This window comes from Pomacea canaliculata, linkage group LG12, assembly GCF_003073045.1.
Source record: "Pomacea canaliculata isolate SZHN2017 linkage group LG12, ASM307304v1, whole genome shotgun sequence".
In the NCBI taxonomy this organism is placed as follows: Eukaryota; Metazoa; Mollusca; class Gastropoda; order Architaenioglossa; family Ampullariidae; genus Pomacea; species Pomacea canaliculata.
In genome coordinates this window covers 16,820,629-16,890,874 of record NC_037601.1, presented here as the reverse complement: position 1 = coordinate 16,890,874, position 70,246 = coordinate 16,820,629, and the positions used below count along the sequence as shown (strand labels likewise).

Genomic DNA, 70,246 nt, shown 5'->3' with positions numbered 1-70,246 from the left:
GCTTACCGAGGGTCTAAAGACAGTCTGGCATAACTGTTCGCAGCTGGTAACAGTCAAGGGATGAAAATGCGTGTAATAAACTGAGCACACGTGTGTGTTTTCTCTCTCTCTCTCTCACCCAGACAAAAGTCATGCAGCAACATGAACACAACATTACCATTAATGCCTGGCGCTACTTCACCTACCCACCCGCTCAGCCCCCGGGCCGCTTAATGCGTTCTTGCCGAGAGAAAGACAATGCAGATGAATACAAAGACCTTGTGATCAATGACAGGTAGTGAATAATCAATTGCCCGCATTGATCAACAACTTTCAGGCCTGGAACAGGTTGGGCCGCTGTGTCGCACGCGCTGGCTGAGATCATGCGATGAAAATAATCTGCGAAGCCAAGACACGGCAAACACCCAAGGTCCTGGAACAGGGCTGACCGAGGGTAAAAATCTCTTGTCCATAAGTTTGACCATAAATTTCAGGGAAAGGAAACAAATCGGCATTGTTATGTGTGGAAAGGATAGGACAAAGACCCACATGCAACCTACACTGGATCCCAGCTCTAAAAATTGGAAGTTCCCTTTGTCATGGACACCTGATTCAGGTGAGACAGCAAGTCCCAGTGTTTGTCACCAGAGACCAACCACATCAGGTTTCGTTTCCACATGTGTAAAAGCTGATTTGTCCAGTGTTGATCAAATCTAGCTGCCTGTAAATTATCTGTAAACGAAAGTTGTTTTCCATTCATTTGTGGTGAAAACGAAATGTGTATTTATCTCTAAACGCTCGATATTTTGGACTGGATAGTAATTGTCCATGTTCACACCACACATTCATCTGTCAGCTCGCATCAAGTACTTGGCCTTCTTGGTACTTCTGAAACGGGCTTGGAATAGAACAAATTTGAAGAGACAGGTGTCCACGAATGGCTTGAATGATATTGTTCTGTACTCCTACTGTCCTGCCCTGCAGCTCCAATAACTCTTTTCCGAGAGTTCGTAAATCACTTGCCTTTATCGAAGCGTAAAGATGGCCACAAGTTATAGAATGTAAGCGATCCATCCCCAGTGGAAAAGTTTTATGCATGGCAAACGAGTTATTAACGATTAATCACTCAGCTCTAGTGCGGTGCTCCTGCACCAGTCACATGACCTAGTTCCATGACCTTCTCACCTGGCGCCCTTATTCCTGGGTCAGCAGGGTTTTCTTTGTATTGTTTTCCTCACCCTACCCCACTTTCGTTCTCCAGGTACCCGTTGCAGAAAAAGCTTCACCAATTATTACCGGTTAATACAAAATAAAACTAAATTCAGTATAGGGGTGGGTTCATTACCCACATCTCGTTCTCGTGCAGGCAAGGGGAAATCAGAACATTGCATAACCTACTGTACGACACAAAACAGAAAATCACATAAATGTCATTACTGAAGACTGCCGGATGATTTTAGCGATAACAACAATGGGAATGAACAAGGCGCCCAGCGTGACTAAACCCGCAAGTAAATGTCGCCGAGATAATGTCATCCGACAGCGCATGCGCGATGAGTGTTGTTACAGGTCCTACTTCTTCTGGAGACTGTTACCGTTAAATGGCGGCGGATAACGGGACACCTTCAACTGCAGCAGCGATTGATCCACTCGCATCGTGCCAGCGGGCGCCTGTCGTTTGGAGGGTTCCGCCAGGTGGAACCATGCACGTGACATGTTGAAACGCGGCCTGCATGACAAAAACAACAACAAAAACAAAAATGCTGGCACTTTCCACTGCTCGGTCCTCGACAGACGAAGGTTGCTTCTAAAGGGGAGATAATCGATTGTAAGCTGTTGTGGCAACTGCCAAAGAGATTATATCGCGAGAGATGGAGATTGTGATTTGGTTTTATTTCGAAAAAAATGGATTCTAGTTATGAAAAGAAATCGAGGTCAGACCGATCTTTCACTTTCGGTCCCAGAACAATTTCTGCACGTCTGTCCGTTTGTCTGTCTGGTTGTTCATCTGTTTCTCTCTTTCTCTCTGAGTCTGTCCGTCTGTTCATCTCTTTCTCTCTTTCTCTCTGCGTCTGTCCGTCTGTTCATCTGTTCCTCTCTTTCTCTCTGAGTCTGTCCGTCCCTTTGTCTGTCATCGTAAATAGAACCGACCGTTGTTTTATATGTACTATACCTTCACACAATCTTACATTTTCTGTTTATTTTACTGCAAACGAGGGTAAAATGTAGAGAAAGATAATTGTGTTGAGTCAGCAATACCTTTTACCTGTTGGAATCTTAGGAAAACATCAATACACTGTTCTTCGTCTTTTATCTGTATTTTTGTCTTTTCTGGCCATGAACTTAGAATCAAGTGTGCCTCTTCCCACTCCCCTCCCCTGAGTGTGTTCACACCCACGTAACATGTCTTCCGCCGTCGCCATATAAGGTAAGAGCTCGCTCGGTAAATGGGAGTCAAATGAAAGCCGAAATGTCAGACGAGGAGTGAAATACAATCACAACACACAAAAAGTTAATGTCAGGGGTGATAAATGCAATCACAGATGTGTGCAGTGGATGCATAATTCCAGTCGTTCTCAGGAAATCAGAAACCATCTTGGTGTGTTGGGGGAGGGAGAGAAAGGTAGGAGAATTACGACGATGAGATCACATTCCCCTTGATGAGGTTTGTCCTTTTCTCGGGGTGGATTTCTATCCATTTCAGGGTTGACCATCAATTGGTTGGTTAGCACATATCACATAAGCTGTTGAGCTGTTGAGAAGATACACCTGGTTCGATCTCTTTTTCCCTACAAACTTGACAGAGACAAAGATGTGGCGAGGTTCTGTTTGGATGCAGCAAACACTTTGAGACAGATGTTGTACTTCATTTAATTTTGTTGCTCGCAAAATCATACACTGCTATCTTCTCTAACATCCACTGTTCTATGGAAGGAGGTCTCGTGGCTCCTAATATGTCGGGTAGTGGGATCGTTTATACCGGGTGGCGGGGTGCTCAGTTACACTCTTTTCTTGTCCTTTCTGTCTTTCTTCTTTCTTTCTATTCTGTTTTCCAAGTGGGACAGGTTGAGCAGTCTCCAGATATTTTGGGCGTTGGTATCGTAGGGGTTAATCCGGGTACCGAGGGAGGGTTCCCCGTTATATCCTCTTGAAAGGATATTGTTAGCATGTAATAAGTTAATGGCTAGTTTTTTTCATATCACATTAAGCGAAGCAAGAATTGAATCCATTAAAAATTTTATTTAATGAAATACTAATGACAGGGATTCACACTTGTGCCAGTGTACACACTGAAAGGACCCGAGGGCTTACAGTTCCTGACAGATAAAGTTTATCTATTCTGAATATTATATAATTTCTTGTGATCGCGATAAGTGGGTGAATCATTTTTCAATGTTTGTTTCTTGTTAAGTGTTGCTTTGTCGTCTAACTCTGAGAGCAGAAAATGTTGTGATGCTACCATTGTGTACGTGTGTGTGTGGATCTTTCCCTGTCACCATGGAGATTGCCACCACTCACCCTCCGCTGAACCCGAGCATCTTCCTACACCACTGATTCAGAGCACGCTCCTAATGAAATTGGTAAATCTTCTTTAGCGGATTTTATTTTTATAGTGCCCCTTGAGAGTCAAAATGATAATGGGTCGGAAGAATCATTATTGAAAGGGAGAGGTAGAGTGTATGCAGGATATTTTTCTATTTTGCCATCGAGATTAATTTCAACTGTTTCCTACCCCGAATGTTATTTATCCATTATTATTATTTAATCATCGTTCATTTCATAAATATATTATAAACAACAGTAATGTTTGTCGTTTAATCTAAGCTGCACTTTCTGACATTGCCTAATGATGCTTAAATTTTAAAATTGTCGGCGATAAAAACCGAAAGCTCAGCCATAAAGTGCGAAAATTTGACGAGATATTGCAGTCAAGTGGAAGAAAAATTCTTGATATAAAACCTGAATAACAATTATCTTTCACTTTTTGAAATTTTGCATGACACAGTAAATTCTCTTATTCGGTCCTGATAAGATGGATTTTTTTTTTTTTTTTTTTTTTTTTGCACACACACACACACACACACGCGCTGACAGTAGTCCCTTCCTACAAGCGCGCAAGCACGTGCTCGAACACATTTACAAAATGAGTTTTCTCTCTTTCACTTAGCCCGATAATCGTGTTATGGATGGCGAATTCGATGAGGTAACAGTGCAGAACTCAACAACCAGCTGCAAACTAATGCTGTTTACAAACATTCAGCAAGACTCAGCAAGAAGCTCCACACAATGTCGACGTTGGTTGGGAATTAAACTCATCCTCTGGAGCATTCGAACAGACTTTTGTGTGTATTTTTGTTTCTTATTTTTTTTATTTTTTTTTTTGGTGGGAGTAGGATGGAACGGGGGTAATCATTCGAATGTGTCTGGTTGTTGACGACAACAGTCGCTTTTCCCAGCTCTAAGCCGACTGACCTCAGTGCATGCGGCTGAGTGTTGGCGCCATGTCTGTCCAGGGACCCGGATGCTGCACATGAGTTTGTAAACTATTTGCCGATCGTGCCACGGCAGTAAACAATTCCCAGTAACAAATCCATAGGAGATGAAAAGTCTCGCTGGCATTACGACATCACTAGGGAGTTGATTGGGGTGAAGGGAGATGTTATTAAACTACCCCAAATGTGGTTGAACCTTTAAAGGAATAACCCACAAAATACACCCTGACAATAAACAGGACGTTCACAAAAATACACTAAGATCTAGGTATATCATCATCATGTCATCTACTGACCGGAACGATTACAGATCGTCAGGGGGAACAAATCCTGCGATGGTATTACCTGTGTATTTTTTTTTATTTTTTTATTTTTTTACAACCGCTTTTCTCTTCTCGTCATCACTATCCTCGCTTGACGCTTTGAGGATCCATGTGGAGAGAATGACCTGCGTTCGAGGAGACCTCCTTTGTCAGTCTTCTCTTTCGGAATAATTTTTTTCACTCAAACGCTCCCTTATATATATATAAACAGCCCGTCTAGGGACGAAGAGTTGAAAGAAAAGGAACGCGCAAATGCACGTGCAAGATTGTGCTCGCACACACACAAAGAAAAAAGACGATCTAGAAACGCAAGCCATTGTTTGTATTTATTTTGGCGCTCATGCATGAACGATTAAAATAAACAACATGGAAGTCTCTCCCTGACAGAGCCCCCAGTTCTGTTCGCTTGAGTTTTAGTCTGGAAACTCCGCTGTTGCAAGGCGTGATGGTCAACGACTAATCCAGACGAAAAGTCTTCATGAGAAAGAGACAGCTGTGTCGGTAATACTGAAATGGAATCAGATTTGTAGTTTTGCTGGGGAAGAAAAGGGCCAGAAACGAAGAAAAATCGAGTCTGTTGGGGGTGCGAGTTCCATCAGGGATGTCTGCAAGCTCGTGGAAGATGAACCAGATAGTTATTTTAAGCTTCCTCCTCGCCCTCTTCCTCGTCGAATTCACCCTCCTCCTCAGCGGTGGCATCCTGGTACTGCTGATACTCCGACACCAGGTCGTTCATGTTGGACTCTGCTTCCGTGAACTCCATTTCATCCATGCCCTCGCCAGTGTACCTAAAACCGCAACATCATCAGCATCAGTGTCCCTTGTCTTTCTCAACCCTCATCCACCATCATCAACACAAGCTCACTCAGGTTGGTGGCATCGCCAATATGTTACACTGATTATTCTTTAATTGCCAGTACCGATAGCAAATTTGGTGCTGGACATTTAACATTAAATCACCCAATGCAATCTCCAATGTTTCAAAAGCATTTTCAACGGGCATGAAGGAAGTACAAAGCATAGGAAAGATCAAACAGGGACAAGAAGCTTAAAGGACTTTTTCAAAGAAATTCACTGACCAGTGCAAGAAGGCCTTGCGCCGGAACATGGCTGTGAACTGCTCCGAGATGCGCTTGAACAGCTCCTGAATAGCTGTGGAGTTGCCAATGAAGGTAGCAGACATCTTGAGACCGCGGGGTGGGATGTCGCAGACGGCAGTCTTGACGTTGTTGGGGATCCACTCCACGAAGTAGCTGCTGTTCTTGTTCTGAACGTTCAGCATCTGCTCGTCCACCTGGCCAATCAAAAGTCAATTCAGGTCAGCGCATGCACAGTCGGTTGTTAGCCCCTGCTCGCCTAGCGAGATTCAGATTGACGAGTGTAAGATTGTAAGAGATTTTTTAATACGATATTATCTCAAGAACGCATTACTAAAGGAACAGTTCATAATATATAATCTAACGTAATTATAATGTAGCTAAAATCCTGGTAACCTGAAGAAAACACTTTCGATGTTAAAAAATGACTTTTTATATTTAAGAAGTGATGGAAGAAACACGAAAAAGCAGCCAAGAAAGGCAAGCAGGACGAACAACAAATGGACTGTTGCAGCAGTGCTTACCTCCTTCATGGACATGCGGCCACGGAACATGCAGGCTACGGTCAGGTATCGGCCGTGGCGAGGGTCGCAAGCAGCCATCATGTTCTTGGCATCAAACATCTGCTGCGTCAGCTCTGGCACCGTCAGGGCCCGGTACTGCTGCGAGCCACGGGACGTCAGGGGAGCGAAGCCGGGCATGAAGAAGTGCAGACGAGGGAAGGGCACCATGTTGACGGCCAGTTTGCGCAGATCTGCGTTCAGCTGACCTGTAAGACACAGACAGTGATGTGCATGAGAATGACTGAATGTAAATAGAATATCTGCCGTGAGTTCCTTCTTTTCCCTCACCTCTCACTCCCCCAGCACCCGTTACCCAGAATAAACCCCTATGTAAATTCTTAGTCGGAAAGGTAAAATGGAAAAAAAAAACCCTAATCCAGAAAGTCACGTGGCTTTTCTCCTGTGTAATTCGAGGTTTTAAGGGCTCAAGTTTCGTACATCAATCATAAAACGTCCAGAAAATATTACAAATAGGACCATTCCCTTCATAAATCTCTCCACCTAGGTACACCAGCGCTTGGTTGCAAGAGTGCCTTATATACTGTGACATAAGAAACTGCCTGGAATACAATTTTGTGTGTGGAAAGGACAAACGTAAGCCCTCCATGCTACCTACCCCTCCATTGAAAAAGCAAGTACTTCTCCTCGTCCCAAACACACACATACAAACTTTTTTATGCGCTGATGCCCCAACACGGGGCACCTACCTGGGAAACGCAGGCAGGTGGTAACACCCGACATGGTGGCAGACACCAGATGGTTGAGGTCGCCGTAGGTCGGGGTGGTGAGCTTCAGCGTTCGGAAGCAGATGTCGTAAAGAGCTTCGTTGTCGATGCAGTAGGTTTCGTCTGTGTTCTCAACAAGCTGGTGCACTGACAGCGTTGCGTTGTACGGTTCCACAACGGTGTCTGATACCTAGAGAAAAAAAAACCAGACTATTCCACACACCTTTCTCTAACTCTGTGATTTTGTTCTGGTTTCTTTATTTTGCTTCACTTATGCATCAAACATCCTAAACCAGTTTGCAAAGAAATTTTTTTACACCTTTTCAATAGTAGATATGCTCTTGCTGAAATTATTTCTTTGGTTTTTGTTGTTGTTTTTTACAAGCAAAAGTTCATCTTTCTGCAGACCACGCAAACTACAGACATTAACACATTGTATTAAAATACAACAACTCTTAAAGGATTGTATGCCTCGCACTCGTACCCAAATAACCCTAAAACTGATCCTCAGCATTTTGCTCCTAGCCTCAAGATCTTAAGTCTCTCTCGTTCTCCCTCGCTCAAAAAAACATCTAAACACTCAGCTCAAGATGTTAACTCACCTTTGGCGATGGCACGACAGAGAATGTGTTCATGATTCTGTCTGGGTATTCCTCTCGGATCTTTGAGATGAGAAGTGTACCCATACCGGAGCCGGTGCCTCCTCCCAGGGAGTGTGTCAGCTGGAAACCCTGCAGGCAGTCGCAGCTCTCCGCCTCCTTGCGAACAACGTCGAGCACGGAGTCGACCTGAACACAGCACGGACATACGGCCACGTGGATCAAAGCTGGATCGAAATGTGTGATCTGCCCTGCCTCTTCCAGCTACAGCAAACCCTTTTCAGCAGCTTTTTTTTTTTTGTTTGTTTTTTTGTTTTTTGTTTGTTTTTTTTTGTGTTTTTTTTTTGATTTAAGGGGTATTTGACCAACTCGTTTCTCAAGAAACCTTAAATGTGACTGAAAATGAGTCGATCATCCTACTCAGTAACGGTCAGTTTAAAAGTGCTTGGCTCTACCTGTTTCTTGAAGCTTAAATTAACATGGATTTAAGTTAAGCTCTCAATTCTCAATTAAAAGATTTGTTTCTCAAATTATTGGATTCCAACCAAAACTGACCGTTTTCCTACTTTATATAATACTCTTTCATTGCCTCAAGAAGTGAACTCACGCATCACACACACTTTTACTGATAAAACTGCTTAGCCTTAGATTATATATTTAATGGATAACAGGAAAGAACGATTACTCACGAGCTCGGCGCCCTCTGTGTAGTGTCCCTTGGCCCAGTTGTTGCCAGCGCCCGACTGGCCGAAGACGAAGTTGTCGGGGCGGAAAATCTGACCGAAGGGACCTGACCGCACCGAGTCCATCGTGCCGGGTTCAAGATCAACAAGAACAGCTCTAGGGACATACTTGCCGCCTGAAAATTAGAAATTTCACGACTCAGTCAATCGCAATTTTTAAAATCAAACATTTAATGAGCTGGAAGAATCTTTAACAAGTTTACATATCCTCACATCCTCACACACACAGCGATACAAGCTGATGTCCTGTTCTAAATTTCTATTTCTATGCAAAAGTCTACTGGATTGATTCTATTAGTAACAAAAACAAAAACAAAAATATAAACTGAACACACATCATGCAACTCAGCGCTGAAAGATAACCACCATCGACCGACCTGTGGCCTCATTGTAGTAAACGTTGATGCGCTCCAGCTGAAGGTCGGAGTCCCCGTGGTATGTGCCGGTTGGGTCGATGCCGTGCTCATCGGAAATCACCTCCCAGAACTGCAAATGCACAGAAGTAAAAGTATTTTATAAAGTCAAAGCTTTATGCATGTTGAGTGGCTCACTATACCTAGGACATGACACATAGAACAGCGTCCACTATTATTGTTTTTTATTTAGCATTGTATATAAAATTTGTAAATATATGCTTGTTGATCAGCTATTATCTACTTCCGCTGAATTTATCGCCGTATTTGGGGTATTTTTTAACCGGTTGGCATATGACCAATACCCCAATTTTTTTTTTTTTTTTTTTTTTTTTTCACAGATGTTTAAACAATGCTCGCAAGGTTGAAGCTACAGCTAAATTGTTGACACTTTTAACTTGACGAGTACATCGAGGATTATGAAGCACTTGAAGAGTTCAGACTTGAGTAACGTATGACCCGTTCCTTAACTTGGAACTAACGACTGACTTCATTATGTTTTGTCAACTCGCTCAAAGCTGATGTTTGGCAAGAATTGGACTTGGTGAGTGAAAGTAGTTATACAAGTCCATGTTCGACGGTCTTGAGCTTGTGTGTGTGTAGGGGGCGAGGGTGTGGGTGTCAGGCGACAGACAAACGTCGTCAAAACATCTCATCAACTTTGACCGTGCTGCCAGCGGCGTCGCGCGTTGCTAAGGACAACAAAGCGCGTGACGACTCGCCGGTGTCTGGCAATCTACTCACCTCGACCTCCGTCTAAGGCAAACATTCGACGTGTTAGCGGTGGCGCTTCCTCCCGATTTTTTTTTTTTTTAAAGTGGGGGGGGGGGGAGAGAGAGAAGACACGCACACTCCTTACACAGCTACCATTCTCTTCTGTCGCTGACAAAGCCATGTGCGGGTGTTTGCACACGGCGCTCCCGGATCCATTCAACTCTAGGTGATGAGTCAAGCCAGTCACCCTATGTAAGTTTGTTCTGCCACCGACATGCACTGTGACCTATTGTCATGTCACAATCACTCTAGACACTAGTAAAATTAGTTGCTGGGTTTAATGAGTTTTTAAAAAAATATATTTGCCCCCTCCCTCAAACTCATTATCTGAAATCCATGTCACTTTTATATATAAAGCAAAATTTTCGAAGTTAAAACTGTAGATGGCTATTAAGTATTAATTTTTGCAAAAACTAGAATGTATTACAGGATGTCATAACTGATAATGAAATTAATACAGCCGATAGTGTCCAATCGCGCTACTTTGATAACCGTGTCTTTTTGTTTTGTTTTGTTTTTTAACAGCGGATCAACTGTACCCTAACACCGATGACGTTGATAAGGTCAGGACGTGTCACACCAACGGCACCCGCCTTTCAGACATTTCACAGGTCCTAGTCAGTCTGAGAAATACTTAACTCTAGTTGTCTTTCTCCTAAAGCTTAAAACACTGTCCTTTTCTCGAACATTCCACTGAATCCTCTCCCCCTTTATGACAACGTTCCAATGTGATTTGAATAATTCAGAATAATTTATACTTAAAAGGATTCTTCTCGCTTGTATTTATTCCCAAACATATTTAAGAGAATTAGTATACGATACTTTCAAGTTATAAAAACTGCAGCAGGTTCGTGCTATTCACCATCATAATTATTATCGTTCTCAACATTGTCTTACCTTGGCTCCGATCTGGTTGCCGCACTGGCCGGCCTGCATGTGCACGATTTCACGCATGGTTGTTTTTTGAGTCGAGTTTGGAACCTGCACGAGAGACGAGGGACCTAGCTTAGCTTGTTACTACCGCCACACACACTACCCGTCCTTTATATACGGGTGGGCTCGCCAAGAGCGACGGTGATGAATGGGAGTGTGTATCCACAACAAGAGCCTGTAACCCAAACGAGTCGGCGTGCTTCACACAGTGTGGAGTGGCTCAGCCTGACCCGCGCTTGGCGAACTTGACCTCTGGCTGGGCTTTATTGTGTTACGGGAACAGAGCTAAACTCAGCGACTAGACTAGAGCTTTTCAGCTGCTATTTCATGTTTATGATCCTGTGTGGCTCGAGACTGCACGGTTGGTGAAAAGGAAAAATGGGGAGAGGAGCAATGCAGCTTATGTGCAATAGTGAATAAATTATATTCTTGTCTGTTCAGTGATTTACAGTGCAGAGAATGGATAAAAGTGATGCACTAATAAAAGTGTATGTAAATAAAAATGACTTTTTTTTTTTTTGAGTCACTTCACATTCATATGTTTCGCCTGGTTCTCATTCAGATTTTAATTGTTATGCACACGTTTTCAGAACATAAGCAAATATACACAACACGGGGAAAACGGTTAATAATAAACTTAATGTGATTTATGTAGCACATACTCGTCAAGCTCATACAGCACCATACTTGAGACAAGAACGAGACATGGATAAAATACAGTGGAACCTCGGTTAACGAACTTAATCCGTTCTGGAAAGCTGTTCATTATCCGAAATGTTCGTTATCCGAAACAATTTTTCCATAAGAAATAAAGGAAATAGATTTAATTGGTTCCCAGCCCCTGCTGACTCGCTAATATTTGAAAGTTACAGGCTATATAGGTATTTGTTTTAATGAGAACAGTTATAATGCAATATAAATGGAGTTAAATAAACATAAAAACATTAACGAAAGCATCTAAACATCAGTTTTGACGGCGTGGTTGGAAGCAGGTGTGGGGAGGAAGGGGTGGAATTACTGCTTTGATTCCCCCTCCATGAGCACACGTGACATTATAAAATCGGGGGTGACTTCCCTTTTCTGTAGCTTTGAGGTTAAAGGAAAAAAACTTGTCCAGTGTCTGTTGCTTCTGTCTTTTTTGTAAAACACTTCGGTAATACGACATCACATATCTGACAGACGCTTGCCACCTTCATACTTTGAAATCATTCCCTTTTTCAATTCATTTGTTGGCCGCTTCCTTGTCATTACCTCACTGCTATTAATTGCTCTTAATCTTCTTTGGAGCCATGATTGAGGATTATCTTATTAAAATAAAGCACATAAATCACTAAATAAGAAGGATGTGGATAGATAAGGAACGACTGATCGTAACTGTGTCTCGAGCGCGAATGATGACATGCTGGTCGGTCACGTGTGGTTCACGTGGCTGTTCGTTATCTGAAATTTTGTTCGCTATCCGAGACAAACTTTTAACGAAATTTGTGTTCGTTATCCGAAATATTCGCTATCCGAGGCGTTTGCTAACCGAGGTTCCACTGTACGACGGACGGAAAGATAAACAGCTGTTGATGACTCATGAAAGATGATTAATAAAAGACAAATATGGGTTAGTGAGCGCATGGCCGCCGAGAGCCAGCCCGGGCCCCGGGACAGACGACCTCTCCGGGCCCCTTGTACTTGTAATCGTAAATTATTTTCCCCGAAATTGTATTCTACAGACCTAAAACACAACTTCTGCATGTGTAATGCTTGGGTGTTCTGTCCTTAGACCTTTCTTTAAAAGAAAAAGAAAAGGAAAAGAAGAAAAAAAAAATCCACTGACCAAGGCCGGGCCCCCTTGACAGCCGCGGGCCCGGGTACACCAACCCCCTTGTCCCCCCCCTCTCGTCAGGCCTGAGTGAGCGAGCCACCTTTCGTCTGTTTTCGTCTTAATGTTCTGGTTGTTCCTTTTGGAATGCTCTTCCTTCCTTCCGCTTACCGACGAGTCAACGCTCGGTCACGTGGTCTACCATATATGGTTAAACCCTACCCCATGATACTTGCCTGCCTCACACTGTGGTCGTTAGAGATTAGGATTTTTTTTCTCCTCCCTTCTACTTTTTTGTTATGCACATCACCTGCAGGTCTGAGCGATTTTCGATTAATCTTTACATATACTGTCCCAGTGTCTCAGTCATCGTCATCACTATTATCGCTTGACGCTTTGAGGATTCATGTGGAGAGAATGAGGGTGTGTTCCAGGAGACATCCTTTGTCAGTCTTTTCCACAGGACTAACTTTTTTCTCACTCAATCACTCCCTTACACAGACACACACAGTGCATTTGGGGACGGAGAGTTGATAGGGAAGAAAAGGAACACACGAATGCACGTGCTCTCTCTCACACACACACACAGACACACACAAAGAAAATAGACGCTTTAAAAACGCAAGCCACTGTTTGTATTTATTTTTGCGTTCATGCATGAACGATTAAAATAAACAACATGGAAGTCTCTCCCTGACAGAGCCCCCAGTTCTGTTCGCTTTAGTTTCACGAAATCAGTTTTAGTCTGGAAACTCCGCTGTTCCAAGGTGTGATTGTCAACGACTAATCCAGACAAAACGTTTTCATGAGAAAGAGACAGCTGTGTCGGTAATACTGAAATGGTATGAGAGTTGTAGTTTTGCTGGGGAAGAAAAGGGCCAGAACCGACGAAAAATCGAGTCTGTTGGGGGTGCGAGTTCCATCAGGGATGTCTGCAAGCTCGTGAAAGATGAACCAGATAGTTATTTTAAGCTTCCTCCTCGCCCTCTTCCTCGTCGAATTCACCCTCCTCCTCAGCGGTGGCATCCTGGTACTGCTGATACTCCGACACCAGGTCGTTCATGTTGGACTCTGCTTCCGTGAACTCCATTTCATCCATGCCCTCGCCAGTGTACCTAAAACCGCAACATCATCAGCATCAGTGTCCCTTGTCTTTCTCAACCCTCATCCACCACCATCAACACAAGCTCACTCAGGTTGGTGGCATCGCCAATATGCGCTTGACATTTAACATTAAATCACCCAATGCAATCTCCAATGTTTCAAAACCATTTTCAACGGGCATGAAGGAGGTACAAAGCATAGGAAAGATCAAACAGGGAGAGGAAGCTTAAAGGACTTTTTCAAAGAAATTCACTGACCAGTGCAAGAAGGCCTTGCGCCGGAACATGGCTGTGAACTGCTCCGAGATGCGCTTGAACAGCTCCTGAATAGCTGTGGAGTTGCCAATGAAGGTGGCGGACATCTTGAGACCGCGGGGTGGGATGTCGCAGACGGCAGTCTTGACGTTGTTGGGGATCCACTCCACGAAGTAGCTGCTGTTCTTGTTCTGAACGTTCAGCATCTGCTCGTCCACCTGGCCAATCAAAAGTCAATTCTGGTCAGCGCCTACACAATCGGTTGTTAGCCCCTGCTCGCTTAGCGAGTGTCAGATTGACGAGTGTAAGATTGTAAGAGATTTTTTAACACAATATTATCTAAAGAACTCATTACTGAAAGAACAGTTCACAATATATAATGTAACGCAATTATAATGCAGCTAAAATCCTGGTTAACCCGAAGAAAACACTTTCGATGTTAACAAATATTAAAAATTTACTTTTTATATTTAAGAAGTGATGGAAGGAACACGAAAAAGTAGCAAAGGAAAGCAAGCATGACGAACAACAAACGGACTGTTGCAGCAGTGCTTACCTCCTTCATGGACATGCGGCCACGGAACATTGCAGCTACGGTCAGGTATCGGCCGTGGCGAGGGTCGCAAGCAGCCATCATGTTCTTGGCATCAAACATCTGCTGCGTCAGCTCTGGCACCGTCAGGGCCCGGTACTGCTGCGAGCCACGGGACGTCAGGGGAGCGAAGCCGGGCATGAAGAAGTGCAGACGAGGGAAGGGCACCATGTTGACGGCCAGTTTGCGCAGATCTGCGTTCAGCTGACCTGTAAGACACAGACAGTGATGTGCATGAGAATGACTGAATGTGAGTAGAATGTCTGCCATGGGTTCCTTTTCCCCTCACCTCCCACTCCAACAGCACCCGTTAGCCAGACTAAGCCCCTATGTTGATTCTTAGTCGGAAAGGTAAAATGAAAAAAAAATTACCCCAAAGCCAGAAAGTCCCGTGGCTTTTCTCCTGTGAAGTTCGAGGGCGTAATGGCTCAAGTTTCGTACAACAATCATAATAAAACTGTCAGAAAATATAACAAATAGGACGATTCCCTTCATAAATCTCTCTACCTAAGTAAAACAGCGTTTTGTTGCAAGAGTGCCCTGTATACTGTGACATAAGAAACTACCTGGAATACACTTTTTGTGTGTGGAAAGGACAAACGTAAGCCCTTCATGCTACCTACCCCACCCTTTAAAAAGCAAGTACTTTAACAATTTTTTATGCGCTGATGCCCCAACACGGGGCACCTACCTGGGAAACGCAGGCAGGTGGTAACACCCGACATGGTGGCAGAGACCAGATGGTTGAGGTCGCCGTAGGTCGGGGTGGTGAGCTTCAGCGTTCGGAAGCAGATGTCGTAAAGAGCTTCGTTGTCGATGCAGTAGGTTTCGTCTGTGTTCTCAACAAGCTGGTGCACTGACAGCGTTGCGTTGTACGGTTCCACAACGGTGTCTGATACCTAGAGAAAAAAGAAAAAAAAACCTGACTATTCCACACACCTCTCTCTAACTTTGTGATTCTGTTCTGGTTTCTTTATTTTGCTTCACTTATGCATCAAACATCCTAAACCAGTTTGCAAAGAAATTTTTTTACACAGATATGCTCTTGCTGAAATTATTTCTTTGGTTTTTGTTTTTGTTGTTGTTTTTTACAAGCAAAAGTTTATCTTTCTGCAGACCACGCAAACTACAGACATTAACACATTGTATTAAAATACAACAACTCTTAAAGGATTGTATGCCTCGCACTCGTACCCAAATAACCCTAACACTGATCCTCAGCATTTTGCTCCTAGCCTCAAGACCTCTCACATTCTCCCGCGCTCAAAAAAACATCTAAACACTCAGCTCACTCTGGATGTTAACTCACCTTAGGCGATGGCACGACAGAGAATGTGTTCATGATTCTGTCTGGGTATTCCTCTCGGATCTTTGAGATGAGAAGTGTACCCATACCGGAGCCGGTGCCTCCTCCCAGGGAGTGTGTCAGCTGGAAACCCTGCAGGCAGTCGCAGCTCTCCGCCTCCTTGCGAACAACGTCGAGCACGGAGTCGACCTGAACACAGCACGGACATACGGCCACGTGGATCAAAGCTGGACCACAATGTGTGAGCTACCCTGCCTCTTCCAACTACAGCAAACCCATTTCAGAAGGTTTCTTTTTTATTTAAGGGGGAAAGTCATATTTGACCAACTCTATTCTCGAGAGCTTGGCCAATTAAATGAGGACGATGCTTAGCTTAATTGCCCACAGTCCGGCTTAAAAGAGAACTGGACAATCACCTCTCCTTGTAATGTTGCTTACGCTGGTGCTGACCAGCCTGGAACCTTTAAGCTGTGACTGAGGGAGCGGAGGAGGGAACTGGAGTTTTTAGCCGAGCCAGCAAATAAAACTACATCATGGCAAAACAGCCCTGTAAAACTGATGTCACGTGCAGAGAAAGAACAGCGTTTTCGAGACGAGCTCTGAACATCGGACAGCTAATCCTCACTGTGATTATTTATATTTAATGGATAACAGGAAAGAACGATTACTCACGAGCTCGGCGCCCTCTGTGTAGTGTCCCTTGGCCCAGTTGTTGCCAGCGCCCGACTGGCCGAAGACGAAGTTGTCGGGGCGGAAAATCTGACCGAAGGGACCTGACCGCACCGAGTCCATCGTGCCGGGTTCAAGGTCAACGAGAACAGCTCTAGGGACATACTTGCCGCCTGTAAATTAGAAATTTGACAACTCAGTAAATTGCAATTTTTCAAATCAAGCATTTAATGGGCTGGAAGAATCTTTAACAAGTTTACATATCCTTTCGTTTTCTCACATCCTGTCACACACAGTACACAGCGATACAAGCTGATCCCTTTTCTAAATTTCTATTTCTATGCAAAAGTCTATTGGATTGATTCTATTAGTAACAAAAACAAAAACATAAACTAAACACACATCACACAACTCAGCACCGAAAGATAACCACCATCGACCGACCTGTGGCCTCATTGTAGTAAACGTTGATGCGCTCCAGCTGAAGGTCGGAGTCCCCGTGGTATGTGCCGGTTGGGTCGATGCCGTGCTCATCGGAAATCACCTCCCAGAACTGCAAATGCACGGAAGTAAAAGTATTTTATAAAGTCACAGCTTAATGCATGTTGAGTGGCTCACTATACCTAGGACATGACACAAAGAACAGCGTCCACTATTATTGTTTTTTATTTAGCATTGTATATAAAATTTGTAAATATATGCTTGTTGATCAGCTATTATCTACTTCCCGCTGAATTTATCGCCGTATTTGGGGTATTTTTTTAACCAGTTGGCATATGACCAATGACCGAAACTTCTTTTTTTATTTTTTTTTTTTTTTCGTTACGGATGTTTAACCAATGCTCGCAAGGTTGAAGCTACAGATAAATTGATGACACTTTTATCTTGACGAGTACATCGATGATTATGAAGCATCCTGTCACATGTTCATAACGATTTAATCAAAGGAGATATGGCACAGGTGCTAAATATTAGTTTCCTGACAAGAACAATGAGCATAAAATGTGTATGTTCGCACGTCAAATGCCATCAGTTTCTGACCCGACCCCAGGAGTCTGCATTAACATTGAAATTGCACTTGGTGGATTTTGCATACAGATAATCCTGTGAAATGAGTATGGGTAACGTATGGCCCGTACCTTAACTTTGTACTAACGACTAACTGCATTATGTTCTGTCAACTCGCTCAAAGCTGATGTTTGGCAAGAATTGGACTTGGTGAGTAAAAGTAGTTATACAAGTCCATGTTCGACGGTCTTGCGCTTGTGTGTGTGTGTAGGGGGCGAGGGTGTGGGTGTCAGGTGACAGACAAACGTCGTCAAAACATCTCATCAACTTTGACCGTGCTGCCAGCGGCGTCGCGCGTTGCTAATGACAACACGGCGCGTGACGACTCGCCGGTGTCTGGCAATCAGCTCACCTCGACCTCCGTCTAAGGCAAACATTCGACGTGTTAGCGGTGGCGCTCCCTCCCCGATCTTTAAAAAAAGGAGAAGAAGACACGCACACTCCTTACACCGCTACCATCCTCTACTATCGCTGACAAAGCCATGTGCGGGTGTTTGCTATGCATGACGGGATCCATTCAACTCTAGGTGATGAGTCAAGCCTGTCACCCTATGTCAGTTTTTTTGTGGTTTTTTTTTTTTTTTCTGCCACCGACATGCTCTGTGACATATCGTCATGTCAATATCACTCTAGACACGGGTAAAATTAGCTGCTGGGTTTAATGGGTTTTTTAAAAAAAAATTTGCCCCCTCACTCAAACTCATTATCTGAAGTGCATGTCACTTTAATATATAAAGCTTTTCGAAGATAACTGTAGAAGGCTATTAAATATTAATTTTTGCAAAAACAAGAATGTATTGCATGATATCATAACTGATAATGAAATTAATACAGCCGATAGTGTCCAATCGCACTACTCTGATAACCATTTTGGTTTGTTTGGTTTTTTTTTTAACAGCGGATCAACTGTACCCTAACACCGATGACGTTGTAAGGTCAGGACGTGTCACACCATGTGCCGCCATGACCAGTCAAGAGAACACGAAATAGCCACGTTTCTTTCTCACTAATCCTAAACATCAAAACTAACTGCCTTTAATATAATGTATATAAGAATATCGACAATCCTTTTTCTCTTAGCGCCCAACAACTTTTGAGAAGGTTTCTCTTGTGTGTGCGTGTGGAAGATCGACGAATGTGGCGAGGTGCCGCGTGCTTCAACCTCCCACCCAGCCCCGTGTGAGTCACTGTGTAGTCAGAGTTGACACCGGGGTCAGCGACACGTACCTTAAGATTTGGAGGACGAGTGACAAAAAGGAGCTCATCTTATCTGCATTTTTAACTTCCGAGAATCTATGTGTGGGTTTGGTTTTTTTTTTTGTTTTTGTTTTTTTGCACTCGAAGACAGCATTGAGTCGTGTTTCTATATGTGCAGTGTCGAGAAAATGGACGATTTTGAAAAGCGCGTGGAACTTGCGGCACCCGCCTTTCAAGCATTTCACAGGTCCTAGTCAGTCTGGGGAGTCTTTCTCCTAAAGGTTAAAACACTGACCTTTTCTCGAACATTCCACTGAATCCTCTCCCCCTTTATGACAACGTTCCAATCTGATTTGAATAATTCCGAATAATTTATACTTAAAAGGATTATTCTCGCTTGTATTCATTCCCAAACATTTTGATAGAATTAGTATACGACACTTTCCAGTTGTAAAAACAGCAGCAGGCTCGCGTTATTCACCATCATAATTATTATCGTTCTCAACATTGTCTTACCTTGGCTCCGATCTGGTTGCCGCACTGGCCGGCCTGCATGTGCACGATTTCACGCATGGTTGTTGTTTTTTGAGTCGAGTTTGGAACCTGCACGAGAGACGAGGGACCTAGCTTAGGTTGTTACTACCGCCACACACACTACCCGTCCTTTATATACGGGTGGGCTCGCCAAGATTAGGAGTAAGTATCCACAGCAAAATCCTGCGACCCAAGCGGAGTGCGTCACACAGTGATGGAGTGGCTCAGCCTGACCCTCGCCTGGCGAACTTGACCTCTGGCTGGGCTTTATTGGGTTACGGGAACAGAGCTAAACTCAGCGACCAGACTAACCTCCAGGCTAAACCTTTTCAGCTGCTATTTTATGTTTATGATCTTGTGTGGCTCGATCGAGACTGGACGGTTGGGGAAAAGGAAAAATGGCGAGAGGAGCAGCGCAGCTTGTGTGCTATAGTGAATAAATTATATTCTTGTCTGTTCAGTGATGTACAGTGTAGAAAAGCAGCACTGATGTAAGTCTATGTAAATAAAGATGACTCTTTTTTGGGGGGAGTCACTTCACATCCATGTTTCACCTGGTTTTCATTCAGATTTCAAGGGTTAGGCGCGCGTTTTCAGAACATAAGCAGATATACACAACACGGGAAAAAAGGTTAATAATAAACTTAATGTGATTTATGTAGCACATACTCATCACGCTCATACAGTACCATACTTGAGACAAGAACGAGACATGGATAACATACGACGGACGGAAAGATTAACAACAGTGTTGATGACTCATGAAAGATGACTAATAAAAGACAAATATGGAAAACGCAAAAAAAAAAAAAAATTGGAATCGGGTAACAAGAACTGATGGTATCGTGATCCCGCAGAAGACAAATAGCTAATAGACGACAAAGGGGAAGGGAGTTAAAGATGAACTAGCATTGTGTGTACTGTTGTTAGTAATGCTATTTGCATCAATTTACAATCAGTGATGGTACAAGTATCAGCAACCTTAATCTGATACACATTCTTTTGTGTGCCACTTTTAAAATAATATAGACACTATTTTATTATTTCTTTTGCATATTATATATTAAGCAAGCCTATGCCTTAGCGAATAAAGTATATCCTGCTCTCGCTTCACAGTACTGTCGGCACTCCATCTTAGCTCCCTTCTCCCCCTCCTTCCAACCTACCCGTACCCACACCAATTACTTTCTTTTGCGCTCCTGAAGGCATGCCTGGTAGACTCTATGTTTTCAGTGATTGTGAATCTAGATCGAGGGCTAGATGTAGAAGAGCTTTTGTTTATTCCGTTACCCTTGTAAATGAAGATTTAAGCCATTTGTCATTTATGGTGTACCAAAGGGTTTTTTTTTTTTTTTTTTGCAAGTGTGGCTCCTTGAGGCCGCATCTCTGCCCGTACTTGCTTGTGTTGTGTAGTGAGCAGAGCTTGCAGGACAGGTGATCCTCTGCCAAATCCCACTAATCAGTAAAATGTATGTAGACTTATAAAAGTAGTGGCTTCATAACCTGCCGCCTGTTAAACTTCTGACCAGTGTTTTCGATAGCGACGTTATTAGCAAAATAAGATATTCAGAATTAAGTTCCGGTATATCTTTCTCAAGCGTCCTGCTTTCCACCGCCCTCCCCACCACCCACCCAGGTGACGACTGGAACCAACATGCCGTCACGGAGCGGGACGTCTTTGATTTCTTGCCAAACGGCTGATCGGGAGGTATGCTCTGCTAGGGTCAGCGCAGGACAATAGCTAGGTTAATGGCACATATAGTTGCCATTAGGATAACCAAAAAACCCTCGTATATGTGTCTGCTTGCGTGCTTACTTGCTTCGGTTTGGGTTTTTTTTTTCTTTTTTTCTTTTTTTTCTCGGCTGGAGATGGAATGGAGGGAGTTGCTAGACTCTTTCTTATACTCTTATTTCTCTTCTTCTCCATCCTCCCCCTCTTTTTGATTTTTGCACGTGCGGATACGTCAGTGTATCGCAATATTTATCTTTTTCTCTCATTCTTATATTATAATCTCCCCAGTTCACAATGCGTGTTATCAAAGCAATTCCTGGTCGTACTGCATGCGTAGACACGTAATTACATACAATGCCGTGAAAAGGTGTGAGCGCGCGCAAGCACACACACAAACGAGAGAAAGAGGACATTAAAAAAATTCCAGGTGACTGATTCCAAGGAGATCTAAGGTCACTGCTGCGTTCTTGTGGTGGCTTTGAACACAGCTTACAAGGAGTGGTGTGCATTGAGAACGTCCCGGCTCGCCAGTACCGAGAGACACGTACAAGGGGGTCCCTAGAGACGGCGACCAGCGCTATCTGTCGCCATCGCACCACTCACATAGCAACCGGGGAGCAGACGGAATGAAACACTTCCAGTTAATCTGGTGCTGTGACAAGTCCAGAGTTGTTTGGAGATTAGTGACCGCCCAACACTGTAGTCCAAGGGGGGAGGAGGAGGAGAGTGTATTGAGGGGAGGGAGAGAGGGAGACGAGGATGGGGGTCGTATCTGGTTGAGGGCCACGTCACGTAACCAGTCTGTCCAGTGGCCAGAACGATCGCACAAACAGCAAGCAGGTGCACAAGAACTCTGGCCTTCATTAACTTTCATGTCGACTTTGTTAGAGACATGTCCTCTGTCGATCTGTTAGTATACAGTAATATATAATAGTGTAATTGTAAGGGTATAAAATATACACAATCCAAGGTAATCTGGCAAGGAAGCTTACTTAGTCACAGACACTGAGTTCTCTCGCCTCAACTCTCTTTTCCGCTCATATTTCACTCTACCCACTAAGTTTCTTTCTCTCTCTCTCACACACATACACATATGCGTGTCCACACACAAATACACACGCACTCGAGCAGAATAACGCCCCATCCCATCCCATTCAATCTTTCATTGATTCTGTTTGGTTTCCTAAATTTTGTTCTGCTTCTTCCATCTTTTTTTACTTTTCTGTGTGAGTGTGCACCCGCATGAGAGATGACTGCACAGTGTACGTGTTTATTTACCTACTAACAGTAACAATGTTACTTACCTTTATGCGCGTAAACCTCACAAAATTAACGTGCTACTAATGCACTGTGGCGGTGCCATTGTTGAGCAGCAGGCCGGCTGAAAGCACAAGATGTCTGATGTTGTGCCCTTCCTGCGGCTGGCCGTTGCCCTGGCAACCGTACGATGACACGTTCATTGCGTCATTTGTTTTTATTTCGTAATATGACGTCACATATTTCGTAGTATGACGTCACATCCCATAGACAGCAGAAGCTATTTGTGTCGAGTCACTGGATTGATCTGCAGACGAAGTGCTGGGGAAGCAGAGGAAGCGCAAACAACCCTGGGTGACAGACGACATCCTTGATCTTTGCGACGAAAGGAGAGCCTTGAAGAAAGGGAGAGGTCGAGACCCGACGTCAGCAGACAAGTACAGACTTGTCAACCAGCAGATCAGAACAAGGATGAAGGAGGCAAAAGAAGATTGGATCGAAGACCAGTGTTGCAGCGTGGAAATAGGCATGGCTAGCGGAGACAGCAAGAAGGCATATGAAATACTGAAGGCCCTCACCAAGACTCAGCAGCGACCAGCCACAGTCATCGAAGACAGCGCCGGACAGCTCCTTACGGAAAACGCTGCTGTACTGAGTCGTTGGACTGAATATTGCCAAGACTTGTACAACTACAAGATCGAGCCAGACACCAGCATTCTCCAGCATCACCAGACTGGGACAAGAGAGGCTGAAGACCTGCCAGTCCTCACTGATGAGGTGAGAGAAGCTATGCACAGTCTGAAGGGAGGAAAGTCACCTGGTGTGGACAACGTACCTGCTGAGCTGCTGAAGCATGGAGGAGATGCAACAACCAAGGCCTTCACCACACTGTGTCAAAAGATATGGGAAGAAAAGAAATGGCCAAAAGAATGGGCTCAGTCTATCATCATCCCACTCCCTAAGAAAGGGAACCTGCGGCAGTGCCAGAACTACAGAACCATCAGTCTGATAAGTCACCCAAGCAAAGTAATGCTCAGAATCATCCTCAACCGCTTAAAAACCTATTGCAGAGGAACTGCTGGCAGAAGAACAGGCTGGCTTCAGGGCTGGAAGAAGCACGGTAGAACAGATCTTTAACTGCCGTGTTATGATAGAAAAACACCTGGAGCATCAACGTCAACTATACCATAACTTCATCGACTTCAAAAAAGCTTTTGATCGTGTCTGGCACGATGGACTCTGGCAGGTCATGAGATCATTCAACATAGAGGAGGGACTGATCCAGATGGTAGCAGCACTCTACAAGAACGCCTCCAGCGCGGTACTACTCAACAACCACCTAGGCGAGTTCTTCGCGATGACGATCGGGGTCCGTCAAGGGTGCCTACTCTCTCCCATCCTTTTTAACATCTTCCTTGAAAAAATCATGCAGGACACCCTCCACAACCACCTTACCTCAATCTCCATTGGTGGCAGACCCCTGTGCAACCTCCGCTTTGCAGATGACATTGACCTCATGGCAGGCAGTAACAACGAACTTCAGGATTTGACGGACAGACTCTCCAGGCGAGCGGGGCCTATGGCATGGAAATAAGCTCAGAAAAAAGCAAAGTAATTATTATTTCCACCACCGACAGCAGCAGCAACATCGTCATGAACGGCCAGAAACTGGAGGAGGTCAACAGCTTCAAGTATTTGGGTGCCACCCTGACTAGAGATGGTTGCTGTACAGCAGAGATCCGTATCAGGATTGGTATGGCAACATCCGCAATGTCCAGGCTGGATAGGATCTGGCGAAGCAACTCAATCAGCTTCAGTACCAAGCACAGGCTGTACAAGTCCCTCGTAGTGTCAATCCTACTCTACGGCTGCGAGACTTGGACGCTGCTTGCCGCAACGGAAAAGAAGCTCCAGGCCTTTGAGAACAAGTGCTTGAGAAGGCTGCTCCGCATCTCGTACCGCGAACACAAGACCAACGCATACGTACGGAGCACCGTAACCTCCCTCGTGGGCCCACATGAGCCCCTTCTGGCAACAGTGAAGCGGCGCAAGCTCGCCTGGTTCGGTCACGTCACCCGCCACAACACCCTGTCCAAGACGATCCTACAAGGAACCCTCGAAGGGAGCCGTCGTCGTGGTCGTCCGAGGAAAAGCTGGGTCACCAACATTAAAGAATGGACCGAACGCGAGATGCCAGACCTGCTCTCATCTGCTCAAGACAGGACCGGGTGGAAAATTCTGTCTGTTGCTGCTGCCGGACGGTCCCCCCTACGCCCGGACCGGGCATGGGACTGACCTGACCTGACCTGACTGGATTGATCAGCCATGTTGACCTGACTATGGATTGGTATTTATTGTTTACTTCTGTCAGAATCGCCAGTTTACAGTGATGTGTAGCAACAGCTTTATAAAAAAGGTAAGTGTACCCTGTAATGATATATAGATTATTGTTATTCATCATCGGTACCGTTGTTTAGTCGTCCGTAGTTCACAATATTGTGAATGTTTCGTAGTTATTTACTTTTTAACCTCTGAACCCAGTCAGCAGGTCTGTACACATTCTTCTGGTTTGAAATTCTTGTACGTGTTGTTCAAATGATTTTTCTCTTTTTGCCTTCCATACGAAGACTCCAATGCTAGCTCTTGACGATAGATTTTAGTCATATTTATACAAAAGGGACAAATAAACACATCGATGCGCGATTTTCATTAAACGCTGTCAGACACGCGATCACATCTGGCCTGCGGCTAGTGGATCGACACTTTGGTGAACAAGAGCATGACACATACAGGTTATCTAGTTTATCACCAAACGTGACAGAGAACATACAACAATGTTCTCTCACCGACCAACCTTTTAAACCAGATACAAATCTGATCAAAAATGTGGAGTTTGGATCTGACATCACATACTATTCTGCTGCTATCAGATTAGGACCTCGGTAAATGAAGGGGAAGAAACCCTAATACAAACGGCCACATACTTTAGTTGACATCATCACCGTCGTCATCGTCATCCATCATCAGTTTTTAATCACTCAAAGGTATGGCATACATACCGAAAAACACCACTATTTTGATTGATAATTGAAAGCTTTTATATTAATTAAGAAACATCTTATCAACATTTTTCTGAAGTAAACCATAATTCTCTGCTGCTGGAGCAAGGCTGTTAGTGTGCGTGCACTCAACTGGTTATCGTGCATCACTTTCATTTCCAAAAATACCGCGAGGAAATATTCCCTCTTGACAGAGTTTTACGCGCAAATCAATCTCGATGGAATTATATTTTTAGGTGTGAGTATACAGGTGCTGGATAAAGGAACTGGTCTAGCCGGACCATATGACTGGACTTTCATGTATTCATTGAAAACAAGAACCGACACTTTTTTTCTCACAGTTACGTTGTGTATGAGATGGAGATGAGAAGGGAAGGATTGATTTATTGTCTGCAAGCGAATGTATGATTGATGAATTTTGAACACGATGCTTTATTATTTATGGAATTGTAGTACTTTAATGGCATCTGAAAAACATTCTTATTATTATTATTATTATTACTATTTACCCCCAGTGGAGCCTAAGGCCGATCTGGAAATCCCCTGGTTAACCTGCCGGTCCCAAGCCCGGATGAAGGAGGAGGGTTGGGCGTGGGGCTAGAAACCCTACCTTGTAAAACAACCCTGCTATAGGAACCACAAATGCAGCACAAGCACAACGAGAACCTGGACGTGAAGATCCGTCTTCGGAAAGGCCTATGACGCGTGTTGGCCCACGGGAAGTCAGCTCGCCGACCCATCTTCTCACGGCCAAGGCAAAAACCAGGATAGGGACCTGGAACATTAGAACCCTATATGAGAGAGGGAAATCTCGGGTAGCCCAGGAAAGGACACTCTAAAAAAACATGGTTAGAGGTTAAGGACAGCTGCATTGACTCGCGCAAAAATGTGTTCAGCAGCCACTTCATTGCTGTGTTGTAAGATAAACAAACAAACACAATTCCAGCAACAACAGCGGTGGACGGCTTCAGTTATACCTCGATAGAGAGATTGAGAGAAACAGAAAAAAAAACAGACACTGAACGAGAAAAACAGAAACAATGTGGGACGGCAGAAGTTCGTGCTCTTGTACTTGTCGCTTGAGAAGATCTCAAAGACAGGCGTGACGAGCAGCAAGTGCAGCGACGTCACCAGGCAGCACTCACCCTCCCAGCACGAGCCCCTTTCGAAGTCCTTTAAACAAATAGTGCGGGACTGTCTTTTGTACTTGTTAGTCAAGCGTAAAATGCGATCTCGAGGCGAGGAACCAGAGCCCCCACCTTCAGGCAGGCCATAACAGAGCCCCCACCTTCAGGCAGGGGATAAATTAGTCAATAAAAGCGTCAGTCCTCGTCGTTAGGGTCTTTGGGTGAGGTGGGAGAGGATGGGGTGTCGCTTCATTGTTTCTAGTTTTGTTTAGGTACAAAAGAAATAGGCTATAAATTGTATTGAAACAAGAAAATTAAATGCAAAATTCAACTACAGTAGCTACACAAGACGGTAGCCTCATGGGTGGACTTAAAAAGAAGAGTGCAGAGTACAAAGTCACTGTAGGGCGTGACGAGAGTGTATATAAATGTGAGAGTGTATCTGTGTGTGTTTGTTGGAAGGACGCAATTTGTACTTTGCGTTTTGTATGTGTCGATAATGAGATACCCTCATACACATAAATTATATACTGGGTTTAAATATCAGTGCAGGATATGTTAGCACCACCAGTATCTGCTGTTCACTCACGCAAGCAGACACACGCACTTGCAGGCGACAGGGCGTTTTTCAATTACCTTCTGCTTTGTGTCAGTGAACTCAACTGTCCGAATTGGCATTGAACGTGTTCAGCGGGGAATGAACGGATAACGAACAGACTGGCATTAATCACGCCCGAGCAGGCTTTTAGCCCCGATCAAGCCTCAACAATCCGTTATCAGCACTGACAAAGCCTTATCTACACGTGCGTGTTTGTCTTGGCACAGACACTGCAGTCAAGCACGCCAACGGCCTGACCTACTCACTTACGTCAATTGGTCATAAACCACTGTCCTTTGGTGTGTCTCTGTCATAGACCCTCGTGCAGTTGTCCAGAACAAATCCTGTGCACAGCCTCAATGGTAGGGCGCTGAAAGTTCACCTGCAAAATAACCACGATCCAAAATCTTCAGAGAGAGCAATGCTCAGTGACTCAACTCTGCATCCAATGAACCTAATTTTAGATTCTTTTGCCAAAAGTCCAACTCTGTAATAATGGTAATTTCCAAAAGAACAGCACTCCAATGTTTGGTACGATTATCCTCGACATCTGAATAAGTCATGCGTGGTACTGTTTTCAACAAAGATATTGAAGCTTCTTTAACCTTTATAAGCACAACAGTTGTAATGGTTAATAAGTTCCCACTTAGACAAAGGAATGTCTTCTCTGTAAACCATTGAAGATACTCGCTGCCTGAAGAAAGCAAGACAACCCAGGTCTTTATGGTTTGCTCGAGAGATGTTTGGAGATGATACTTTTGAAAAATCTATTTTCTGCACCAAGCCCAACGCCGGGCTTTTTTTTTTTTTTTTTTTTTTGCTACCTGAAGTCTGGTGAGACCTACAGTATGTGCAGCGAGTAGTATTGAGGAATATCCCATTCATGAGACATCCTCCTTTTGTTGTATGCTGCTATTCCTGCCGTTGCCGATTCCCCATGTGGACTCCGATACAAAAGCAACTGAGTAGAAATGTTTTGTAACAAATGAGAACACAACAAAGGACAAAAATATTAGTTTGTGAAAAATATGGCTTTATAAAGGATTAGGAAAAATTGTGTTATGCTGAGAATAAGATTTCTGTAAAATCTAGTTATAACTTCTTGATGTTATCTTCGCCTCTACATGAAAGTGAGCGAAGTGTGTAGACAATTAGGTATTAGAGATTTATTTGTTTTATTTTTGAACTTTTCAACAGAAACAGTATTTTGAATATTGAATTTGAAATAAAAGTTTTCCAACTGCAATTTTCTTTGAGTAAATTCTGGAATCGTCAATTTTTATTTATGACAATTAATCATTGATTCTCTTCACAGTAAGTTCAGCCCCCAAAATAAAAAAAAATTGGCGTAGCAAGATGGCAACCCGCAAAAAACGGATGACTTCACCTGAAAACGAAATGTTTTCTTTGTTTTCCAACCGTTCTCTGCTTTTCTAGTAAACTGAAATAATAAATTGGACATTAAATCCTGCAGTGATTAATTTACACAAGTGGCCACCAGCAATGATAAAGTATATTTAAAAAATTATTTAAAGAAATTAAAGTGGTTTTATTTCGATCTTCTCCTTTGTCTTCTCTTTATGATTACAGCATATATGGAGACGACGAAAATAATAATAATGTTACTCTCCTATGTACAAGTTTCTATTTCAATCTTTATTTCACCCCATGTTCTCGACAATGTCACCTACACGACTACTCCCCTGGCACCAACTACAGCTCATTGAGATCGATCGTCGCGTGGTTCAGACTCATCAAGTGTATCTGGACTGGCAGCCAGGAAAATGATTTATTTCCTTTTCATGGGAAAGAACTATATTTCGCGACTGTAAAGCGTTAACGACAGTGGGTTGTCCTGAGCTCTCTCCAAAAGGGGAGTTAATCTATTGATGGGTGGCGAGCACGGCTTTATTTAGATTACTTCTCTTTGACCGAGTCACAAGTCATCAAGGACAGCTTTCTCGCGCTTCGATCTGTTTATGAAGTCATGAATGTTTTAAAACGAGACTTTTGAACTGAAGTTGGTCAGTTCTTTCATTGACATCTGTCGCGTATGTTTCTTTCACTGTTTAGCGCCCAATCGAGCAGCATTTTTGAAACAAGCAAACAAAACAAAAAAGTCTCAACTCTTTTTAGTCCTCTTACCCAATTTGGCTGGGAGTGGGCAAATTGTTTTACACCGAGCCAACAACTAAGGCTGTATCACGGAAAGGCAGCTAGCCTTGTGAATAGATGGCACATTCACAGAAAGAACAGCGTGCCTTGTTGCGTTTTTTGTCTCTGGTCCTCTAACATGGAATGAACTGCCAGTTCACATTTGCTTTTGCTCCCTTCAGAATGTTTCTTAAAACGTATACCTTTTCTCCTCCCATAGTGTGTCTGTATGCGAACAAGTATGCTTGTGCACGTACTTACAGTTATTTTATGTGTGCACAAGAATTGGAGCTTTATAAATAGCATTTCTATGGAAACAAATAACAACTACAATGACATATTTATTGAGCAAAGTTTCCTTTATGTTTGATTCTGATAAACAAAAAACATAAATTCTTTTTGACTAAGTCCACACTCTCTCACAAATATTTTCAAATATTGACTTCACTGTTTCTAAATTGAGACAGTGTTTGTCATACACATAGAAGGATTGCTGGCTTTAGATAAATCTAACAATATTTTTTCTGAAAAATGGTAACTTTAAACACTCATGTTCAACTTCTGAAGACTAATATCACATGCATATCATAATCATTGCAACTCAGTGCATAGAAAAGTAATAAAGTATACATTATAAATCATACATTTGATCCACCTCATTAGCCACTGTGTTAGCCAGAGGTAACCTAATGCAGTGTACCATTAAAGACTATTGCCGTTAATGAATGGTATTCACTGTAGTCAACAGATGTATATATATGCAGTCAGCTATATACTGCTAGCTCACGAGCACCTGTAAATCAGCCTATAACTGCTCTTGCAGTTTAATAATGAAGCTGTATTGTAAATCATTATCCATGTTACATTGATAACGTACCCATATTATGATAGAGCCAATTAAATAAAACGAGAAAGAAAAATATATTTCTCTCAGACCTACAACATACATAAAAGACTATCACATAATTTGTATACTAAGCGTGCACTCTTAAGAGAAACTAAGACAGAATTATAATTACCATGTGAAAAAAATTCTGTATAAAAAAGAGGTATAAATCCTCTCCCTCAAATAATATATGCATCCAATTATTCTGTCTTCCTTGATGTTTGAAAATTTTAAAATTACCAATTCAAACACATTATTGAGGAGTATACATGTTGCACTATCTTTTTAGAAAAGAAATTCTTTAAAAAGAAATGACCATTTCAAAAAGGAATTCCAGGCCTTAAACACACAAAAGGATTTGAAAAAACTTTTAAAAGCTGTGCATTCATGACTGCTTATGCATATTTCCTTCACTAAATTTTCTTTAGAATGCAGCATTAAATTCTGCAAAAGCATATTAAAATTATGATGTCTGGTGATAACCAAGCTTCATCGTTGCCACAAGATTCAGTCCAGACTAAAAGTCACGATGTCTCTTCAGTATAAAACTGGAAGTGTCACGTATGCATAAATGCATTACGCAAATATAAGCCTCACAAGCACCAGTCTTAATTACAAGATAAAGCAAACGGCTGATGGTCATAGTGCTTCTCCAATGTACCAGCAGTCTGAAGAAAATTATGATAATGCCTCATCAGCCCACATGAGACTGGATTTCTCTACAAAGACATAAATGAATGGTTCTGATTTCTGTGCGAGTGAAGATACTTTATGTAAAAGCACCATAAATGCATCATTTGGTCCCTGGTCAAACACTGATGGCAGCTACCTTCATAATTATCAAAAAAAGTAAACATGAAATAAGACCTAACAATCACATTTTATCCGTGGTTGAGGACATGATCTGAGCACTGATCTGAAAGCAAATTAATGTCAAGGGCATATATACATGGATTCATCATTGCATGATCGCCCATGAAGACACATTCTCTCTCATGCTCCTAGATACACTTTTTTTTAAAAAATCAATTTCTCAACAAGTGCTTTCATTAAGTTTTGAATACATAACTGAATGGCAGTCTATCGCAAGGAAGCAATAATATTGTTAGAAAAGATCAGACTACTCTAGGTGGAAAAATATGAGTACAAGTGATAGTTGACAATGATGAAATTTCTATAGTTTACAAATAAATTTCCATCTTTTGGAGAAGCAAAAACAGTTGATAAGAACATCTTTTGGAATGAATATATAATGTTCAATTATCACAAAATCATAAAGATCGTAGGTTATCGGAAAAAAATACTAGTACTTTGTTATATTCCCTTGCCCTAAAAGGTATAGCATGGTATGGTTATACAAAAGATAAGTAATCAACTAATTTATTCTAGCAGCTCAAGCACTTAATGAAAATTAAGTCTCCTTTAAATATTTTATATTCATGAAAGAGTAAAAAAGGAGAACAATTAAACCACATGGTGCATCTACATACAAATAAAATGTTAGACTTTTAGATTCTTGACCATTGCTGACACGAGAGCTTGCAAATCTTCACTTCGTTTTTTACCAGTTTCAAGAACCTCCTCATGGCTGGCCATGACCTCGGAATCATACTCAGACACAACCTTGTTGGTAATGAGGCTCATCCCAAACACTCTCATGCCTGCATGTTTTGCTGTCAGCACTTCAGGAACAGTGCTCATTCCTGTAGGTACCCCAACCAAAAAGGAAAAAAAATTCACACATTAAAAACATTTATACATCAGCATTTTAAGAACATTGCTAGATAATGTCTAGAGAAAATAATATGATTTGTTTTCATTACTGCACTTCAAAACATTCTTTCCTAAGTCCACCCTTCTTCGGTCAAAATAGCATATACAACAAAATTTCACAGAAAAGACAAGAGCAAAAAACTTTTAAAATATGAATTACTCAAAATTCAAACTACCTAGAAATACAGCTAAAGATATTGTGTCATTCATAAAAGGAAAACGTCTTACCCCAAAAAAGACAGTGCACACCTATTCATAGTCCATACAATCACAAAAATGTGTCAAGACAATTCAAAAAATATTCTTTAAAAAAATCTGAAACCATTAAAAAAATACAGTAACTATATATTAAATATATGTATATATTGTACAAACCTGTGGCATCAGATCCCAGTTTGCGTAAAAGAAGACATTCTGAGACAGTCTCAAAGTTGGGACCTACCAGCATACTGTAAACACCTTCACGAAGAAATGATTCAAACCCCATTTCCTTTCCAAGTTTTTTGGCCAGATTTCTCAATTCAATGTCATATGCATTTGACATTGGTGGAAACCTTACACCAAACCTGCAGATGAGCAAATTCTCTTTAAGTCAATTAAAAGTATGCTAACCAGATACATTATAATTGCTTTCTCTTGAGATTTTGAAGCTAATGATTAAATAGGTCTGCAAAAGGGTAGAAAAACAAATTTCTTTAAAAGTAACCATGAAATAATATCATATACAGTATGACAATAGTATCATGAGCCTTTCAGGTTGCTTTGCTGACTCCTTATTTCATTCACATTTTAACAATGAACTTTCATTCATAAACTACACCAAGCACAACACACAAAAAAGAACAAATAACCACAAAAACAAAAATGATCTCAAACAATACAATAGTTTTAAAAAAAGAATATTCAACAAAAGTGTGTAATACAAAACAAACATACAGTGGACTATGCAAGCCAAAAAAAAAAAAATCACTAATTTAAATGAAAAGTTGTCACCTGTCATCATTGGGGCCAATTAAAGGGTTAATCCCAGCAAAGCCTGCAATGTTAATATGATCTTTAATGATCATGAGGTCTCCAACTGCATATCCAGGGTTGATGCCACCAGCAGCATTGGTCACAAACAGTATCTCTACGCCCATCAATTTCATTGTCCTGACAGGAACAGCAATCTACAAGAAAGCGAAACTACCAAATGTAAATAGTAACAATTTAAATTGTATTTTTGAAACTAAATGATGTACCCCAAACTAATTTTTCATATGCTAAGATGCATTTAGCTTAACTCTTTACAGTTCAGAACTTCTTGCTCAACAAATAGACTAAACTATAAAAAGTTAATACCTATATATCTTATTGAAATACTATTCCTATAGACTGCATGTGTTTTCATGGTGGATCACACCTGTGCACACATGAATGTACACACATACGCACACAGGACTGCATTTTTAATTATGTTTATGATGTCTGTTATGTACCCACGCTTACAGGTAAAAATATCAATAATCCCAATCTAAGATGACCAAATGACATAAAAATTTAAGGAACAGAACGATGAGAGAGAGCATCTTGCAAAAACTAGCAAATGTTTGCAGCATAAAAAAAATAATGTCAAAAGCAAATATAAATATAATGGCTTTGGCTGTGTATGGTTCTAGAAATTAATATGCTCAAAGAAAATTCTTTCTTGATACATTTATAGGCCTGTCCTCAAAGATCAGAGAAACAGAATTTATTTTGGAATTATAATACCATGGTTTGTGTACCAAGCCTTAAAAATAAACAGAGCTCACATTGTGCTGTTTCATGCAGGTATTGTATTTCCTTAAAATGCATAGTGCATCTTTCCTTAACCTCTTGAAAAACGTACCAATCCAAAGTAGTGAAATAGTAGTTTTACTTTTTTTAATATTTTCTATATTATAAATCTTTTTTTTCCTCCATCAAACTTTAAGTTAAAGAAAATTAAACAAAGTTAAAGCTTTCAAGAGAACTCATCAACATTTAAATTTATCAATTCAAATATTTTCTCTGTCTGTCATGGCTAGGTCACATGAAGTCACATGAATGATCCTTCTAAAAGTAATCAGTTACCTTCTGAGTAGGGTAGCCTTCATAAGTGTGTGATCTCCCCTGCATTAAAACCACTGCTTTTCCTTCCAGAGTCCCAATGATAAGTTTTCCTTCATGCCCAGGCACTGAAAGAATCCATAAAGCAATTCATGTGGTAAATGAGCATCCAAATCTACAAAAACAAAACCACTCCAGTAAAGGTTCTTAAAATGGGATAGCTTGACTGTTATTTGATTCGTCCTGCTTCTGATGTTATTGAATTACCCTGAAAGCTTGTGTAAATGGTTGTAAAAATTAATGAACATTTTATATATATGTTCAACCTTTCAGAAACTTGAAAGTTTTAACCTTCGAAGAACAAGCTTCTTACTTACTATGTCAACCAAGTTTTTGACACCCAGAACAATAGCTGTCCCAAAAACATAAAATAAAGAAATACAACATGTGGTGTACTAGCTTGTGGTAAACACAAATCTTATCCATTAAAAAAATCTGACTCTCATGAGAAAACAAGCATCTGGTAGCATCTGTTTGCACTGGTACAACAATAAGACCTTTTATTCCAGAAAACAAGCATCTGTTAGCATTGGTACAGCAATAAGACTGTTTATTCCAGAGATAAGACTTTATTTAGTGACTCACAAGATAATCAAATACATTTTGATCAAAAATAAAAATGATTTGGATTAGTTAACAGGCATGAGCATATGTGCAGATGTACCTATATATGTATATACACTCTATCCAGGATAGTTCTCTTCTGTAAATATATGTACCAATAAACCTCAGTGGAACAAAATATGGCATCAAGAAGTTATGCTATTAAAAGCAGGGAGGAAATGGTGTTTTACACTGAGCCATGAACTAAGGCCATATTACGGCAAGGCAGCCAGCCCTGTAAACAGATGCTACATGCAGAAAACACTGTGCCCAAGACAAGAGCTGAACCCAGGACAGCCAACGTTCACTATATTGATGACAAGCACTAACCGTTGCACCACTGGAGTGCCTATATGCTATTAAAAGCCTTCTTTTCAATATCACTAACCTGTGCTAATGGGAAAGATAGGTATATCTTTGTAAGGAATGGCTATACGATCTTCTACCAGCTCTCCCAGGTGGCCCAGTCCAGAACCACAGATGATGCCTATTTTTGGTCGATACTTAGTTTTTGACAGAATTGAATCTGCTGCCTTTTTCAGGTCATCGTATGTGCAGTGGTTCCTGAAACGTAATTTCATGTAAGGGATTAATTTATATTTTTCATTTGGATGGAAGTGGTAAAATGATGCTAAATCTAACATTTGTTTTTAAATGACTAATAAGTACAAAAATAATAATGAAAGCAATTTTCCTATTTCATGTAACACCACACTGCTGTACTAGACCCTAAGGAAGCTATAACATATTTGAAAAATAAATTAAACATGTTCTTCAACACATACATTAAACTACAGCTCCTGTGTTGGTTCAATAATATATAGCTTGAATAAGAATCCAATAAAATGTATATTTAGTAGCTGCAGCAGCAACAGAGCAGCACTGCTTACTCAACCGTTATTTTTCGGAAAATGTCAGTAAGAAGGTCATGCTATCTGAGCCCTGGTTCTCTTTGCAAAGATTCACTTTTAATTGTCTCAGTACAAATAATGCAAATAATATTGTGCTAATTCTTCCCTGCCTGTAATCAGACCAGTTGCTAATACAACAAAAGAGTCTGCATAATAATTGGAAATCTGTCATCATCGAACTTCTCAAGGTTTTAAGTCCAAACTGTGATGGTTTACAAGGAACAAATAACAAATAAACAAAAGTACATGAAACAGAAACACCAAGAAATATAAATATTGAGATAAAAATCAAAGCACTCACATTAACACAGTAAACTAGACTGCATACGACAGCAACTTATTCCGTAAACAACACTTAACCTACTTCTCCTCTTTCGCTGTACGTAGGACAAATGTGAAAGCCTAATAGCAGATTCGACTCATCATAAATATTACCGAGAACAGGTAGACTTGCTGAGAGAGAAACACCAACCATCATGTACCCGCTTAATACTCACAGTGTGCATTCAGAAGCTGCCATATTCAATTAGAGAAAATCGGTGAACGCGGGCTAGTTTCAAACAGGTAATTGTTCTCAATTCTTTGCCTCTGTGTGAGTCGGCAACCGTCTGCTATCTGGCGAAGTGCGAGGCGTGCTTGATGGAGTACTTCTGCACTGTGACGTCACTCGTAATGGTTCTACAAAATTGGAAACAGAGGAATGAGTAGATAAGGAATATTATTGCTTTATCACAGTCAACATAAAACCGTTTAAATATAGGAATACTTTTATAGTTATCAGTTAATGGATATAGATAACACAACATGCAAATAAAAAAATATATGGAATTCGTGGGTGCTGTATAAGGGGAAATAACACAAGATCGAGGGTTCGAGACTCGGTTGTTGTTCTTAGGCTGGGTTGTGGAGGTGGCATATGGTGTTCAGCTGGATAGTGGTCTAGTACAACATGGTGTTAATGAAAGGATTTACAAGACCTTCAAGGCCACTAGAAATGCTTGACACTGCGAAACACCTGACTGTGCACTTTATATAAATCTAGTATCACTGTTTTCCCGATTAAGTGGTAGGGGTTGGGCTGCTTGTCTAGAAAGGGAAAGTGGGGTCTTGGAAGACACTTGATAAATTTAATTAAACCAGGGGATCAATGGGATGGTGGTGGGTGGCAGCCGTCCACTTAAAAGATACAAGGGGAGTAAAAATTACCTCCCTCCCCCCACCGGCTAAATGCTTGGGATGTGATTTTTCACAAAGTACAAAAGGGTAGAGAAGCCGATCGAGTGAGAAAGACAGAGGTGGAGAGAGAAATGACAATTAACTGACAATTCTTAATTTACGAGGTTACAACAGAATAAGCAAAAGTGGTTTTTGGATACTTCTAGCCCTCAATCTAAAGAAAAGAAAAAGAAGTAGTGCTTGACTACAAAAAAATAAAGGCATGAATCAAAAAAGAGGCAGATTTTTGATGTGTGTGCACACTGACTTGCAAAACTTTAATATGATTAAAAACTTTACATTATTCTGAATATTATATATGATGCTATCATCGTGTACGCTCGTGTATGTGCATGACTGCACCTTTTTTTTTTTTTCGTAATGTGCGAATGTAAAAGTCGATACAGTTTGCCCCTCAACCCCAAAGCGGAACATCTTCCTATGTCATTGAAAGTGCATGTACACAAACCTTTGGTCCTGGAGTGATTTTTTTATTTTTTTGAACGTGTGTGTCGTGCTTTTAGATATGGCAGTCGTGGTAAAAAGATTTTACTGACAATTTACACAAATATGTGCTACTTCTGAACACTTTTTTTTTCAAGCGTCTTTCTCTTTGTGCACTTGTATTAGTGATATCAAACGTAATGTTTCACAATGCTCTTCTATTCATTTTCAGTTCATCCTTTAGTGCCTCGACCCACTGTACTTTGTTATCAGTCATGGTGATAAAAATCCATCTTGTCCTTTTGTCAGAATGACGCTTGATCTTTTTATCTCTAAAGATTATCACCACGTGAAAAAATATATATGCTTATAAAATTATCAATCCCTTTTCTTCCTCTATTCTATTTTTAATGGCTAAAAGTAATAGGAGCGCATAAGGTGGTATAGCCAGTTCATATCCAAAAACATCTGTTGAGGTGTATAATTCAAATTATAAAATCATTCGTTATTGTTGTTATCTCCCTACATTTGTGCACAGGTTGCATATTTTTGATGTTGTATTTGTTGATTTTATTAAAGTGTATATGCATAACAATATGCATGAATGTGTATTTTTATGTTTTATCTGTTCAAATTCACTTTATAGTTTATGCTGCCCTCTGAAATGACAGGTGACTTGCTGATGAAAGTCAAATTAAAATTCTTTCATTGAGAATGCTGTATAGTGCACGGTATTTTTATTCTAGAATAAACATCAATTGTAACATTCTGCTGTATGTTTTATAAGCTTTAAAAATACCTAGAAATGTTTTATGCATGATCATTATTAAAAAGGGTCTGTATCAGCTGTCAGTATATTACAACTCTGTATAAGAATGTTTCTGTGTTTCTTATAGATCCACATTTGGCGTAATTTCAATTTTTAATATCAAATTAATTTATTCTCTTAACATTGCTCATCCACTCTTCAAAAGGCAAGACCAAAATACACTCAAAACTGTAGGCTTTAATTCAAAATATGTTGAAATCTCTGGGCATTTAAAACTGAAAGACAATGAAGTTTACATATTAAGTGGTATACAGCAAGCAAAACTGTGTATACAGAGAAATTATAGATTCCAATGTAAATGGTAATATCAAAGGAAAGATAAAATGTATGTGCATTATTATATTATTACTCACATGGTAATCTCATAAGAAGCTGTTTTCTTCAACGTCTATATCCCTTTTATCTTGCTTATGTTAAAAACAATTTTATGTGGTACAAACTTTTCAATTATCAAACAAATCATAATGCCCACATAGAATAAGGTAAACTCTTAAAACAAGAGATCATTTGATGCTAATACAAACTATAAAAATCCTCTTTTATATTGTTCCAAAAGTGTGTTTGTGGGGGACGGAGTATGGAGGTATACACCCTGCTAACAAACGGAAGATTAGTGCGCTGTTTTTTTGTAGGAAACAGACACTCTATCTATAAAATACTCGCAGACTACTGTAAACAAAAGAACAGGTAATAATTAACATTTCACTCACGTCTAATTGTGGGTTGTCTATCTTCCTACCTACAATCGCTGTCTTGCTATCTGGCTCAACAAGAATTCGTGCATTGTAAAAACGAAAGTTTATCTCAAGTGACATGTCCTATTTCATGACAAAAAATATGTTTACTCACAGGAGTATTTATGAGGTAATCGGGAATTTTAAGTGGTTTGACATTGCAGAGTACACAGATACGCGATTTTTATTTTGTCGGTTTTTGTTGTTGTTGCTTGCTTTTTTTAAAATGAGCTAGTAACACTAGGGACTCGTCACAAAACGTTCCTGCCAGGCAAGGTTAACTTCTTCTTTAATTCTTTGCAGTCTTCTGTAGCCTGAAATTTTCTGCATCTGTGCTAAGCTAAGCTAGGCGCCAACAGAAGGAAAATATTCTTGCCTGATCAGCAAAAGTAGAGAGAACACCTTTCCCTGTAACTGACAGACCAAAGCATCTTTAATCATCCTACAAACATGGCAGAACCAGAAGTTCACAGCAACAACAATAACCAGATCTGGAAAAACTTTGATTATTTATCAAACCATGAAATGTATAGAGATAATGAATTAGAACGAAGTGCTATGGCTTCTTAACGACGACGTCCGAGTCTGGTGAGCCACTCTACATCACCAATACTCCAAGACTCGACGCCATGTTTTGGCGAGGGGCTGAGTGCCCTAGGTTCTTCAGAAACACTTTTGATTCTTGAAAGGTCTTTGCCATTTCTTCCTTCTCTCTTGGTCAATGTGTAATGAAGACTCAAACTATTAGTCTTGACTTTATCTAATCATTAATAATGTATAGTTTAGTATAAACGTCCTCCAAACAAACAAAAAAGTTATTCTTTTAATTTAGTTCCTTTTTTGGTTTAATAAAAGTTTAATAATGTGATGATTTCTAAGTCTTGAAAACAGTAGATGAGACTGTGAGTCCAATAACACCACAAGCCAAAACATAAATTATTTAACTCCTGATGCGCACAAAAATGTTTCATTTTCTTACAATTTATTTACCGACTAAACACTAACTCGTGAATTACCTAAGAGAAACTACCATGGTAGACATAGCTGCTGTGAGAATAAGAGGCACGGAAATGAAGTTTGCGCATGCGTCGCATTCGACGTCTTCCTGTTCCGACTCGACAGGCCGCACGGGGTGTTTGCTGAAGACAGGGGCGATGTCGCTGGAAAAGAAAGGAATGGTAACAGTTTCTGGACGACGCTCGGGGTCGTTGTAGCGGTTGTCGAAGAAGGCGAGGTAAGGTCCCTTGCTGCGGTATTCATCAGCGTTCGTGGTGTACCACAGTGGACCGGAGTTCGCCTGAATACAGAACAACAAAAAAGGGAAACAGGTTCATCTAATGGTGGTGGGTAAAGGAAGAGGGCTGCTGCGCTAACAGCTAATCAGTTCGTTCCGATGGAAAGGGTGACTGGACAAAAAACTCATTTTCATCTAATGACCTCTTGAGTTATATTTCGAAAGATTGAAACTCTGCTTCTAAGGGATTCAATTATGCGACTCTTGTACGACTCCTTCATAGTTTCAGCATTCGTACTACATCAAATTTCGGAAATAAGCAAATCGCTGAAAATGAAACTAGACTCAACAATGAATGCTCAATCAAGACTTTTTTTTTTTGTCCTTTCAATAAATACCTGAATAATAAAGGTATCGTTTCGTGAGCTTGGAGTCAGGATGTAGCGCCCAAGCTCCCCGTATTCCAGATGAAGTTCACTTCCATTGCGTCTGATAAAGACATCACCATACCCGTAATGGCGGTATGTACCCTCGTAGTCCTCCAATGGACGAATCTTTCGAAAAGAAGAGAAAAAAGCCCCAGCGTTTCAGACTAAAAACTGGGTAAAGCTCAGCACAGTATATATATATATAGTGGTGGGATGCTAGGTCAGCCCACATGTCGGTGGTGTGCTAGCCCATATGACTGTTGTGAAAGGGGTAGGAATTTGATGGGTATGTACATGTGGCTTGATATCAAATGGGGGGCTAACGATTGGCCTCACTGTGTAAGGGCCCATTATAAGCCCATGTAGGATTGATATGGGGTCCACGAACTTTTCTAGGCTGGGCGTTACTCCCAAATTGTTCCTCTTTGTTGTGGGGAAACAAACTATTGATACCAACACGACCATGCACAAAAAAGAAGTAAACAACCCAGGTGTCAGGATTATTCTTGGATGTGTTTAAGTACAAGGCTACAGCCTTGAACTCCTGGGACCACATCTTAATTACTCGTGTATCTGTGGACAAGCTTGATGTCATGAGTTTAACTCACTGGCTCGCTCATTGCGGAAACGCGGGTCGGGTGGGGCTCGCTCCGCCTGGTCATGTCCGTCATCGTATCCATGACGTGGCAGACGGAAGTCGAGTCTACCCACGGGTTTCCCTGCAGAAGCATGTCGAGGGCAAAAGTGTTGATTAGAGTCTTAGCGGCATAGGCCCGAGCCCCTCCGTCGCCTGTGAACGCTGTGAACACGCCCGCCTTACGGTCGACAAGAAGTGTGATCAAGGATTCGTATCCCGGCAGAGAACCTTCTTGCGACACGAACGCGTACCCTGAAGACAAAAAAAGGTAGTGTGGTATTTGTCTAAAAATGGATTGGAACACGTTTGAGTTACATTAAGAATCGTGCTTACTTTTTTTCTTTGAGTAAGCTCCACGATATTTATTTATTTCCTTTTTTTAAGAAAATAAGACGGCTGTTGGGTAGAGATGGACCGCAGAAAAGATCATATAATTAAGAAAGAAACAAAATGTGTTTTAATTGCCACGTTACTTACATTGAAGTTAGGGGGTTAAGAAAGACAGGAAATTTTTGGTGGACGTCCCTCCAACGCGACTTTCGCGGTTAACACCCACCCATTCCATTCCATCCTCATTGGCATCCCGCCGCTTGCTTTCCCTTCGCCAGTAGCAGAGATTTGAGGCGAGAAAACAGAAGTCAAGCTTGTGTCACAGAGTTCCGAAGACGTGTAAGGTGTGACACGTATTGGGATAGTGGCGCACAAATCGTTCAACATGACCTTTACGAACCCCGATAGTGGCCGTTGATCCAGCCCAGACTGTTGCTTTCCCGGGTGTAGGATACCTGGATGTCAGGCTGCGAGAAACCTGTCAGGCGGGTGCTGCCTCTGGGTCGGGGCTGGACGGGCTGGAAGGTGTTCTGCAGGACGTCTCGCCTCATCACCTGTAAACGACGTACACGCATGATTTCCTCTCGTCGGGTGGTGGATGCGTCACGAGGGGCAAGGTGACCAGCAAAATGTTCTGGATCTTTCGTTAGGCTGTACTTTGCCTTAATATGTATTCAAAACTAGTGGATTAGAAATCTTAAGAAGAAAACGAACTTAAACATCACCAAACCAATACAGTGAGAATTGTCTATCCTGGGTTCAGATCTCGTCTCGGGCACTCTGTTCTTTCTCTGAATGTGCTCTGAGTGCTTTGCCGTGATATAGTCTTAGTCGCTGTCTCGGCGTTAAACACCGATTCCCCAACCTCTGCTCCTCTCTCTAGAAAGTGATGTTTTCTGGACTCGACGCACATATTTGACCCCCTTATGCTCTCTCTCTCTTGCTATTACCTTTGTAATGTTGAGCTTAGAACTAAATCCATTACCTGTGAGTCATCTTTTTTCCCTCCACTGAGGATGAACTGCATCCACCGAGTCATGTCACTGGCCGAGGCACACACCGATGAGGCAGCAGCCACGAGTTCCTGTCCCCTACAGTGAAGAAAGAAAAAAAAATTCTATTCCGTTTAGCTCGGAGAATTAAGAAGGACAACAAATTAAGTGCTTTCTTTTGGCCCTCGAAGTACGAATAAGCCACCGATGAAGATTTGCAGCCCTCTCCATCCGGAGCCAATTGGCGGGAAGTATAGCGGCCTTCACTTGTTTACATTTCCTATAAAATTATCTCCTTTTCTCATCACCAGACGAACTCAAATATTCTGTAAACATGTTAGCAAAGTGTTAGTATAGTGCAAAATGCTCAATGAAGCAGATAAACTCTGTGACCTTTCTTTACCAAAAAATATTAGTGTAGCTCGTTCGCAGTGCTTTAGTGCTCAGCTATAAGAAACCAAATCTGCAATACGACTTTATTTATTCTAACGGGCGGTTATTCAGCAAGCATAATTATAGAAATTATAGGTAATTGCACTCCCATCCTACAGTCCTATTCACCCCGTAAATCCACACCGACCAGACCCACAGTAACAATTCGCACACAAACATACACAGCCTATTTAAAGAAAAACTTACTTGTATGCATCCATGGGCACTTGCACAGGCTTGCCATTGAGACTATGCACGGGTGAAGCCAGCTTATTATTTTCTTTTGCATCCATATGCACAAAGGCCACGTTCTCCATGCCCAGACGGTTAAAGACATGCTGGCGCAAAAGCCTGTACCACGTGTTACCACCCAGTGCTCGAGCAGCCTCCTCCACCAAGGAAAATAGTATCTCATTGAAAACGTACGACTCACGAAAGCTGGTGACTTCCGGCGCAAAGCGAAGGTTCCTGAAGAAGAAAACGAAAGGAAACAAGTTGACTGCTCTCTGTTTCGATATATTGTAAGTTTTTTCCCCCGTAATTTGCTTAATTGCCTGAAAAAATAGTTATTAGGAAATGTTGGAGCACTATTTTTGTAAGCTGATTGAAGTCATGTGATTTGGTTCTTAAAGAATAAGCCTAAAGCAGAATTTGTTAGATAGCTAGCAGATTTATTACACATATGTCTAGAAAGGAAAGAGAGCGTGGAACCGAGGACAAAAGAAAGAAAAGAGAAGGAGTGGTTGAAAGGGTACACAAAGAAGACAAGACACAGAATGTACCACTACACATCTTTGCGTCTACTTTTTGACATATTTCCAAATCCGAGTATTTTTCGTTTCCTTCTAATAATAGATTACACAAAGATCGTTTTCAATGAATGATCTTTATTGGGCAATGGCACCGCCAAATAAAGAAAAAGACAGAAGTGCCAGAGATAGCCAAGCACGAGGATGGACACCACTGCATGATCTCTGGTAGTATGTCGTAAAGTTACTGCTCCATGAGTCGGTATGTCGTAAAATTACTCACTGCTCCATGAGCCGGTAGCGGTTGACGCCAACAGCCGTCGCTATGATATCCATGTTGCTCAGTCCAGTTCGCATACTCAGAATATCCTTCAGGTTGACGAGGTCAGCGCGGTAGTGCCCAGGGAGGTGTATGCGCGATCCCATGATGTCCCTCAGCGGGGTTTCAAATGTTTTACTGTTATAATAAATGAAACATGAAAATAAGCAAGAAAGAAATAACATTAAAAAAAGGCAGATCAGATTAAACAACCTGTTTGTGCTCTACTATTTCGATATGGTGTCGCAATGGTGTCCGACAGGATCTGATGTCAGGTCATTTCATGTTGAATGCTTTTTGCCTGTCAATGGAGTCTGACACTTATTGGAGCTCGGTCATGTTAAATGCTTTTACTTGAGTCAACGAAGCATGAAAAATACTGGTGATAGGGGCAAAACCCTAGTGGACCGCAGAAATAAATTCCCAATGCGTAGGAACAGCTTCTGCATCCCTTTATATTTCTGACATCGAGTGCCGTCGGGCTTCAAATCCCATAACTCTGCCCTCTTGCTCTGTTGACCTTTTCCCCCGAACTTTAGGCTGACACGCCACATGAACTGCACGTGCGGTCGGTGCGCATGTTTATTCTCTTGAGGACCGCTGAATGCACCCACCAGGAGATCCGACATTTTGGCTGAAACAGACTCTGTAGGTTAAAGGATAGACCAGCGATCTCACACACTATACATATCTCTCAATAGACCTACTGATGGAAAGGATTTCCGTATGACAACCGCTTGTCCACAAGACGGACAGACCTAATTTTTATGACATTTAAGGGCATCGCTATAATTAAATGGAATGAAGCAATCGAACCTGTTTGAAGTTGCTTGATAATCAATCGCACAGCTTTAAATGAGTGATTGGTTGCTGTTTTTATGAATGACAACTAGTGCATTGGGGATTTTTCCACTCCCCATCCCCGCCATCACACACACACTTCAAACAGGGTGCTTAAAGCCAGTATTTAGGCTACAAATTCTACTCAGCACACACACTTATATATATATATATGTGACTAAAACTGCTGATTACAGTGATTTTAGCTCTTTTCGTTGTTTTCAAAATACCAACTTGCTAGATGGGTCGAAATGACCCTATGACCTCCGCGTGACTTCCTCCTCTTTGTGGAGCTATTAACAGCAGAAGCATGGAGAAAATTCTACAAGTACCGAGTATTTGAAGTTTATAGTCTTATAGCTCGCATTTTGCCTGCTAATTAGTGATAAAACACTTTACCCATTGCTCTGTGTTGCCGTGAGTGAAAGCAAGTGCACCTGTCAAATGTAAGTGTGGACGACTTCAGCGCAAGATGAACGAGTAGACGAGTAGGAGTATGGACAGGAGGCTGAACAGGTTCTGTGAGTCCATTACAGCTACAGCAACGGCTACATGCGATTTGGGGTGAAAGCTGCATCAGTCGGCAGAAAATGTGTCAGGAAGTGATTGTAGGCACTGGCACAAACAGCAGACTCGTAGTCTACGCCCTCAACAACGGAAGACAAATTAAAAAAAAACTTTTCCATTTCTGTTTTCTGTCGTGGACCAAGGAGTTTTTCTTAACTTTCACTCGTCACAAGAGAAAGAATAAGTGTGTGTGTGTGAACCACAGATATGAATGAGTAAAGTGGCATCCATGTGCTGTGGACGCCCCTTTATTAGTAAGAAAACAAGAGGCCTTCCCTTGATTTATTCAGAACGACGACTTGCATTGGCTTCATGAATACGGCCCCAATTCTACATATTCCCTCGACTCTTTCTCCGCCCTCCCCTCCCCCCAACCTTTTTTCTGCAGGCTGTTTTGTTCCATTAGAAAACTTGTTTTCGTAGATTTTCTCCTTTCTTCATCATAATCTGTCTGCATGTTGCACTGTGGCTCGGTGACTGATGTTTGTTCGGAAGTGAACGTGTACAACATTCCTGAGTAATTGTTGATGTTTTTGTTGATTTTTTTTTCTGTTAATTTTATGACAAGATCTTGGCTCGCAGCACCTTCATTCGTTAAACTTTATCTGCCGGCCTTTACGGCCGATTCATCAAATCTCAACACTGCCTTCTACACGGTTAAAAATGTTGTTTTGTTGTCGACGATTTGGCCAACAGCCACTTGTTGCGCGCCTGCACTTCTGTGGTGTGGCAGTTGTTGGTGGTGTTTGCTAGGCACGGTATGTGTGTGTGCGCGGGTTTTTTTTTTTTAAGTATGAGTGTGTTTACACGTTTGTGCATGCATGTTCCTGTAAATAACGAGAATTGCCCATTACATCCTAGCACGCTTGCTAAATTCAATTAGGTTTATCACACGCATGCTCAGTCTATAACGATTCTAAATTGTGAACCAGCAGGCTTGTTTATAAGCGAAGTGCACTGCTAAATAATTATTCTGAATGAAAAGAGCATTATTCTGCCCACTTTATGACAGGATGCAACCCAATGGCAGCTATTACAGGCAGCTACCCTAGTTTGTGAACTAATCAGAGAGATTGTGTTATGCACTGCAAGGCACACGTTATGTCAAAGTATTTGATAGTATTTATCTCTCTCTCTGTCTCTTTGCTGACTCCCCCATCCCATCTAGAAAGCTGTATGGCGATGAGCCAACAATATCATACTTTGCTGTACGATCACACGATCTGCAAACTTGGCTGTTGTGTTAAACAAAAGTTGAGTTCATAGCAACAACAACAGGTATAACATATAACATCATCCAAAACATCTTCAACAACACCAACAAAACAATGACAACACGAAAACAACACAGAGAAACAATAAGAGCAAGCTAAAATAATGTAGTTAGCGGTGCTCCCTATAACTTAAAGAAAGAACGGGAAAAGAGAGAGGGAGGTGTAAGAGGAGGAGAGAACACCAAGAGATGGGGAGGGGGAGAGAGAGAGAACGGAGCAACTAAACTAGTGACTAGCACACATCAAACCACCATGCCGTCCTAGTTTCCGTCCACGACTATTGTTCCAGACTGGTGTAGTGCTAACGGTTTCCTTCCTACGGGGTCACCGAGGTCAGACTGACAAATGCAGGCGACCGTGTGGTCTGATTGTGAATAGCTTTCAGTGTAGTATCCTAACTCTCACAACCGGACACGAGAGAAAAGGTCTTTAAAGTAAAAAAAAATAAAAGTAAAATAAAAAGAAGCCTTATTACAAGTGGTCTTGTTTTCTTTCAGCTTTTGACTCACAGGGTGTGAACTATACGGTAAACAAAAGCTCTTTATGGCAGCTGTGCCTGAAACGAGATTTCCAAGATAGTGGAGTTTACTGGGGGGAGAAAGATATATATCCCATAAGAAATGTCACAGCTCCGATTGAGAAGTAACACCAGCAACACCACCAGCACCAGCGCCAGCAGCATCGGATTAATCAAAGACTGTAAGATGCCGAATGTTGACCGGAGGAAGTGGATGAGAGAAAATATATTGAAAAACTACGATTTTTATGTCTGGATTTGCACAATATGGGTAATGTTTGTTATATCATTATTCCAGACCATAGCAGCAAACTTTTACACAGCTTCGTCAATTTCAGATTCATTGCCAAAGTTTTTCTCCGTGCAAAGCGATTCACTTCTGCAGTTAAGCATTTCCCAAGGTGACGACTGTTACATTAATGTGTTTTGCGTATCTGCCGTTGAATTCAAACCAGTCAGTGAGTACACAGACCGGTTTCCGGACACTGGCGGAAAATACTTCAGCCCCAGAAGTAAACAGCATGAGAGGGATACCAGACGCATGCTGTGTGTCGAAAACAAATGCAACTCGTTGATAATAAGTAGTGGCAGTTATAAACAGCCTAGTATATCACCTGAACAGAATTTATCATTAGAGCCTGTCTCCGGAAAAGCTAAAGACAAAGAAGATGACACCATTGCTCCAACCTCTTCGGTTACTTTTTTGACAATGAGTCCTTGACTTTTGTTACAAATACATATTTCTGGTACACGCACGCACGAACACAAACACACGCGCGCAAGTCTTCAGAGTAAAATTTAACTCAGAATGCTCACGGCCTTAGTAAGATCGCTCATTTGAACTCGACAGCTACAGGTGTGTATATTATGCTGTATTCTGGCACAGGAATGGCAGCTGAAACAAGTCGCATTATGACACTAGCTTGTGCAATACAATGGGGAGGTGTCAGAGGAAGGCGGGGGTGGGGTGAGGTTACGGGCAGGGGGATGTAAACAGCTCAGTAAATCGAAGGTGAACACACAGGGGGGTGGTGAGATTCCCTGCAACCAGCGCCTGCTCTGCACACGCGTGGCCTTTCACCGCACCGTCCTCAGGTTCACAGACTCCTTCCTCCTCCCCACCCACCATCGCTACCCCACCTCGCCGGTTAATGACGTCACACGCCTTCGCGGTACCACGTGGAGGTGAGTTGGACGGGAACGCCGCCCCGGCACCGCCCAGTACATCCGCGGATCTCCTGGATCCTGCGATCCTTTCTGTAGCTGAGTCATATCATTCCGCAGTTGTGTTGTAGCTGCAGCTATAGTGCAAGGTGGGTGATGCGAACATTAAGAGCGGACCACTGAGTGTAACTGGGTAGGAGAACCTTCTAGAGCGGTGTACAGCATGGTGCGTTTCATGGGGATCCTCTGCCACAATGCTTGTGCACTTAATTTTGTAGGCTTTATGTTTTGTTGGTGTTTTGTTTGTTTGTTTTTGGCGAAGAATTTAAGAGGTTATTACCATGAGCTGCTGTATGCTCCTCAATTTCCGCGCTGACCAGAATGTGGAGCAGTTTTGGAAGGAAATATATTTCACGCGAGAAGTATAGAAAAGTAATAAAGAAATGGTCTGATATAAACTGACATTAAATCTGTCCATCTTAGGTGAAGTATAACGGTATAAACAATCGCTCTCTTTGTATGATGTTGACCAGACACCAATGTCGAGCTGCATTTGTTGTGTAATATACCGCAACACCAATTCTGAGGTGACCCATAAGTTCGACGAATGTCATTGCTTGGCAGCGGTTCTCTCTCTCTCTCTTCTTTTTCTATCTTTTTCTTTTTTTTTTTTTTTCATGATTTTGGTATCGATGCGATATGCATTATAAACCCTCTAGCGCTCTCAGTACATGACCTCGGTCACTTCCGGAGCAAAGGGCACGGCAACTCACAAAACAATTTTACTCCATGAAGTCTACATAAAATACTAAATATATAAATACCTCTCTTTTCCAAAGATCTTTCTTATCGGTATTGATAAAATTTCGTAGGAAAAGGTCTTTGCAGGAAAATGTATCAAATATGTAGGTTTACAAATTAAAGATTAGGTCAAAGGTGACAGAACACCAGAATAGACTCTAGAAGACTGTGGAAAGAAGCTGACTTACTTTTCATTTCTGGATAACAAGTCTGCTAGAAGAACCGATGTGAAGGATTGCGTGAATGAGCCCAAGCAAAAAACCGTGTCCTTGGTGGTGGGGGTTCTGGTGGTGGGGTTGGCCGTTCCATAGCCTTTCTCGTACACCACGTCGTCGTCTGACACCAGCGACAGGCTCAGCGCCGGGATTCTCGCGCATCGCATCACCTCCATCACAAACCGGTCCAGCTGGGCGATCTCGGTTTGGGTGAAACTACGGGGTTGGGCGCCGGGGACGCAGACCACCGTCATGGCCACCAGCAAGAGAGTGACCATGGCCGCACCCTTTGCTCCAGAAGTTGCCAGTGTCATGGTCGTGATCGTGAGGACGCTGTGCAGGCTATTGCTGAAACAAAAAACAAGAAAACGAATTGCCACCTTGGATTGAAAGCTTGTTTTCAATCGTGGAAGTGGAAAAATGGGGAGAGAAATGTTTAGACACATTAGAAGAAAAAAAAAATAAGAAAGGAAGAAATAAAGTAAGTGCTTCACGGTACAAATTGCGTTCTGCCTAAAGTTTTACTGCGGTCCCGGTTATTATCCAGGGAGAAACTGCAAGAAGCTTTGTGCACCGTTTGATATCCAATTACCTGCGTACACGTTCAAAAAAGATGCAATTGCACTGTAACTGCCCCAGGGAAGCGCTGGTGGTGGTGTCTGGCCGCTCGTCAGGCCTCGTGAATTACTCCAGCTGTCCTGGACCACGGACGTCGTCTTCTGTTGCTGCTGCGGCAGCGGGTTGGACGGCCCGCGCATTAAAGAATTCTAACCAATCGTTGGCCAGGCCCTGAGCCGGCGCGAAGATGCTTTGAGCCGAGCGCTGAGCCTCTGACATTTCGCCAAATTTGCAGTCACGTGACCTGGGGTGAAGATCGCACATCGTGTGAACATAAGGAGCTCTCCCTTGCGTAGGAGGCGACATCTGCCCACAATTGAGGTACAGGAGCTTGCTGTCAGATTACTTCTTAAAGAAGCTTGAAAGACTCTTTTCTTTGTAAGAGATACTCTGTCTCTCGATTAAAAAACAGAAAAAAGTTGCCATTATTTTGATGTCAACTTTGCGATGGCGTCCTTTGATGCTTTTCCCCTTTCCCTCCATCATACTGAAGCCAGACAGAGACGTGCATTGCTCGCAGTCATTTGTACAGTCATGTTTGAAAGTTCATACGTGGATATTCAAAACAAACACCAAAAAGCACTGAGCACCAGGTTTTCACCCCGAATAATTTGCATACGTTCCAAAGACAAAACGCCCTCTGCTTAATTTCCTTTGCTTTGCAAGAAACAGGATCGACGCCAAACATCTTTTTTTTTTTTTTCTTGTAGTCGTGGACTGCTGCCAGTGTGTGTTGATAAATACAGATTTTCCAAGGTTGCAGGAAGCTGTGATAGGAGTCTGAGCTTTGAAGGAGTAGCTAGGTATAAGCAAGTAAGGAAAATTTATTGTGGACCAACTTCTTGAGCTGGTAGTTGTCATCCGAGGGACCAGAGACTGGTCATCGAGATTAGGTACATTATGTTCAGCCCAAAACATCCTTTACACTCCTCTCTTCTAAAGTGGAGGAGCACATGCAGCTGGTTGGTTTATTTAGTAGGAAAGTGCTTTCACCTTCAGGTGATTTCGCATTTATGGGGGAGGAAAACGGAGTACCCGGAGAAAACTCACGATGCCCAACCTCGTGACAGGGGAAGAAATGGGGGTACCAGGAGAAGACTCCGACGTCCAGCCCTGCGGACGGGTGTCACATAGAGAGAGTGTCCCGAGACGAGATCTGAACCCCGAGTTTTTCACTTCAGTGATGATAAGCGAGTGTTTTAACCACTTCACTACCGGACATCCCATGGCGGAATTGTTGGACACAAACGGTAATATCCCGTTGCCGGAGAACTTAATAGTGTCTCAAAAAAAATGCATATTTTCATCTTTATACGTGAACTCAAGAGTTAGATATATTTGAACAACTAGAATTTCAAAGTCATAGAAGTTCAAATTGCTCCATCATTCCATTGGCTCTCGTTGTCTTAGTTTTTGCATCGTTTTTTTCCCCATTTTCTGTTTTTTTCTATTTTCTACTTGTTCAGAATTCAGATACATAAAATCTAGGGTTCTCGCGTTAAAGGAGAAAATTTTAACACCAAAGTATATTCAAGAGATATAGTATTTAAAATGTGTACTGCTTTATACTTGTTATATATATTTCACTTTTGCCATCCTTTAAACATATTTTTTTGCTATTGTACGCATTTGACCTCACGGGGAACTAAATACAGTGTCTGCTCTGTTGTCCTCCCAAATGACATTTGCTGCAAGCACATTTGATTATCTTGGACACGAACCTCTAAGTATATTTAAATGGAAATGTGATAATAATAATAATAATAATAATAATAATAATAATAATAATAATAATAATAATAATAATAATAATAATAATAATAGAGGGAGCAAAACACAGGAAACTGTAGAAAACTCGCGAGAGCTCAAAATCTAATTTAAAGCTAGGATAACACAATTAGACTGGGGTGAAAAGTGTAACCGTTCGAGTTTGACATTAGTGAGGGCACATAAAGCCATGTCTAGTAAATTGGGTTTAGATCATGGGGACGTTTGCTCATTCAATTATTTTTGTTTTTTCAAGCGTGTCCATATATTTGTAGCATCCCAGTCTGAACCCCTATATTTAAACCATTTACAGCGAGACTACACTATACAATAGTTTATTCATGGACGTGATGGTTGGGGCAGAACAGAAGAAAATTGACAATCATCATCGTCGTCGTTGTCATCATCATCATCATTGATCATCATCATCTTTTACAACAGCTAGAGGCAGCAATGATAGGATAATGAATAGTGTAAATAGTAATGGGACTAACAGCAGAAACCGAGTGTGCCTCAGGCAAAGCCAGGGAACGACGCCAGGCCAACCACAACACTGCATGTGTCGCCCGCATGCTGCTGGCACCCGCTGCTGCTATCTTTCTCGATGGTTCCACAACACACTACACCGGAGGTCAAGGCGCGTACAGCCCCCATGCATCAGACGGAATCAGCAACACTTTGTGCTGCACAGCAACCTGGTGCTGATGATGTGCAAGGGGACAACTGCTATTAGACTGTATATTACATTTCCATTTTAATTCCCTTACCTTGTGCAACACACGGTTAAGTTGCACGGGCAAACAGACAATCTGTAAAATTGATGAGCTTTTATGATTGGGAAAAAAGCAAATAAATTCTCCACATTGATACAATGATATTATAAGTTTGTTTTGGATTATTTTTGTACTATTTTTAAGTTTTATTTTCTTGTTTTGTTTCGTTTTTGTCTGTATTAATTTTTTCCTTTAATTATCAGACTGTTTATAACTCGTCTTTTCTGTATATCTGAAGCAAACACACTGACATAACTGAGTGGCTTCAGCAAAACCAGACTCGCGATCTGTATGAAATATGTTTACCGAGAAAGTATCGCACCAGCCTTGTTATTTACTTTTTTCCGTGCATGTCCAGAAATGGTGCAAGTGTCTTTTTTTTAAAAGAAAGATGTTCAGCATATATTGTCTAGAGAATAGATAATGGTGAATATTTGAATAATTTAAAGCAGTTAAAAAGCTTGTTGCTTATGTTTCTGATGGTAACAGCAATATACAACCAGTAAAGAACTTGGTGTACAATTTTATTACTTCAAACAAGTCAAGTGTTGATTAAAGTGTTAACAAATGTACCACACTTCATATTTTGAGTAAAATAAACTTTTCTTGCTTCTAAACTCTTACCAACAAGAATAACAACCGGTTGTTCGTCTCTTTTGTTGTTGTTTTCTTTTTCACTTTCCTGAATTCTCTCAGCCTGCCTAACTTGACCGAGGATCATGTATCACTTGCGCCAAGTATAAACAAGAATTACAATGATGAAGTGATGTGCAACTGTAAGTTACGGGGGAGGTCTAGTCGGATAATTAAAAATATTCACATAATAAATAAGCATTATTCCCCCCCCCTCCTCCTTCAACCACCTCCCCCAATATTGTGCGCTACGTCGCTGACAAACAGACTACGTGCAACCCACGTAGCTGCAGAAGAGGAGAAATGCTATTTTTAGCCTACCTGTTTTCTTCTCCGCTTGTTTGCGACGATTCGGTTTTCTCCGCGGACTTCTTCAGAGGAACTGCGTCGACACTCAGGGAGCAGAAGACAGAAGTGAATTCTGCCAGCGGGCAGTATATATAGTTTTCACTGCGGAGATATTTTTGGCTGACAGAACGTGTTCTTGAAGGGCAGGGCGGCGTCCGAGGTGCGGGGGTGGAGACGGGAGGGGTTGATGAAGCTGAGAATAGTGTGAGCGTGCATTTGTGTGTGCGTGCGTGCGTGCGTGCGAGATGTAGAGTGCAAGGTGGGCATGAGTCGGCATATGGGCGGGTGTGTGTGTGTGACTTGTGTGAGGTGCTCACCACACTATGGAAACTCAGTTTCAGTATTGATGCTCTCCCTTTGAGACCCTGACAACAGGTGTATGGATGCTCTGTGACAAATCCCTGCCACACACGTGACGCATTCTGCAGGCCGACAAGAGACTGACAAAGATGTGACGTGCACAAATCAGGCTGACAAAGATGTGATGCTCTCAGCTCAGTATGTCACAGACGCAACAGATGCATGGTCTCTGCTTTGTCCGATGTAGGCATACAGGATACTGGTATTTAGTCCCTGACACCGGTGTTCTGATACAGGAGCTCTCTCTGCGAATTCCATGACATGTGTGTACTGATCTCTTCTGTTGTCATGACAACAAACGTCAGTACATCTACCTTTATCCCTTTCCCTTTTGCTTAAACATGTCCCCGTCACGACTAAATACCTTAAATCTACGATCTACATAATTTATTCTAGAGCAAAGAGGATGGATTTTATAGTTCCACAGAATATACAAATACAGAAAAAATGGGATATGAACAGTTTGATATTTCAAGTGAAACGATGAGAGAAAAATCAAGCTATGCCTTAAGCCAAGAACTATGAATACTTTTTCCTAATAACCAATTTATAAAACACATTATCACATCAACACATACACTTGTACCTTTTATTCGTTGAAACCAGTGCTTGTGAATGCCATACTTCTCCAGCGCCTAACCATTTCTAAGCCCAGACTCTTCCTGTTTTCTGAAGTATTCTAAAAGGAGTAATTGCAGCCTGGATCAGTTTTCAAATGAACTGTGCAGGTTATTCAGATTTATACAATTGAGGTGTAGTGAATATTTGGCTACATTTTCCCACTGAATCAAGCACCACAATAAAAAGTAAAATTTTCACTCTTTATTGCACATAAAAACAGACAGGATCTGTCTTCAAATATCACTCTAAAGACAATTTAACCCACATTCATGTAAGTAGCGTAAGTGTTTAACTGGTTTTCAAAAATGTATGTCAGACATGCAATCTTTTTCATGCATACAAATAAATGCAATATTATGGCATAATTAAAACTTATTTGACTTTCAACCTTTTGTGGTTCTCATGGAATCAACATAGGCTGCAAAAAGCACCACATAACATCTTTCTATCATTCTGCAATTATGTCAAGGTTAAAATTGCACAAACTACATATTCATGTGGACGAAAGACCATCCAAACAAAATTAATTATCTTAAAAGCAAAGTGAAAAAAGTAGTGTGAATGGTTCATTTGATAAAAGGACAGAATATAATACAATAAAATCTGGTAATAAACTAACACTAATAGGCAACATACAAATGAATCAAATGATATTTTTCAACAAGCAAAATAATTTCTTAATCTTTTCCATCCTATGTTCTGGTGGATACTGTATTCTGTGTAGCCTGAAGACAAATCCTAGCAGGATTCAGAACTGTTTTCACTCTTCACCAAAATCTAACACACACACACACAAATTTAGTCAATACCACAATGAGATCTTCAATTCTGTGAAAGACAACAATCTCAATTAAGCAGGAAACAACTGGTCTTACACACAGTTCTTTTAACTTGATCCTTCTTCTGGTTTCACTTTTGTATCCGTAGAACTTGTATCAGCATTCTCTACATAACTTGCATCAATATCTCCAGTGGCTGTTGTAGATGATGATACATTTGTGTCAGCTGAGGAGCCAATATCAAGAGAGGTGTTAATGTATTTTTCAGTATGAAATATATGAGGTGGGTTAAACTGTGGCTTCTGCTGTGGCCTTCTAACGTCACTGCTAGGCTTCCTCTGTTAAAAGAAAGATCACATATTCTTATGTTACATTCATCCAACAAGCAATAAAGGTAAGCTTACGTATTTTAAAACATCAAGTCAAAAAATATTATAGAAAGTGATTAATGAGTGAATTTATTTTAATGTTAGTTTTGTCTTTTCTCCATAAAATTTGAGTAAAGAAAACAAGAAATGCATTGTAAAAGATGATAATACTAATAACTTAGCATGGGAAAATAAGATCAGTTTATTTTAAATCTTTCAAGCAATTTTTTTCAACTTTAATAAAGCAATATTATGATTCAGCTTTCAAGGAAAGTTGGAAAAATGTGCAACAATAAAAATAGCTGCAGGAACAACAAACCTCCCTTTACATAAAATTTTATTTCCTCACAACATTTTTCTTTATTTTCTTTCTCGTATGCAGCAATTTTTTCAAATCCTGCAAGCATCTCTACATCTTAACAGAACTAAAACTACTAGATATTGGGAAAAAGGGACAAGGATGTTAAAGACTGTGGAAAGTAGGCTCGTACAGACATAAACGTTGATAGTCTTTGCATAAGGGAACTAGTACTGAGCTCAGACTCAGCCTTGCTGACACTCTCCTCCATTGCACTGACATCTTTCTTCACAACAGACACAAAAGCCTGAAACAATATTATTATTTTGTTAATATAGTTAATTTATAATTATTATAATTAAAGCCAGGAAGATTAAACAAAACAAAATAAACCAATTTAATCAGTTTCCTTTCAAATCCATTAGATTAAGGGCTCTAAGGAAGCACATAGCTTAGAAAAAAGAGCAATAATGTCTGAAGCCAGAACGTGATGTCAGTATCCTTCCCCTTACCCCCATCCTCCCCAGCTGTGGAGTGTGGAGTGGGTACCGATGGTAGTGTTGTGGAAAATAAGACAGCAAGGGAGAAGAGACGACCATAACAATATTACATAAATGTTTATTTACATCACAAGCATTATTATGCCGCTGAATGATATTTTCTTGCATGTCTTTAATGCCACTATTTATAGCTTCTTGTTTATTAAGCCATCAATAATGAACTTATTACGCACCTCTAAATGATCAATGTGGGTAAAGATGTCGTTCATTTCCTTACATTTAGCTTCTATTTCTGGCATGGTCTTTGTCAAGCAAAGAGAAGTGTCACTGCGGATCTGAAAATCAGAAGATAAGCGTAAAATTGAGAGAGGTTTGTCATTTAGTTCCAAGCACATAAAATTCACTAGACTCATGCTTTTATTCTAAAATAACAGGATAATTTCTCAGTTCTCTTTAGGATGAATTAAAGGCTGGTCATGTCTTAATTATCCTTGAATTATCCATGCAGCAGCACTAATATTAAAATCAAAATACCTGCAAGTTCAAAGTGTCATTTATAGAGTTTATTATTGTCAACATCCAAACTGCTCACATCCATATTATGAAAGCTCTTTGTTGTCAATTCAAACTGTATAAGGAGCAAGCATTTCTGAATGTGTGTGTATTTAGATATATTTTTAAATATCTTAATAAACCTAGAGGGTGACAGATGAATAAAGAATCTTGAAATATAAAGATATCAATCCTGTAAAAAAAATACGAAGGGCAGAAAAATCACGAGTTTATCCTTCATTTACATACGTTATTACACTTTGATTAATTTGATTATATATGCAGATATACATTAAAGGGCTAGGAAAATGAAAGAATGAGTAAGATGCAGAAAATTAGTTTTAATATATTAGTTGTGATAAACAAACAGTGAAATATGTATGTGAGTGAGAGATATTGTACAAAAAGATATGAATGTGTGTGAATGTCTCTATATATATTTTAATATCTCAATATTTCTTAGAGGGTGACATTACTTAAGAATCCTGAATCTAGTGAAACTGATGTATTCGAGGTGAGTGCTAATCATTGGAGAAAGGCAGAATGGATGTTGACGAGTTTTGTTAAATACTCACCATATCCACTAAGCCACAGAACTCTTCCAATTTTGTCAGCATTGACTCAATGCTTTCTGAAAACTTGCCTTGCTAGCAACAAGAATGATAAAAAACAATTACAAGTATTTTCTGTAGACAATAAAATGCTCTTGACATGAAAAATAAGATCCATAGAAAGATTTAATATTCTATTTTATAAATTTCTTTTAACGCATACTTATTATTCTGAATCTGCCTTTCATGTCAAGAAACTCCCTACATTATTATTAAAATAGCCTCTCTTTTGTGTTGATATAAGCAATATGAAAATCTATAATGATTTACTTATAAAGTTACAAATGATCCTTACATTTTAAAATGCTTAAAATACTGAGAAAGCACTATACTTAGTTCAATTATATAATTGTTAATTAACTATTTACATCCACTTTGGTTATTTCATAGATAAAAATTGTAAATTGTTTGTTTGCATTGTTACAGCTTTCTTGCCTCTTTCGAAATATCGAAGTTCAGATAATAGCTATAGTCGCGGGTAAGTTCTTCAAGAAGGACATGAGTAGATTTTGCTTCGACGTCACTTGAATTGGATGATGCCAAGCTAACTTCTGACGAGGATCTCTGCTCCATTTTGTCAGATCATGTGACTGCGACATCAACAACGGAAGAGTAATCTCGCTTGTAAATTGCCTATTGTTTAAATTAAGGCTTTTTCTCTCCATCTTCTGTTGAAATAATTAGTCAATCACTAATTACTTTCGGGAATAATTTTATGGTTAAAAAAGCATTTAGTAAAAAGGTCTTGAAAACCATCTGAAAGATGAGGTCAGTTGCTTGTAACTGAATAAGCTCCCTTGGCTAGGGGAGTGAAGTTTGCTGTTTACATGCCGGGCTTTCTGCACCGCGTTCCACGTCTAACCAACTTTTAACATATCTTGCAGGTTAGTCTTCGCTGTGAACGCGCATAAATCGCGTTATATAAATTAATACTGTTTAGATGTCGCTTTTTGGTTGTCTGTATTTACAAGCGTCATGATCAAATGTCCGTCGCTGTGGCGATTTGAAACGAGAAACGAACATCGATCGGTATGGCCTGTCTGTTGTATGCCTTTGACACCACACGTTGCAGGTAAAACCAAACCTGTTGTGGTCAATCTTTAAAGTAGTGAAACGTGTCAACGTATGAATTGAAGTACATAAAGTAGGGCGAAGTGTTGATAACAGATAAGGCACCCGCAAGATTACGGAATGCTGACACAGATTGAACAAACGATGAAACTGAATTTGTGAAAAGATACTTTGTTGAACTCTGTATCTAAGAAACAAGTGACGTAACGAAAGAATATTAATATTTAGGTGCATCCAACACGTACTGCTTCTTTTGGTAGGCTAAGCAGATCAAGAAGCTGGCATTATTTAGGACATTTAATTATTGGATAGGGAGACGTTTTTAAAAATTGTACAACTACAGGTCAAACATTTGTTCGTCCATATTTGGAATATGCCAATATGACAGTGTGTCAATTTCTAAAAAAAAAAAAATTTAAAAGGATTCAGTATTAGTGGAAAGCGTACAAAGCTGTGCTATTAAATTGCTTGTAGAATGCAGAGATTTGTCTTATACCAATAAATAAGTTCTTAAGACTACTCTCTAACTGGAAGGAGGATCAGGGGAGATCTCATTCAGATGTTTAAGATATTTCATGGATATGATGACACTGGCATGCATTTATTTTCTTTTCATCATCCACTCACATTTCTAGAAATTCAGAAGGGAATTTTTTTTATCAGACATAGTATTAGTACTGAACACAAATTTTACTTTCCACAAAGAGTTTCTGCTAATTGAAACTTACTTCCAGCTAGATATGCACTACTATTAAATATTAATAAATTAGAAGAGCTTCAAGAATTATTTAGCTAACATTCCAAATTTATATATTTGTATATTTATACAGTTTTAATGGATAATAAACCATGCATGTAAAACTCAAACTTAGACTATTTCAAAGTGACTTTAAGAGAGGATATTAGGAGGGGCTATGAGGCCTAAGCAATGACAGCCTGTTTTGCTACTACTACATGTACTACTATTTAAAGTTATTTTCTACTTTTTAACATAGTTTTTTTCTTTTTTATGAATCAGTTCACCAGCTTCATGTATCTGTCTCCTCTGCATAGCAGTGTGTTTAGGTGTGCGTGTACATTCTGCATTTCTTTTATAAAGCAGCCTTTTGCTACATTTGTCCATGCATTTTAATACTTTGCCACAGTTTTGAAGGTGTATAATTTTGTTAACCATCAGGGTCCACAGTTATGAATTAAGGGTAAGGTGTTGCCTGGGGCAACATGGGGAATATGCCATGGGAAACATGGGGAACTGAGAGACAAGTGACTTGTTTCCAAAGTTTTTTAAACTGGTGTCTAAACCCTGCAGATGTTGTTTTACGCTTGAAGCGGTAGTCATAAGGTGGTGGCAAAAGTGTCCTAGAGGAAAGAGACATGAAATATCTGCGTAGTCTGGTCACTGCTTTATCACTTCGGAAACGAAAGGCTTCTCCTTGAGTTATTCATTTTGCCGTGGGAAAATAACTTATTCTCGCTTTATCTCTGGGGCTCCAGCTGATTTACATCATTATTTAATTATTGTTCACCTTGTTTATTTATTTGTTTTGTTTTGTATTTTACAGGGACACCATGCCAACAGATTCATGAGCCAAAACACATGCTGAATGCAACTTCAAGAGGAGAAACATTCCACTGCTTATTGTACACAGAGTACTCAATTTACTTAGCATAAAATAATGTCATAACTCAACAGAGGTTCCACATTTTGTAAACCATATCACGACTCTCGGCAGGCTGATTTAGGTTTGAATGATGGACACTCTTTTCAACTTCAAGTTGGAGGACCTTGAGATAATGGGTAGATCCATTGTACAGATAATCAGTATAGTTTCTCAGACAGCTATGGTACTGGGAGGTGTGGTCCCATTCATTCCCCAGTATCTTGACATCAGGCGTACTCACAATACTGAAGGCTTCTCATTATTTGTGTGCTTAACTCTGCTAATTGCCAACATACTCCGCATCATGTTTTGGTAAGTTTAGACAACTCTAAAATTCTCTCAGTGGTCCAAACTTTTATACATAAAGTTTTGTTTATATTTAATTTCTCAAGAAATTTATGTCATTGTCGTGTTTGTTAATCCATAGCGATTTAGAGCAGTTATTGCATTCTCTGAAAGATGGAAAAATACTGGATGTGTTGGGGATGAAATTAAACTTAAGTAAAGATTCATTTTTCATTGATGCTAAGTTATGATACCTATTGACTAGTTGCATAGCTAGAAAAACCCACAGAACATGAAAAGCTTTCTTCACCTACAAAAAGCTGGAATATATGAGTGATGATTAATATTGTTGTAACTGTAACATGATGAAAATGTATCAAAATGTCTTCTTCAGAATGCTGTGATAAATCTGAGGCATGTACTAAGTCTTTTATATTGCAGGTTTGGAAAGCACTTTGAACTGCCTTTGCTGGTACAGAGTATTATTATGATTTTTGCTATGCTCGTCTTAGTGGAGCTTTGTGTCAGGGTGAACCAGACAAATGAGATAATTTCTTCAAGATCACGTCGTTTCACAGGTATTGCATCATATTTTTTTCTAAAATGTTAAATGCCTGTCTTTTAAATGTTGTGGGGTATGTTTGTGAATATATATTTACTTTCATTGGCCTGACATTTAATTTTGCTGCATTTACCAGGTTTCGCTTTTAAAATTTTTTTTAAACAGTAGTCAAAGGTGAAGCTTCATTTTTTTTTATTTGCATTTTTTGGCAGAGAAGTGCAACAGAAAGAAAAAAACATTTTTATAGCATAAAATGGATAGTCTATTTGCATTGCTTAATATTTTTGTTCTCAATTTTTCAAATCTTAAGGCATGTTCTTAGTGATTGATCAAGTTTTAATTTATAAACAAATAGACAAGATTTTTATAGTTATTGTGACTATTCTAGCATTATTATTCTGTTTATGATAATTATCATCGATATCATTATTATCATTATCTAAACTGAACATAATTCTATTTATTTATATCTGTTAATAATAATAATAGTAATAAATAATGCATAATTTATAAGTGCATTATCACACTCATGAGAAAAGAAAAAGACATGGACATATAAAAGACAGAAGGATAAACGGCCAGACTGATAAACAATTAAAGACGAGTGTAGAAGATGCAAAGAGAAATTGGATAACGAACAGCAAGGATGAAGGGTTTTGTGAATCTGCAGAGAAAGACAAGTAGGCGGACTAGTAAGTACACGAAAAAGTGAAAGGAAGGGTTAGAAGATGGACTAGCATTATGTGGACTGTTGTTAGGAGTAATGCTTATAGAACAAATATATTTTTAGTGCAGGATTCGATGGTGGGTACATGATGATATGGAAAGGGAGAGAGCTCCTGTTTTGCTGCCGTCACTAAAAATCCTGTGACCGTATGTTGTTGTTCTGGTGACATGGATATGTAGGATACGGTCATCAGACAAAGAGCAGAATTATCTGGTTGAGATATAGGGAAAGAGAAGTCTAGATAAAGTCATGGCAGAAGCCTGCAAAAAAATTAAAACAGTACAGACAGTCTTTACTTAATGCGACAATGGATTGGTAGCCAGTTCAGAAAACAAAGTAGAGGAGTGACCTGGTCCTGTTTCCTAGCTCTAAGTACCAAATGTGCAGGGGAGTTCTGTTCTTTCTGGAATGTATGAAGAAGGTATGTGGGGCAACATGCAAGCAAGGAGTTAACAGTAATCAAGGGGAGATAGAACAAATGCACAGACAAGTATGTTGGCAGTGCGTGTAGAGAGAATGTGGCGGATGGCACTGATCTTACATAGTTCATAATAGGCAGATTGACAGACAGCTGTAACTCAAGTCATGTCTGCAGTGATGGTGACTCCCAGATTTCTGATGGATTATTTAAAGGTGATATTGGTTTTCTCCATGTAATATCTGTGACATGTCTGCGCAGAGCATTTTTTCTTTTAGTGGGCCACCTCTAAATCAAATGAAATGGCATCATATAAATCGCACAATTTTGAATGCAGCATTTCTGAAACTAGTGTCTTAGAGCATCCACGCTGTGTTGCTCTTTGAAAAGAAGTTTGAAAGGATGGAAAGGTGAAAATGTTTAAAAGAAAATTGAAAAATATATATTAAAGAAAACAGAACAAACATTTATCAGTGCATAAAGTTGTTTCAGTGATTCAGATATGTCATGTGTGATCTACCACCAGTTTTATAAGGGATTACAATTCATGATCCTAATTGTAAAGGTGAAACTGACAGAAGATGAAAATTGTGAAGGGTAAAGTTTTCCTTTTTTGTACCTCAAAATGATATATGTCACATGATTTGAAGATAATCTTTATTACCGTTGTGAAAAGTAAATCACTAAATCAAAAATGCCAGATTGATGGACTATCTCTTAAAAAAGACATAGAAAAGAAACCTCATATTCGTTTAAAAAAAGTTCATTAAACAGGAACACTGTTTTTCTTGCTAATTTCTGAAGTTCAATTTTTTTCATATGTACATAGTAAGTATAGGGCAAAGAGTGTGCAGGGGTTAGAGCAGCAAACCTGGTTGAAACATTAATTCTTACATCAGACAGGTATTCATTCTGTTGTATACATGTTGGAAATCTTAAAGATTGCTGGCTCAGCAAGTGTTTGAATAATCTTTTGTTAATACTGTGATATGATGCAGAAATGTTCTACATTTCCTCTCTTTGAATTTGATTCTGCCAAATGTAGCAGTCTTGAAATTGCGTGAAGATATGTGCTTCTTTTTATTATTGTTATTATTGCTCATTGAACATTTAATTCAGATTTGCTAATGATATATATGAAGAACTGCAAGAAATATAATTAAACATAGGCATTGACAATTTTGTCAGCCAGCATTACAAATTTACTTAACTAAATATGTCAATAATTATGACTACCCCTATTTTATGGGCTGGTTATCTGCAGTCACAACAGAAACATTTTATTTCAGTGATACAGCTTCTTGTTAGATTATAAAAGGTGCTGAAATGGATCAAACTAATTCCAGTATGTAATAGCATCACACATTTTTAAAAAATGATGATATGGGAAGACATCTTGCAGAAGCAGCTTCATAATTTGAATTAATTCATTAAATTGGTTTTCAATTGTCATGAATACACTACTCATCAATTATTTTTTTTATTAGAAGCACTCAAAGGTAAAATTTACCAACAATCTGAGCTATGTATTTTGTTGTTGTATCTTTTGTTCCTCTGTGAACTACAGGTCAGGATAGTTTGGCATACTCTCACTTACAGACTCATTCTTTTCTGGGTATGTACCCAAAATTTTGAATTTAAGAACACCGTGCATAACTGGCAGTCTTGTGCTGCTGTCCAGCAATTGCTTTAGAATTATTTGTACATCTTCAGTTACTAAGTTACTTGGTCATTTAAAAAAAAATGTTTAGTACATTTTGCTTTACATATTACTTTTGTAGCATGCTAAGTGCATGTTTTTAGATTTAGACATTTCTGTGTTAAAATTTATTTACTAGTAGATGTCACAGTACACTGTATACATACTTGCATAGAAAAAACATTGGTTATTTAAATATTAAATAAATCATTCTGTGATTGCCCATTCTGGTTTAGAGGCACTTACTTTGTCTCTCTGTCAGACTATTTCAGTACAAGTTTGAATCAGCATATTAAAACTTGCCACACATTATTAGCTTCTTAGCCTTGTAGTATGTCTGTGGATCAATATGCATTTGGATCTAGTACATATAAAACTATAAATCATTCTTATGAAATGACAGTTGTATTAAATAAATACTGCTTAAATTGTTGTTTCAATGGACTTGTTTTCTTTCGATTATCAATTTGCATGTATTAACATTTTGCCTTGTCCATTAGCATGCACATACATGCTTGGAGTACATTTTAAACTGGATTCAACTAGTCAGCAAGAATAAAAAAAAACAACATTTTCTTTGCAAGCTTTCTATTCCTATTAATTTTTAAGGTGTGTTTGACATTCCTTTTTTCCACCCCTTCCCATATTATCAGCAATGCTTCCGTGACATTGTTTTAGTGTATGCAGCATTTATTAATTTTGTGTGGCAGAATACTCATGTCAGCAGTCTTTCACGGAAAATATTAGGTATACCATATTTAAGCTACAAGTCAAATTAAGATTATACTTGTAATTTGGAGATTTTAAATATAGCATGAAAAATGTAAATTAAGATGTTGCTGATGATGTAAGAAGATATTGCTTCAACACATTTAATTTATTTGCCATAGAGTTTGAGTCAAGTGAAGTGCAAAACAAATGGTGGATCTTTTTTCACAGGATTAACTTAGATGTTTCAAGCACTTACAATTCTTTAATTCCCTGTTTATGCAAAACACTGTGCTGTTCCACGGGGTTTATGATGAAATGCAATGAGTAGAATCTGGTCTCTCCATCAACCTCATGCAAGACATATAACTGAGAGCTACTCACAGAAAACAAACAGCTTTCAGTCTGATGTTAGTGATCTTTACCTGATAGATGTAGCTTTTGTCAGTGCATTTAATTTTAAAGTTACCTTAGCATGTGCCTATTTGTCAGTTGATTTTCTTTTAAAATCATTTGCTTTTACTGGTGCTTAATCAAGCCATTGTCAAATATAGTATACATTTTAAAAAATGGAACTTAGTGCCAGAATCTAACTTATCATTAAATTGTTTTTTAAATTGATAGGATTTGGGAAGCATGAACAATATTTGCGACATTCAAAAGGGTGTTGATTAGAAGACCTGAATCTGGTTAAAACCTTAATTTCTGCTAAGTGGAAAATGCGATGTCCTATGAAAATTTATTTGCTGTTTGCTTAAAGCAATATTTTGGTAAGATTTTTTTAAAGATAGAGTGTTGATAGGTTATCACATTTCAAAAACAATAATCAAATTACATGTAAACAAAAATCAATGTTAATCAGTTTTATTTGCTTATGTTGTAGCTTTTATGACTGGTTTGTAGTCTATCCATCCTTTCTATCCCCTGGCTTTAAAATGCTGAACCTGATTCTTAAAATGGAGGCCTCTAGTGGATATCTTATGTACCGCCTTAGGTACGAAGAGTAGTTAGTAATAGCTTATTCTGAAATGTGTACAATTAAGACTGGCAATTAATACATAAATATCTCAATCTTTTGTTTGTGTACTATGTAAATGCAGTCCTCCCCTCTTTTTATACACACATTGGGTTCCATGACCAAGTGTGTAAAATGATTTTCATGTAAAATAGCAAACCGAGTACAAAAGCAAAGAAAGCATAAAATTTGATTTTGCATAAAAAGGGGGGGGCTGCTGTAATAGCATGTGAAGAAATTATAGACATATACTTTTATTATGTGTCTGCAGTTGGTGCTATATTAAATATATTTCTTTTGATGTAGCTGGAGGAGGCCATGGGTGTCTGTGGCTTTTACTAATACCTTGAACCCTGTGAGGAAGACTTGGATTCTGGCATGGTTCTGTGTATTCCGTGAAATGCTAATCTACAGCAAAATTTCTTATCTCTGTGTCCCATGTCTGCCATTACTAACATATTAGGTCATTTCATATTCACTTTGCAAAGTGTCAAGTTTTGAACAACACATAATGTTTGTTTGAACTTCAAAAAAGATTGTCTAATCAATTCATATTTTCTGTGAATGACAGATTTTGATCCAGAGCATTTTTGGAAGTGGACAGATTTTCTCAGCTATGTGGAATTTTCTCTCACTTTCACTCTGCTGGTGGGAATTGTAACTTTACTGTTGATCAATGTTCCCGTTTACGTTGAACTCTTGGGTTTTGCGGCTGTCTTCACAGAAGCCATGCTTGGGGCACCACAGTTCTACAGAAATTTCCAGAACAAGTCTACAGTAGGGATGAGGTATGAACCCCTTTGTCAACATTCAATTTTTAATTTATATTTTATTTATATATTTGCTCTTATTCTTATGAGGAACAAAGAAATGTGTTGGTTCAGACTATTTTTCATATTTCTTTTCAGTTTTGCTAACACAGAAGAAATATTTTTCTTGTTTTCTAGTAATGATGTAGTCTTTAAGTACATTTCAGTTTGTAGCCTTTGTATTTAAAGTACTTAATATCATTCCTTGATTATGTTTTTTTTTTTTCTCTTCATGCATCTCTCAGTTATTAAACTGAAACAGACTAACTGTTGTATCTGATCTACAGCAAGAAGATGGTGGCCTTCTGGACATGTGGCGATGTGTTCAAAACAGTGTACTTCATCCTTCGGGAAGCACCGGCCCAGTTCTGGATATGTGGCATGCTGCAAGTGTCTATTGACATTGCCATCTTTCTTCAAGTGCTCATCTATATGAACAACCCTCTGCTTGTGGTGAAAAAGCAAAGCAAACCAGCCATAAGTTAACCATCACTTTTTTTATCTAGTTAAGAGTGTCCAAGGACTAACCAACCATTTGGTTTGGATGGGGCTGGGGGAGAACAGGGAGCAATGCACCCGAAATGCAGAGCACATCAATAAAGCAGATGGTTTTCATACACTCACTGTGCCTTGATATGTGAAATGTCTTTTTGTTTTTATCTCCATTTTTATCTTTGCTGTGACAGGCTGTTTGCGGTGTTGATTGTTTAGAGTTTTGTTGCATGTACACTTAGTATGATAATAAATAGTTGAGTCTATGCTGTGATATATGCAAAGCTGTTGATATGGAAGTACTGCATGTAGTGTTATCTTCTAGAATTTAGGTCTCCTTTTTGAATGGTTTTGAGTTTTTATGATACTAATAATATTATATTTCACTTGTTTGTATTTACTTGTCTTTTTATTATGAGTGATAGATATTGTGAGCAAGAATGCTTTTATAATAAATAATCCATTTTTCATCTTTCATGGTCCACAACAAAAAGTTACCTATAATCAGAAATTTGCTTTTTGATTCTTTCTTTTTCAAATCAACTAGAATATAAACAAATAACAGAAAGCTGTGTATTTTAAATTCCACTTCACATGTTTTCTTTTCCTAGTTCTACTGTTTGGATTTTTTCTGTTCTGTTTTAATATTGCAAGCTTTCAAGTTGGGTCTAAAACCAGGTTTTTTTCTCAGTTAATAAGCACTAATCAATACACAGAGTAAAGACTTGATAGCATGTAGATAAAAAAAAAATGTCCTTAAGAAGTATTGGCAGCACTGCAGATCTGCTGCTACTTGTTCTGATCTGAGGAAGGTTAGCTTTTACTATTTATATCTGGGTTGGTTTTTGTTTTTGTTTTTTTTTTTACATTTTAAGACCTTAATTTTTATGTTTTTTTGTGAAGAGTGTCATCCAAACTGATGAAGTTCATCAATACTTTTCTAACATCATTATTATACCTTGCGTTCAATAAAAGTTGAAAAACTCTTGGAACAAAGTTTGTCACAACCAAGGAGTTCTGTCTGATACATAGATTTGTAAAAATGTGTACAGTAAACAGACACCACCATTTATTTTTAATTGTTATATGCTGACATTTTATAATATTAAATTTTAACATGTTTATACATGTGCACATAAACAGGTAAATTTTCAGGCAGTGAAATGTAAAAGTCCCACGTTTTAATGTTTTTGTTAATGTTATGTTGCATTGAAAACTTCTTTTTATATAGTTTGCCGATGCTACTAAATAGCTCTGCTCTTTGTAATATTTTAATATTCCATTTAGATACTAAATAACGTTTTTTTCTTAATATTACATAGTTTCATATAAGATGATGTAATTGCTATAGTAATATGCAGAATCTACTTTTTGCTAGACCTAACTGTTGGTAAACTTATTGAGAAGGTCTGTACAACCGATCTCAGAAGTTTTAGCTTGCTATTAATCTTTACTTACATCTTATTTATTTTATTTTTTTTTTGTTATTTTACAATTGTATGTAAGATTTTTATATAAATTAATATAGATTTATTATTTATTTATATCAGGAGCCAATTATATTTTGAACAGTTATGTATTTTGAAATTTTACTTGACATTCAGTGTTATGAATGACATGAGTCTTGCATTCTTCATTTTTTTTTAAACTGTAATTACTGACTGCATGCTGTATAATAATAATTGTATGCCTATACTTAAAACTGTATTGTTATAATGATATATGCCTTTGCTTAAAACCTTTAAAAATCTTTCATATTGTGTATTTAGTCATGACTGAATATTTTAAAATCAAGTATCAAAGAAAATAAGCCAGAAAATTTTCTTTCTAGCTCAATATTAATGATGACATAAGTTATCAAATCAAATCAGACTTTATTGTCTGTTGAGGAGACCTAAGACAGAAATTTTTCTTTTGATCACAAGGGCAGGCATACATGCTCATAAAGACATTTACACACACAGGAGTAAAGATACATTATCATGGAAAACTGTATTATTAAAGGAAAAAGAAATTTGACCATAGTCTTTAAATACGGCTAGCTATCATTCCATTTAGTTCTGATATTGGGATCAAACTTTGTTGGGATGTTTGTGATTTCAACCAGCACTGCAGCAGGCAGCAGCAAACAATCATAATTCTTCTGCTTGTCTAGCCTTCATCTTGTTTTAGGCAGTATTATTATGTCAGTATAGTTGTATATGTTTACTTTAATGAGGGTTTTCGCTGTTATAAAGAGTAATGTATTATCTTCATTGTTTTTATTTTATCATGAAGGATTTTTGATGGGACCAGTTGCAGCTTATCAATTCATCACCTTTTGCAACAGGTATTATTACTCTGTACATAATATTTTGGGAATTTTGAAAATATATAATTTAATTTCTTGTTATTACATTGTATCTGAGGTAATTTCACAAACTGGATTTTTATAATTTGGCCTCACTTTTGTTTCTCTGTCACTATTGCCCTTGTACTGTGCGTGTAAGTGAAAAAGAGAGAGATGCTACAATGGATGAAGTCTCTCTTGGTCATTTGTTTTATACTAAACATAATAGTTATTGCTCAACTTCTGCCTGATGTCAGATTTGAATAAAGTGTAACTGAAACGTTACCTCCTTTAGGAGCTGAAACTGCCATGCCTTCATTATATTGTATTTCTTTGGTATCAGGCTGTTTATTTAAGGGCTGCATACATGCACATCTAAATACAAATACATGCACATGTGCGCACAGGCTAAGGTGCATGTTTGGATGATAATAATAATATGTGATTATGATCACAGTTTCTTTTTTTTGAAGCAGACATTTGTTAAAGTGCTTGAACAGAAGCAGTGGAGTAGGAAAGGGGAAAGGAGCCACCCGCTCAAACACGCATAATGAGGCAAGAATATGAACGCCGTTTATCGCATGAAGTTTTTTCCCCCTCCCCCCCCCCCAAAAAAAAAAACAAAACAAAATCAAGCATCCTCGTACACCACTGAGAAGTATCGAGTACGATCCTCCAGAAGTAGGGGGCTTTGAAGCTGAACATATGGGCAGTTTGTGGACCTGTTTCCCCTCGTTAATAATCTGCCTTTCATGATTTGGGTGATAGGAGTATTGAGATTGTTTGCGTCGGTTAAAACTAGGCACAGCAGGTAAGACTCTTGGCATAGCGTGTTACCCGAGTAACGTATATGGCAAACTCCGTCATCTTGATGTGAAATCCTTTTATCCCAGTCGTTTATTTGCTAGGAAAGCTGAGTCCAAAGGGAAGCTACTTCGTGTTTTTTGCGACTCTTTCGTTGCCTCCCCTGCTCTAGAAAAAAACATGGGCAGCCCAAAATCGACCTTTCTTCGTAAAATGAGCGTTGCTTGCGCTGCTGGAACTCACGACTACAGGTAACGAATATTCATGCGTTCAATTTCAAAATACACCTTTCTGAATTTCTGCAAGTTTTA

General features: G+C 39.9%; 6 protein-coding genes across 11 annotated transcripts; 1 reads left to right on the top strand and 5 right to left on the bottom strand.

The window, feature by feature from the left end:
• Positions 1-5,363: 5,363 nt before the first annotated feature.
• On the bottom strand, positions 5,364-10,764 carry LOC112576514 (tubulin beta chain-like). The gene is made up of 8 exons (XM_025259015.1): positions 10,607-10,764; positions 8,900-9,008; positions 8,469-8,638; positions 7,783-7,968; positions 7,163-7,370; positions 6,417-6,661; positions 5,875-6,089; positions 5,364-5,583 (listed from the first exon to the last, which is right to left on the bottom strand). The coding sequence occupies exons 1-8, from the start codon at positions 10,661-10,663 to the stop codon at positions 5,436-5,438; spliced, it is 1,338 nt and encodes a 445-aa protein (XP_025114800.1). The 5' UTR covers positions 10,664-10,764; the 3' UTR covers positions 5,364-5,435.
• A 2,619-nt stretch (positions 10,765-13,383) lies between these two features.
• On the bottom strand, positions 13,384-19,384 carry LOC112576515 (tubulin beta chain-like). The gene is made up of 8 exons (XM_025259017.1): positions 19,159-19,384; positions 16,822-16,930; positions 16,381-16,550; positions 15,712-15,897; positions 15,094-15,301; positions 14,367-14,611; positions 13,814-14,028; positions 13,384-13,567 (listed from the first exon to the last, which is right to left on the bottom strand). The coding sequence occupies exons 1-8, from the start codon at positions 19,213-19,215 to the stop codon at positions 13,420-13,422; spliced, it is 1,338 nt and encodes a 445-aa protein (XP_025114802.1). The 5' UTR covers positions 19,216-19,384; the 3' UTR covers positions 13,384-13,419.
• A 10,047-nt stretch (positions 19,385-29,431) lies between these two features.
• Positions 29,432-36,071, bottom strand: LOC112577150 (purine nucleoside phosphorylase-like). The gene is made up of 6 exons (XM_025260127.1): positions 35,904-36,071; positions 34,884-35,059; positions 33,857-33,960; positions 32,756-32,931; positions 32,138-32,328; positions 29,432-31,692 (listed from the first exon to the last, which is right to left on the bottom strand). Exons 1-6 carry the CDS (start codon positions 35,924-35,926, stop codon positions 31,490-31,492), a joined length of 873 nt encoding a protein of 290 aa, XP_025115912.1. The 5' UTR covers positions 35,927-36,071; the 3' UTR covers positions 29,432-31,489.
• A 1,980-nt stretch (positions 36,072-38,051) lies between these two features.
• Positions 38,052-53,427, bottom strand: LOC112577430. Of its 4 annotated transcripts, none has more exons than XM_025260502.1 (9): positions 53,240-53,427; positions 49,101-49,469; positions 43,714-43,887; positions 42,889-43,149; positions 42,243-42,348; positions 41,658-41,811; positions 40,899-41,179; positions 40,261-40,416; positions 38,052-39,925 (listed from the first exon to the last, which is right to left on the bottom strand). In XM_025260502.1, the coding sequence occupies exons 2-9, from the start codon at positions 49,439-49,441 to the stop codon at positions 39,641-39,643; spliced, it is 1,758 nt and encodes a 585-aa protein (XP_025116287.1). In that variant the 5' UTR covers positions 49,442-49,469; positions 53,240-53,427; the 3' UTR covers positions 38,052-39,640. The 4 variants fall into 4 exon arrangements, with proteins under 4 accessions (XP_025116287.1, XP_025116283.1, XP_025116284.1 ...); XM_025260498.1 differs by lacking the exon at positions 53,240-53,427 and adding an exon at positions 49,728-49,900 and having other exon boundaries at positions 49,101-49,475; XM_025260499.1 differs by lacking the exon at positions 53,240-53,427 and adding an exon at positions 49,720-49,859 and having other exon boundaries at positions 49,101-49,475.
• Positions 53,428-54,433: 1,006 nt separating this feature from the next.
• On the bottom strand, positions 54,434-57,971 carry LOC112576932 (biogenesis of lysosome-related organelles complex 1 subunit 4-like). Its single transcript, XM_025259811.1, has 5 exons — positions 57,791-57,971; positions 57,320-57,391; positions 56,426-56,527; positions 55,886-55,999; positions 54,434-55,364 (listed from the first exon to the last, which is right to left on the bottom strand). The coding sequence occupies exons 1-5, from the start codon at positions 57,926-57,928 to the stop codon at positions 55,134-55,136; spliced, it is 657 nt and encodes a 218-aa protein (XP_025115596.1). The 5' UTR covers positions 57,929-57,971; the 3' UTR covers positions 54,434-55,133.
• A 135-nt stretch (positions 57,972-58,106) lies between these two features.
• LOC112576931 (PQ-loop repeat-containing protein 1-like) lies at positions 58,107-69,439 on the top strand. Of its 3 annotated transcripts, none has more exons than XM_025259807.1 (6): positions 58,107-58,239; positions 59,989-60,399; positions 60,814-60,950; positions 63,647-63,694; positions 66,073-66,289; positions 66,598-69,439. In XM_025259807.1, the coding sequence occupies exons 2-6, from the start codon at positions 60,176-60,178 to the stop codon at positions 66,794-66,796; spliced, it is 825 nt and encodes a 274-aa protein (XP_025115592.1). In that variant the 5' UTR covers positions 58,107-58,239; positions 59,989-60,175; the 3' UTR covers positions 66,797-69,439. The 3 variants fall into 3 exon arrangements, with proteins under 3 accessions (XP_025115592.1, XP_025115595.1, XP_025115594.1); XM_025259809.1 differs by lacking the exon at positions 58,107-58,239 and adding an exon at positions 58,308-58,427; XM_025259810.1 differs by lacking the exon at positions 63,647-63,694.
• The last annotated feature ends 807 nt before the right edge of the window (positions 69,440-70,246 follow it).

Bases quoted from the DNA above. Each gene is read 5' to 3' on its own strand.
- LOC112576515 (XM_025259017.1), bottom strand. From the start codon at position 19,215: ATGCGTGAAATCGTGCACATGCAGGCCGGCCAGTGCGGCAACCAGATC. The intron at 16,931-19,158 runs GTAAGACAATGT...GTGCATTTGCAG, and splicing joins GCAACCAGATCGGAGCCAAG to TTCTGGGAGGTGATTTCCGA. The intron at 16,551-16,821 runs GTCGGTCGATGG...TCTAATTTACAG, and splicing joins TTACTACAATGAGGCCACAG to GCGGCAAGTATGTCCCTAGA.
- LOC112577430 (XM_025260498.1), bottom strand. From the start codon at position 49,885: ATGCGCGGGCCGTCCAACCCGCTGCCGCAGCAGCAACAGAAGACGACG. The intron at 49,476-49,727 runs GTACGCAGGTAA...TTTTTGTTTCAG, and splicing joins ATTGCATCTTTTTTGAACGT to CAATAGCCTGCACAGCGTCC. The intron at 40,417-40,898 runs GTGAGTTAAACT...TCTTTTCGAAAG, and splicing joins TTTCCGCAATGAGCGAGCCA to ATTCGTCCATTGGAGGACTA.
- LOC112576932 (XM_025259811.1), bottom strand. From the start codon at position 57,928: ATGGAGCAGAGATCCTCGTCAGAAGTTAGCTTGGCATCATCCAATTCA. The intron at 56,528-57,319 runs GTGAGTATTTAA...TCTGATTTTCAG, and splicing joins TCTGTGGCTTAGTGGATATG to ATCCGCAGTGACACTTCTCT. The intron at 56,000-56,425 runs GTGCGTAATAAG...ATATTGTTTCAG, and splicing joins CCCACATTGATCATTTAGAG to GCTTTTGTGTCTGTTGTGAA.
- LOC112576931 (XM_025259807.1), top strand. From the start codon at position 60,176: ATGATGGACACTCTTTTCAACTTCAAGTTGGAGGACCTTGAGATAATG. The intron at 60,400-60,813 runs GTAAGTTTAGAC...TTTATATTGCAG, and splicing joins ATACTCCGCATCATGTTTTG to GTTTGGAAAGCACTTTGAAC. The intron at 60,951-63,646 runs GTATTGCATCAT...TGTGAACTACAG, and splicing joins AAGATCACGTCGTTTCACAG to GTCAGGATAGTTTGGCATAC.
- LOC112577150 (XM_025260127.1), bottom strand. From the start codon at position 35,926: ATGGCAGCTTCTGAATGCACACT. The intron at 33,961-34,883 runs GTTAGTGATATT...GGATTCTTTCAG, and splicing joins TATCTTTCCCATTAGCACAG to TGCCTGGGCATGAAGGAAAA. The intron at 31,693-32,137 runs GTTTGTACAATA...GGGTACCTACAG, and splicing joins ACTGGGATCTGATGCCACAG to GAATGAGCACTGTTCCTGAA.
- LOC112576514 (XM_025259015.1), bottom strand. From the start codon at position 10,663: ATGCGTGAAATCGTGCACATGCAGGCCGGCCAGTGCGGCAACCAGATC. The intron at 7,371-7,782 runs GTGAGTTAACAT...TTTTTTCTCTAG, and splicing joins CTGTCGTGCCATCGCCAAAG to GTATCAGACACCGTTGTGGA. The intron at 6,090-6,416 runs GTAAGCACTGCT...TTGATTGGCCAG, and splicing joins GCCGCATGTCCATGAAGGAG to GTGGACGAGCAGATGCTGAA.